Source organism: Thermothelomyces heterothallicus (assembly GCF_042370625.1).
Source record: "Thermothelomyces heterothallicus CBS 202.75 unplaced genomic scaffold P884_scaffold_11, whole genome shotgun sequence".
Classification (NCBI taxonomy): domain Eukaryota; kingdom Fungi; phylum Ascomycota; class Sordariomycetes; order Sordariales; family Chaetomiaceae; genus Thermothelomyces; species Thermothelomyces heterothallicus.
In genome coordinates this window covers 122,155-189,461 of record NW_027192572.1, presented here as the reverse complement: position 1 = coordinate 189,461, position 67,307 = coordinate 122,155, and the positions used below count along the sequence as shown (strand labels likewise).

At 50.6% G+C, this 67,307-nt stretch overlaps 15 protein-coding genes and 1 non-coding gene across 16 annotated transcripts; 4 read left to right on the top strand and 12 right to left on the bottom strand.

The window, feature by feature from the left end:
- Positions 1-1,852: 1,852 nt before the first annotated feature.
- Positions 1,853-3,648, bottom strand: P884DRAFT_269704 (Alpha/Beta hydrolase protein; the record flags this gene model as incomplete). The annotated part of the gene is made up of 2 exons (XM_069442288.1): positions 1,853-3,115; positions 3,181-3,648. 2 exons carry the CDS (start codon positions 3,646-3,648, stop codon positions 1,853-1,855), a joined length of 1,731 nt encoding a protein of 576 aa, XP_069297497.1.
- A 2,919-nt stretch (positions 3,649-6,567) lies between these two features.
- P884DRAFT_259529 (uncharacterized protein) lies at positions 6,568-8,623 on the bottom strand. The gene is made up of 2 exons (XM_069441356.1): positions 8,535-8,623; positions 6,568-8,420 (listed from the first exon to the last, which is right to left on the bottom strand). Exons 1-2 carry the CDS (start codon positions 8,546-8,548, stop codon positions 6,971-6,973), a joined length of 1,464 nt encoding a protein of 487 aa, XP_069297496.1. The 5' UTR covers positions 8,549-8,623; the 3' UTR covers positions 6,568-6,970.
- Positions 8,624-9,106: 483 nt separating this feature from the next.
- On the top strand, positions 9,107-10,572 carry P884DRAFT_243265 (actin-related protein 2/3 complex subunit 3). Its single transcript, XM_069440311.1, has 3 exons — positions 9,107-9,596; positions 9,755-10,150; positions 10,215-10,572. Exons 1-3 carry the CDS (start codon positions 9,591-9,593, stop codon positions 10,389-10,391), a joined length of 579 nt encoding a protein of 192 aa, XP_069297495.1. The 5' UTR covers positions 9,107-9,590; the 3' UTR covers positions 10,392-10,572.
- Positions 10,573-10,619: 47 nt separating this feature from the next.
- Positions 10,620-14,013, bottom strand: P884DRAFT_200274 (Gcd10p family-domain-containing protein; the record flags this gene model as incomplete). The annotated part of the gene is made up of 4 exons (XM_069438284.1): positions 10,620-12,393; positions 13,018-13,312; positions 13,410-13,579; positions 13,820-14,013. The coding sequence occupies 4 exons, from the start codon at positions 14,011-14,013 to the stop codon at positions 10,620-10,622; spliced, it is 2,433 nt and encodes an 810-aa protein (XP_069297494.1).
- Positions 14,014-14,459: 446 nt separating this feature from the next.
- Positions 14,460-15,020, bottom strand: P884DRAFT_259524 (uncharacterized protein). Its single transcript, XM_069441355.1, has one exon. The coding sequence runs from the start codon at positions 14,887-14,889 to the stop codon at positions 14,563-14,565; it is 327 nt and encodes a 108-aa protein (XP_069297493.1). The 5' UTR covers positions 14,890-15,020; the 3' UTR covers positions 14,460-14,562.
- A 126-nt stretch (positions 15,021-15,146) lies between these two features.
- P884DRAFT_277567 (glycoside hydrolase family 76 protein) lies at positions 15,147-16,633 on the bottom strand (the record flags this gene model as incomplete). The annotated part of the gene is made up of 2 exons (XM_069443091.1): positions 15,147-16,456; positions 16,519-16,633. The coding sequence occupies 2 exons, from the start codon at positions 16,631-16,633 to the stop codon at positions 15,147-15,149; spliced, it is 1,425 nt and encodes a 474-aa protein (XP_069297492.1).
- Positions 16,634-18,026: 1,393 nt separating this feature from the next.
- On the bottom strand, positions 18,027-18,756 carry P884DRAFT_277566 (uncharacterized protein; the record flags this gene model as incomplete). The annotated part of the gene is made up of 2 exons (XM_069443090.1): positions 18,027-18,062; positions 18,247-18,756. The coding sequence occupies 2 exons, from the start codon at positions 18,754-18,756 to the stop codon at positions 18,027-18,029; spliced, it is 546 nt and encodes a 181-aa protein (XP_069297491.1).
- An 896-nt stretch (positions 18,757-19,652) lies between these two features.
- Positions 19,653-20,729, bottom strand: P884DRAFT_277565 (glycoside hydrolase family 93 protein; the record flags this gene model as incomplete). The annotated part of the gene is made up of 1 exon (XM_069443089.1): positions 19,653-20,729. The coding sequence occupies one exon, from the start codon at positions 20,727-20,729 to the stop codon at positions 19,653-19,655; it is 1,077 nt and encodes a 358-aa protein (XP_069297490.1).
- Positions 20,730-22,338: 1,609 nt separating this feature from the next.
- On the bottom strand, positions 22,339-23,247 carry P884DRAFT_277564 (uncharacterized protein; the record flags this gene model as incomplete). The annotated part of the gene is made up of 3 exons (XM_069443088.1): positions 22,339-22,554; positions 22,633-23,109; positions 23,170-23,247. The coding sequence occupies 3 exons, from the start codon at positions 23,245-23,247 to the stop codon at positions 22,339-22,341; spliced, it is 771 nt and encodes a 256-aa protein (XP_069297489.1).
- Positions 23,248-24,949: 1,702 nt separating this feature from the next.
- Positions 24,950-28,962, bottom strand: P884DRAFT_269696 (uncharacterized protein; the record flags this gene model as incomplete). Its single annotated transcript, XM_069442287.1, has 5 exons — positions 24,950-25,810; positions 25,912-28,126; positions 28,254-28,348; positions 28,466-28,592; positions 28,694-28,962. The coding sequence occupies 5 exons, from the start codon at positions 28,960-28,962 to the stop codon at positions 24,950-24,952; spliced, it is 3,567 nt and encodes a 1,188-aa protein (XP_069297488.1).
- Positions 28,963-31,801: 2,839 nt separating this feature from the next.
- Positions 31,802-31,891, bottom strand: P884DRAFT_t83. The gene has a single exon. It is a non-coding gene; the product is annotated as a tRNA-Ala (tRNA).
- A 942-nt stretch (positions 31,892-32,833) lies between these two features.
- Positions 32,834-34,463, top strand: P884DRAFT_243243 (diphosphomevalonate decarboxylase). Its single transcript, XM_069440310.1, has 2 exons — positions 32,834-32,981; positions 33,154-34,463. The coding sequence occupies exons 1-2, from the start codon at positions 32,920-32,922 to the stop codon at positions 34,274-34,276; spliced, it is 1,185 nt and encodes a 394-aa protein (XP_069297487.1). The 5' UTR covers positions 32,834-32,919; the 3' UTR covers positions 34,277-34,463.
- Positions 34,464-34,651: 188 nt separating this feature from the next.
- P884DRAFT_243239 (vitamin B6 photo-protection and homoeostasis-domain-containing protein) lies at positions 34,652-36,787 on the top strand. Its single transcript, XM_069440309.1, has 3 exons — positions 34,652-35,031; positions 35,196-36,390; positions 36,527-36,787. Exons 1-3 carry the CDS (start codon positions 34,945-34,947, stop codon positions 36,589-36,591), a joined length of 1,347 nt encoding a protein of 448 aa, XP_069297486.1. The 5' UTR covers positions 34,652-34,944; the 3' UTR covers positions 36,592-36,787.
- Positions 36,788-38,343, bottom strand: P884DRAFT_259512 (cytochrome c/c1 heme-lyase). The gene has a single exon (XM_069441354.1). It carries the CDS (start codon positions 37,949-37,951, stop codon positions 37,067-37,069), a length of 885 nt encoding a protein of 294 aa, XP_069297485.1. The 5' UTR covers positions 37,952-38,343; the 3' UTR covers positions 36,788-37,066.
- A 310-nt stretch (positions 38,344-38,653) lies between these two features.
- On the top strand, positions 38,654-40,952 carry P884DRAFT_259511 (uncharacterized protein). The gene has a single exon (XM_069441353.1). It carries the CDS (start codon positions 38,838-38,840, stop codon positions 40,854-40,856), a length of 2,019 nt encoding a protein of 672 aa, XP_069297484.1. The 5' UTR covers positions 38,654-38,837; the 3' UTR covers positions 40,857-40,952.
- Positions 40,953-44,906: 3,954 nt separating this feature from the next.
- P884DRAFT_259510 (uncharacterized protein) lies at positions 44,907-45,962 on the bottom strand. The gene has a single exon (XM_069441352.1). It carries the CDS (start codon positions 45,817-45,819, stop codon positions 45,136-45,138), a length of 684 nt encoding a protein of 227 aa, XP_069297483.1. The 5' UTR covers positions 45,820-45,962; the 3' UTR covers positions 44,907-45,135.
- Positions 45,963-67,307: the final 21,345 nt, after the last annotated feature.

Here is a 67,307-nt window from a genome sequence, read left to right as displayed (position 1 = left end):
TTTGCAAGCCGTCGGGGCATTGAGTGTGCCAGGCACTGAAGAAACTCAGGGGGCACTGCCTCCCACGCCTCCAGAACAGCCAGTCGAAGCCCTGTAAGGCTCAGCGATTGAGTATCGTAGCGATGTTCAAGCCAATCCTTCATCCAGTGCCATACATTCTCAATAGGGCTCAAAACTGCGCTTCGAGCCAGCCACTATACTCAGCTCCTAACCTAGGGATTTTATCTGTAAGTACCTTTGTATAGAAAATTATTAGGAGAGTGACATGGTGTGATGATTGTGTAAGTGGCTTGCAAAAAGGTGAAGAAAAGTGGGGCATGTATCGCACTAGGATTATTTATCCTGGAGGAGGTGTAGGGTGTGGTGGACCGGGCCCACTAGGGTTCCCGGACCCACCAGGGTTATAGCCACCCACATCTTCCTACAGGGAGCCCTGGTCAGCTTCTTCCTTCTACCATCACCACTACCATCACCAACCATCTTAGCAGCGATACGAAGACCACTGATTTCATCTATCTACCACATAGGGTGCTCAAGACGCTCTGGACGAGCAAGAGAACGTCGTTCACCTCACTTCTAGGTTCAATGTGGAAGCTGGACGATCACAAGACCTCTGTTTGTCTTTTTCATGCGCAGGGTCCAGACGGATCGTGGTCGCATTTAACGCCGAGTGTACCTCCGTAGCGATCCTTGAAAATATTTCACTACTGTTTATTGCTCCTGACCCCGTCTCCTCCCCGATCGGGTAAACCCGAACCCGAGAGCCGACCAGGAACAACACACTGCCTCCAACCGTACCAACCGTACCACATTAGGCAGGACGATAGGATTTGCTTTGGCGGGCCATGCCAGTCCGTCGAATACTCTGATGCTCAAATGGCCCGAAAGGCTTAATTACAGGCACCGAATTTCCCTTCCTGACCACATACAAATCTCCCTGAAGATCAAGCGCGGCCCGGAACATGGCCATATGACTGCCCCGGCGTACTTCCTCTGCTTTCCCCTCATGGCGCCCACCTCGGACCTTTATTATTCCCGATTGATATTTGCACATTTACCAGAAATTTGAGTCTTAGTAACTCCGTAACGCGGGGTCTTTTCAATTCCCATGGCCACGGCATCTGCCAGCAGGGTTCGGCAACTGCTTGCTGCTTTGAGCCACGAAAAAAATACTAATGATACCATACCAGGTCGCGAATCAGATCACGCGGCATCTGCTCATGGCTTCTGATGCTGCATGTCTTATATTATTGCTTGGTGCGGTATCTCAACCCGCGGGAGAGACCCGACCGTCCGTGGGACCCAGTCTGCTCCGGCAAACAGACACCATCCAATTATATTCTCTGTCTTCTGTTGAAGATCTTGTTAGAAGAGCTCAGACTTTGCGTGTCGACCGGAGCCTGTTGGCCTTCGGGAGTCGATCTCATGACAATATTGGGTTATCATCATTGGGTAATATGCGGTTCAAAAGCGAAACAATCACCACCTCCTGATCGCTGACTCATTTGGGCAAAAAAGGACCGGAAGCAGTCACTGTTGGCTTTGTCACATGCAACTCTCTCTCTTTCTCTCTCCGGACACACGGGCGTAAACGGAGAACTCCCTGACTGCCACAATAGGCACCGTATGGTGTGTGCAAGTTGCCAAACAAGATCATGCCCAAGACATTCGTAACCAACTGATAGGTACCTAGATAATAAATGGTAATCATTGACCCCAAGCCCATTGCATGCATGCCAGCCGTTCCTATTGCTAGGGAGAGCATTAAAACCCTTCAAGATCGTCCATAGATACGTTCATTCATTTGGAAAGGGAATAGGATAAAAAAAAAAAAAATAACCAGAGCATGCACTCAAATGTAAAGAGCTCCCACATTCGAGCTAATGTAGTTGGCCGACTCGGACCGGAAGTCATCATCCAGAAAGCCGCTCCGGTTGGAGAAGAAGTTGATGAGCTTGCGCTCCTTGCCGGTCCAGCGCGGCCAGCTCTCGGCGACCTTGCTCTTGGCGCTGGTGCCGCCGCTCGCGTTATTGGGGTCCAGGTTGTAGACAAAGTTGGCGTAGTAGCTCTGGATGCTCTTGCTCGCGTAGTTGGGCAGGATGCCGTAGAAGACCTGCAGGAGGTCGCTGCCGTGGAACGTGCCCAGGATCGGGGTGCCCTCGTCGTAGCTGGCCAGGTACGACCACGCCGGGACGTCGGGGTTCACCGTCGTGGCGGCGTCGAGGAAGACGCGGCGGGTCAGGGTGAAGACGAGGTCGCCCAGGATGGCGGCGAGCCGCTTGAAGCCCGGGTAGATCTCGTTGAAGATGCCGCTGCGGAACGGCGAGCCCGCCGTGATCGAGGTGGAATAGGTATTGACGAGACCCTCGATCTGCTCGGTGGTGGCCCCGTGGAAGAAGAGACTGCCGAGATACTCCACGAGCTTGTCGGTGCTTGTGACGTTGGACTGGAACAAGGCGAAGAGCGTGCCCTCGTCCTCCTGATCACCGATGATCATGGGCACGGCCGCGTACTTACCCTCCTTGACCAGGACGTCCGGGCTCTTGGTGATCACCTTGCCGTCGGGACGGGGAAGGTACGAGAGCGCAACCGAGTTGTACGACAGGATGGCCGGAACCGAGTTGGCGGCGGCGAGGAACTTGTCGTAAGGCGCCTGGCGGAGGCAATCCAGGGTGTCGCTGGCCCCGGCGCAGCCGGCCTTGGCCACGACTTGGTCGTAGACGGCCTGACCCTTGGCGCAGTCGACCGGGTCGGCAGGGACGATGCTGCCCGAATTCATGATGGCGCCGCGGAAGAGGGGTTTGCCCTTGTACGTGTTGTCGCCGTTGTAGAGAGCCATCTGGTTGAAGACGGAGATGGCGCCCGCCGACTCGCCCCAGATGGTCACCTTGTTGGGGTCGCCGCCAAACGCCGCAATGTTGTCGGCAACCCACTCGAGACCCATGCGCTGGTCGAGGTGGCCGAGGTTGGCCGAACCATCCGCGAGGATCTCCTTGCCCGGCATGAAACCGAAGCCGCCGACACGGTAGTTGACGGCCACGAACACGTATGGCTTGCCCATGTCGATGGCGTTCGAAACAAGGGGGCCGCCGTCATACATCGAGCTCCAGCCTAGCTGATATGAAAGTTAGCCCTCCCCCCCCCCCCCCCCCCCGGCGGGAACATGACACAGAAACTCACCTCGAAACCTCCTCCAAAGATCCAGAACAGGACGGGCAAGTTGTCGCCAGCCTTGGTACCCTTCGGCCGTATGACATTGATAGTCAGGCAGTCTTCGCTGACCTTGAGGGCCTTCTGGAAGAAAGGCAAGTTGGTAACGGTGTCTATGACCTTGGCCAGGAAATCGTTCGAGTCCGAGTCGGCAAAGAACTGCGGACAAGCCGGGGCGATCCCCGTGGCATCAAAGACGCCCAGAGATGAGTTGAGCCTGACGGGAGGCTTCAACCTCAGCGGGCCAACCGGCGGTTCCGCAAAGGGGATGCCGTTGAAGGCCTCGGTGGCCTGCCGGCTCACGCCGACGATGGAGCCTGAAGCGATGGTGACCGTAGGGGCAGCCCTCTTCTCGACGATCTTCGTGGGTGGTTCCGGAGGGGCCGCAACAACCCGGCCCAGGAGGGCGGCGGTGACCAAGGTGGTGAAGCCCTTCATGGCGCGTTAGGGGGTGATCTGGTTGCTTGGACACGCGACACCAGGAAAGGGGAAGAGGAGGGGGCTGACAAGGCACGAGGAATCGAGAAGTTGCTTGACTGACCAGCCTCAAGTCGTGTCTCCGCCAGAGGGGCGGCGAGAGGACGCCTCATATAGTAGCAGCTTCTGGGAAGGCCCATCGTGGTGATCCACCTGTCTGATCGGAGCAGACGGATCCCTTAGAGGATGCCCACACGGGTTCAACAGTGACTGCTTGGCATGACCCCCCACCATACAAGGCTCGGCGAAGTATGTCTGTACTTAGTGTACAGACTAAACCGTATAGCAGGGGAGTCCGACTTGGCCATGTACATACAACGTGCCCTAGGGCTCCGCAGTGGCCCAGGTGACCACGCGACTGCATGGAGATCTGGGCGGAGTGGGTAAAAGATCCCGAGAAACAACGATGGAGCCGGACTCCTTTTGCGATTCGGTTTGCGAAGTCCGGGGTAGTCAGCTTGCTTCAGTTGGGGTGGGAGCCGCTAGCGGCTTCCGCGCCGAGAAACTGTCCGAATGAGGGACCCAGCCGGCATCTTCAGTCTTCATTTTCCTACTGAGGAAGAGGGCGCTTACAACCCTTGGAACACCACGGTGGAAGGGTAGGAGGGGTTCACTGAGTGGTTCCGCTGGACAGCCAGTAAGAGGGCGAATCTGGGTTGCATTGGTCACGTACCTCCATCCTCCGCCAATACGAGCCACCTCGTTTCCATGTCTTGCCATGCCTAGCGGTGCAGTGGAAAAAAAAAACATGTGAAGAGAGGGCTTTTTTGTGCCTGGCGTTAGTGTCAGCCTCGGCAACACAAAATGGCGAGCAGGGCAGCCGTGCATTAGCACTTCGTTTCTGCGTTGATCCGCAGACGGCCGCTAGCGTTAGTCGCTGCGGACATTCTCCAACAATCGCGGACGTGGGGAACCAGTCGTCGTCACCTGGATGGAGGGTTGCCCGCCTGACGGAATCTGGGCTCGAGTTCGGACAGTCACCGTTCGACTCCGATCTCGGGTGGAGAAACCGATGGCCGGGAGCAAAACAAAAAGCCCAAAGATATTACTCTCGTTCTTTACTTCTGTCGCACATGTATGTATTGTATGTATTGTCTCCTAAGCTAGAAGGGCAAATGTGAGAGGTTCAGTGCCACTCGGTTTCAAGCGCTGATGCGAGGTGTGGTATAGTTCCCGACTGTCATCTGTTTGCTGGGGCGGTAGTCGACGGCACGGGTGTAACGTATTGTCGGGATCAAGAACTGGGAAAAAAAGAACTGGTAAAAGCTCGGGCACCGGTATTGGTGTGCAGAAGGTTGACACCGCTCCGGCATTGCGGGGGAAGAGTCTGGGGAAAGTCTGGGGAAAGCGATGTGTGGGGCCTGCGCGGGTTTGTGGGTTAGTCAAGGTGACCTTCCCATTTCGGGGTGAAGCCCCGACCCTCTATGCTACGCCTCACCCTTTCCTGCTTTTTGGTCCAAAAATATGCTCCGTAAGTCTAGCGCCATCAGTTCTTGCCGTTGCTACTCTGAGGTGCACACCACCGAGCGTAAGGCAGCCATGTTTGAGAGGGTTGTCTGGCCAGTGAAATTGGATATCCGAGTACGCTCTTTCTTTCCCTTCCCCAGGCCTTTCTCTGGTAAGTAAGCAACGACGCTGGCAGTGGCAGCCGTTGCGAACCCTTTGCAGTATATCATATCGACAACCAAACTGACGTGCCGACACAGTTTACTACATCAGTGAATCCCAAGTTGCTCGGTCAAAATTGGAAAGCGGCCAACTATCAAAAGTAACTTCATTAGATCGATGGCCTGAGGAAACCATCCCCTGACAGCCCGACTGTCAGGTTTACACCGCTGCTTCTTCTCTCGTCCGAACAAGAGCCCTTCGGTAGCGTACGGTGGCAGCAAGCGAGTTGCCCAATCTAGACCCTTGGCGCCGAAAGGAACATGGACGATTGGGTTCCAAGAGGAGCGGCTCCTCCCGGAGGGTTCCCACTACCATGTGCCTCATCCACACCTTCCGTGCTACAAGGTCCTATTGCCCTTAGTACCCCAGTCTGACCGCTTACGGTGCTTTCTCCGACCATCCCGAGCCTACGCTAAATAGGTACTACAGATAGAGAGCTCTGATCCCAAGGCCCTCAACTGCCGCAAGAACTGTCCCCCACACATGAGCTCAGCTACTTCACTTGGATGCAGTGCGACAGACCCCGCCTTGGTCTGTCCGCCTGCGAGCTCGCCTGGGAATGAGGTATCCCTCGCCGCGGTTGAGGCCAACAGACATGTGAAGAGAGGGGAAACCTCTTTCGGTCGTGCGGACATCGTACTCCCCGTTGATGATGTGATGATGGCAGTCGGGGCGCTCTAGAACCAAATCAGTCCTCCGGACGCGATCCCGATATGGCAGTGGCGTCCTGGGGTTTCTGTCCGACGGGAAAGCAAATCACGCTCACGGTCCTGCCGCTCCTTCACGTCGCCCCAGAGCCAGCCTCGAACTCATGTGCCCCCGAACGTGCAGCGTGCAAACGAGTCTGGAACGTCCGACTCAGCTTGGGTGTGCGAGCTATCCGAGTTGCAGGAGCCCCAGGTGGCCTAGATTAAGATTCCGACACGCTTGCGGCGAGTGAAAGGAACGCTGCACTTGTTTGAAGTCGAGTTCGCCCTCCGAAGGAGAGGCCGCTCACCAAGAGCATGACAATGGTGCACACAGCCCTGGACTATAATACGTTCCCATGCTCGCCTTTGGCCAGGTAGACCGTAAACCGTTGCCTCCAAGCAGCTCAACACTGTTCCTTATGGAAACGCGGTGCTGGTTGCGAGAAATAAAAACCGTAAATGTCACGTTAAGTCATGAATCACGGCAAAAGTCGGAAGGCTTGCGAAGATGGATAGGACCTGTGGCGGGGACACGACGTATCCCCAACCAGACAAGGATGTTCTTTTAAATGTATACTTTGCCGAACAAGAATGAAGCACCGAACGTCTATTCGCCGCTGCGAGGACGTAAGGCAACAGCCAGGTGTCAACGTAGTGCTGCATATATGATGCAACTTTCAAGAGCATAGCCATGACCACGCTGCCATCTCCGGACATATCTCAACTCTCAGCACTGTCATAAACACCTCTAACCGTCTAGCCGGTCCTGCGAAAGGGGTATACTATCCCATCCATGCACCATTTCCCGTGACTTGACCCGTCGTGCCTCGTGTTGAAGTCATAAACTGCCTGCCGCCCAAACGGCGGAAAAAAGGAAACCAAGACCCAGACGCCAAACCTTTTTGTCATCATCATACCATCCAGCATCAGCATACCTCCAAGGTACTACTACCGTTGACCCGCCGAGCCGTCCTTCGCTTCTTAGCCGCGGGACTGAGCACGGGCCGGTCATCCGAACTACTCGGTGGTTCCTCCTCAAAGCTACTGTTGAAGACCTGCGAGAGCGGCTCCCGGTCCGTACGCCTCCGCTTGAGGCTGACTGGGTGGTACACCGGCGACTGCTGCGGCTCGATGAGGGGACCCCAGAGACCGATGTAGTTTGGATCGTCGTATATTGCGTCGCCGGCGATTTCCCAGCCTAGGGCCTTGGCGAGGCGTTCCTTCAGGCCCAGAATGGGCCAGAAACTGACCGGCGTGTATGAGATGTCCATGCCGGCGTCGCCCTCTTCTCCCGCTGGGCCCTTGGGTGCCTTGTGTGGAAACATGAAGCGGTTAAGGAAAGTCGCCGTGACCGTCGCCGTGTAGACGACAAAGTTGGGGTCGTTGTCGTTGCCTTCGTCATGCGTGATAACCTGTACTTGGACGTCGCGAAATGATGGCGGCGCGATGCGGACGGATCTCCGGCCGCTCTGCGGGTCGGACTGCGATGAAGAACGCGACGACGACTCATGGTAAAAGTGTGCTTGCGCCATGGCGAGGAGGATGGCGATGATGTAGGGGTCGCGATCGGGGTCTGCCGGTATCAACATCTTGGATCTTAGCCGCTGGAGATTGCTGACCGGCTCGTTGGCGCAGCCCCCAGGGCCGCGGAGGACGGTGTAGAGGTTCCTGCGAACCGCGGCGAGTTGCGACTTGTTGATGTAGGCCAACATCGGCATGCCCGCATCGCGAGGACTCCTTGGCGCGCCGTTGAACGACGTTGCGGGTAAGGTCGAACACGAGTCAAAGGACGTGTCGGTGCAGCTGGGGCTCTTCCAGACGCAAGGGATGCGAACCACCTTCTTGAAGACACGATGTCCGAAGTAGAGGTTCAGCTCGGCGCCAGTTTTTGGACGGGATAACGTTGTCGGGAACAGCGTGGAGAGGATGTGCTTGATGGCGCGATTCTTGCAGAAGGCTCGCGCCGGTGTCGCGTCCTCCCGAGCAAGCGTGCGCAACTCGGATGTCAGGGTTTGCGCCATCTTGGACGGCTCAAGCCACACTCCGGGAACCAGTTCAGGGACGGGCGTGGCGATAGTGGCGCGCTTGCGGAACCGCGCGCCCAGCAACTGGGCGTGTTGATCGGTCCAACAGATGGGGACGACGTAGAGGGGGGTGCCGGCGTGGTCATGCATGATGTCATATAACGAGCCCGGCTCGGCCCGCGTTATGCGCGTCATCCGTCGCCGGCTCGGTTGCCTTGTCGCCGGTGTGGACTGGGTTGGGCTGCCATTCTTGGAGGGCCGGGCGCGCTCCGGCGAGCCGGGCTTCTCGTGTGAGGTCGGCATGTGGACGATGGCGCGCAGCTGACCGAGAAAGCTGCTGCTGAATAAGGATCTGGTTCAGTAGGCGGCGCGCATTAGCGGGAAAATCCTTCTTAAGGAATTTTCGAATCGGCGAATCTAGTCCACTCGGTTCTCTCTGCCGAAAACACGAAAAGGCGCGACTTACTCAATAGTGAGCATCGACAAAGGAAGGCTGGTCGCCTTGCCGGGGTGGGTGGATTGACACCCGCTTGTCGCGATTGTCGCCCCGCAAAACACAAACAGGCGCGAAGGTCCTCGGTCGCAAAAATGTGTCGCCTAATGAATAGCAAAAATAATAATAATAACAAAACTAGGACCAAATAATTTGGCTCCCAAGATACACTGTAATTCTGGGCGTCGAAAAGACGAGTATTTCAGTGGTGAAGCGATTTGTGCGGCAAGAGGGTCTCTGGCCGGCTCGGGAACTGGCTGGGTAGGAATGCGTGGGTTTAAGAAACCAACGCGACCAGCGGGGGGGCGGCTAGACCCCCTCAACTCGCCCTTCGGATGTGGCGCCAACAACATGGGCTCTTGGCCATCGCGGCCCGGACGCGAAATCCCGTGACACTGACTGGATCCGGCTAGGCACCGACGTGTCAAATCACTTGTGCTTTGATGGCCGCACGCTCCCTCAAGAGAATCCACATGCAGTTGCTGCGAGTTGGCACCACTTGCAGTACGAAATACGGATGCCCTTCCGTAGCTCGGACAAGTTCATTCATTCTACAAAAGAGACCGACGCGTTGGAGACTGCGACGCATTCCAAATTCTGAAGCCAGATTCATCAGCTCAGGTTTTGCCAACTCAGACAGCATAATTAATGAGCACGAGGAAATGTTTCGCATGATCGCATCTTCGTGTCAAGTGTCATCAGACCCCCCCGAGCTTGAAACGGGGCTGGATTAACTAGCCGCCCGAACAAGGACAAGCCGCCGGGCCCCACCAATTCCGCCGGCTGACGGAGTGGCCGTCTGCAGTGACACATACCATCTTTTTGTGCCCGAGGCACATAGTTACTCCGACCGCACGCCAAGCCAGCTCAGCCACAACCTGCGACGTCAGGGTTGATTGGCAGCAGCAGCCTGGTTGCGCCCGCCCAAGCGACCCCGCAAGGCTGCCATAGAGCTCCCGAGAGCAAGAGACATCCCACTTCGATTCCCCAGCAATTCAAGGAGCTCTCGCCAGGCGCGTGCTGCCCACGATGCCGGTGAGTCGAGAAGTCCAATGATTGCCATTGCCCTCGACCAGCCCTCGACCAGCATTCTCTTCGGCTTCCATTCGACACCGCCTCCAACCCCAACCCCCTCCCTCCCTTTTTCTCTCGCCGCTTGCGCCGCTGACTTGCCCCCGATGCAACACTCGTAGGCCTACAACTCCGTCTTCAACGCCTCCGAGCCGGCCCCGCGGCTGATCGGCAACTTCCCTCTGTTCCCGCTGCGGACCAAGGTCCGAGGCCCCGTCTACCCGCTGCCGTTCCCGGATCCGCCCCTGCCCGCGAACGAGTCGCCCGACCCGAGCTCGGAGAGCTACGACATCCTGGACGAGGTGCTCGCGCTGTTCCGCGCCAACACCTTTTTCCGCAACTTTGAGATTCAGGGCCCCGCCGATAGGCTTCTCGTGTACGGCATCTGGTTCCTGTCGGACTGTCTGAGCAAGATCAAGCCGAATGCGACCTTGCGGGAGGCAACCAAGGATGTGACGAACCTCGCGTTGGACTTGAACTTTGCAATCCCAGGGGACCCTGGGTTCCCTCTGAATCAAGTATGTGGAAATCGGTTGCCTCGTGTTGAAGGTGGGACGGATGCTAACCCTCTGCTTCGCGTAGATGTATGAGCCCCCCCGCGACAGGCAAGATGCCGAGGTTCTCCGGCAGTACATGTCGCAGGTAAGGCAAGAGCTTGCGTCACGGCTACTGGCGAGGGTATACGACGAGGGCGATGCCAAGCCTAGCAAGTGGTGGTTGAGCTTTACCAAGAGGAAGTTTATGGGCAAGGGGCTGTAACAAAACGGCAGATGGCTTTAGGTTGGTAGACGTCGTTGTAATGACAAAAACAAGAGCTGCATGATAGATCGCGGGCAAGGAAATAGGGGCTAAGCGACTCGCAATCGGTGCAGGTTCACATGGCCGGTTTAATGGTGGTAATATCTAAACGACGCCAGGGTGCACTTGAACCGTCTTTTTGAACGTTCAGGTCTACGGATTACACCGTCCTCACTGTGCGAACCGATCTCACGCGGGAGCAGGGGTGGCCGTCTCAGAATCAACCTTCCTGCGCTTGAATTTCCCTTTGGCGGCCACCTTCCCCTCAGCCGGCTTTGCTCTCCACGCCGTGAACACATAACCCTCCGCCCCGCCACGCTCCGTCATGAGCGGGTGTGTCCGGCCCGGCAGGACCTGCCACCGACGGGCGCGGCTCGTCTGGATGGACACGCCCTGGAGCAGCGTGGGGTTGAGCGGGAATCGGTCGTTACCTTGCCAGCGTTCCAGTTCCTCGTTCGAGAGCCCCTCAATCTCGGGCACGCTGCCGCTGACCCAGGCCGTGCGCCGCGGCACGCTGAAGCAATCGGCAAGGGCGGCAAGGGGCTCCACGGAGGGGGAGTAGATTGCTACCGGCGCGCCACCGGCGAGCAAGGGGAGGGTGTAGCGCAGTATGCTGATGGGGTCCATGGTGCTCGCGCAGACAAGGCCGGAAAAGTTGCCCGCCCGGGTGCTATCGACAATGTGCCGGATCCGGGCGTACCTCCTTCGCTTGCGGTGGAAGTTGCCTCTGCGGCTTGGCTTCCACGATGCGAGAGTCTCGGGAGTCGCCGTGAGCGGTGGTGTCGAGTACGAGGTATCGAGTTCCGGCTTCAAGAGCTGCAGCCAGGTAAGGGTCAGGAGATGATTGAGTAAGGGGTGTGGCGGATGGTTGGGGGAGGTGATGTCGAATCCCCAGTAATTCAGAAGCGAGAGATTCGGCTGGCTGGTTGAGTGGATCACAGTGATGGTGTTTGTTTGAGAGTATGGAATCGCAAAGTCGGAGGGACGGGCTTTTTGTTGCTTCGTCCTTCCATCGCTCTGCCTCGTGGCGGCTGAGGTCATCGGCGCATCCGCCATTTCGGTGTCTCCATCTTTCTGCTGCTGTGTTCCGGGAGTTGATGCGCTAGGCTGGGGCTCTTGTGGGTGTTGTGCAGTAGCAGGTCGCTGCTCTGTTGTGGCTCCATTCTCGGTCGTTTCCTCGCTTGTCTCCTCTCTCTCATACAACACGCCCATCCTCTCGGCCATTGCTGCTACTAATAGCCCGGAGGTATCATCCACCACGAGCCACCTCCCCCGCAGCAGTTTTTCGTCCACGGGAACACGCGCCTCGTCTCCCGCGTCGGTGGGGGCCTTAGGATCCGGCAGCATGACATCGTCGCCCCCATAGTGCACATTGCCCCAACAGCCGACGAGCCCTATCATCTCGGCTCGGAGGTCCATGATTTTGCTGGCATCCCTCTCCTCGAGCTGCCATTGTGCGAAGGTCGGAACGTCAATCGGGAGGACTTGGAACCGCCGGATGTACTTTTTCGTCTTGAGGAGTTTGTACTTTGCCAGACTGAAGCTCGTCTTCTGATCGATAGCGGTATGCGACAGCAGCAGTTTGGCAATGACATCCTTGCCGGCGTTGGTGCCCTCTCTCTTCAGTTCCTCGATCTCATCCTGCGTCAGGGTCTGGCGCGCATTCTCGTCGATGACTTCATGGTTCGAGCGCGCGACTACGTTGCCCTCGTCGTCGACCAAGCGAAATTCCTCCCCGTCCGTGGCGGATATCACCGTCTCGTTTGTGCCTGCCGCGGGTGTCGAACACTCCGGGGCCGACTCCTCGGAAAACACCTCGGCGTAGAGCTCGTCGGTAGGGACAACTCGAAGGCGAGAAAAGTTCTCACCGGGTGCCTTGTCTAATACCTCAAAGGTGAGGTGATATGGGCGCCCAATGATGAGATTGGAAGGGAACGATCCGTACTTGCCCAGCGATATTGTTCTGTAGAAACTGCATCAGCATGCGATCTGGCCAAAGAACCAAGGATAAACTCACGTATTCGGGGCAACCTGGAGAACCTTGGTGCTTCCAGATGGGAGTCTAAGCGCTACCCAGGCATTGGGGCGGATGACGGAATGCATCGTGGAGGGGTTGATAGGCGCCGCAACGCGTGCGGTTGCTTCCTGTGCCCGCTCGTAATCCAAAAAATTTCGGCTCGGTCGCTCGAGCTTGGGGTGTTGCGGTGCTCTTTGCGGGGCCTGGGCGCGAACCTTGATGGGTCGGTGGGTTGCTCCGGGCCTGTGCAATGGCCCGTTCCAGACACCTAACTTTACGGAGTACTGCTGAACTTCCAAGCTCTTCACACTGCCGACGTGAGAAATCGTTTGGTGGTCCGAAACGGCGACCCGATACACTTTTCTCCTTATGATATTGTTATTTAAACGTATCCGCAAGAAACGAAATATCAGGACATTCGCCGGCCCCCCTGTAGCACCTGAACAAATCTGCATTCCCATGACGCGTTCCATCCGTTTCCCACCCAATTCATGCAATCACTGAACCAACCTCTCGAGAGCGTCCTCTGTGTTGACCCTCCTTCTTCAATTGGACATCAAAGCAATGGACATGGCCCAGATCAGAAAGAGCCATCCGGGGATGCTCAATACGTTCTCAGCGCCCATCCTGTGCCCGCCGCCCGTCACCTCCTTCGACTCTGTAGTTTTCGCGCACGACAACCATCCAGCACTGTCCTGGACGTCGCCGGTCTTGCCGAAATGCGTCCACGCCAACACCACAGGCCAGATATGGCGCGCAGCAGCCTCGAGCGCCGACTTGTTGCCCTTTTGAACCGGGTCGAACCCCGCAGCGAAGAACATGGATTGCCTGTCCGCGCGGCCGCTTCTGCCGATAGGCGTGATCTCTGATAAACGACCATCATCATAGTCAGTCTCCGCACAATGACATAAAACCATGGGAATGGCAAGAAGAAAAGTCAAACAAGCCTCTCAGAAACTCACCAAAAGCAGTCCCTCCATTCTTCCCATTGAAATGCCCCACGCAGCTGTCGGGAATGGCTAGGTTCCGGCAGCTCCCCATGCGCCCGGCCTTGCTAGCCACGCTGTCGGCCTGCAGCTGACGGATGCAGTCGTTCGGAAGCACGGCCGAGCAGGTCCCGTCCGACTTGGCGCTCTCGCCCGCCTTGAGGCCGTCGGTGAAGACGACGGCGCACACTCGCCAGCTGCTGCTGTTGTGGCGAGGGACGCTCGCCGGCGGCGTGATGGACAGCGCGGTCGCGTCGATGTACAGGCTCTTGTCGACCGCCGCGTTGGCCGCGTTGGTCAGCGGCACGTTGGCGGCGAGGCCGATGGTGATGGTCCAGCCGTCAACCGTGCGCTCCGTCGCTCGGGCGGTGCCGGCGGGAAGTGACGTGTTGTATCCGCGGATGGGGAACGTGGCGTCCGAAGAAGACCTCGAGAAGGCGGCGGCGAAGTCCTGTACCGGCAGGCCGTAGGGGGCCTGATGTGAGAGGTCGCCGCCGACAAATGACTGGGCCATGGCGTAGGCCGGCACCAAGAGGGAGATGTACACGAGGCCTTCGCGTAGGTTGGGGAACATGAACATGTGCCGTTGTTTTTTGCGTAGTGGGCATTCCCGTTTGGGTGGCCCCTTTGGCCGTGAAGAGCCGGGGGCGACCTCTTTGGTCGTGAAGGTATCGGTCTCGTAGCCCTCGGCCGCGTGCCAGTAACGGTCTGGATCCATGATGGATCTCAAGAGGAGCAGGAGAGCACCCTGGGCGACGTTACCGAGCTAGCGTGGAAGAGAGATCCAACACATATACAGAGCTAGAACCGAAGAGCCAACGTCAGGGAGGGGGATGGCAGATTATTTTTTTTTTTTTTTGTCAAGGAGGTCCGTCACTCAATCGAGGGAATGCAGATGCAGGAATAAAGGAGCGAGACCTCCCGGGGGCATCATCAAGAGGGCAGCATCAGGTCATACAGCAGATGTGGTCTGCACGAGTCGTCAAGCTTGCGGCATAGCCTTGCTATCGACTCTGTACAGACCAAGCCGTCACCTCGAGCTCGGGGAGAGCTAACTAAGGAAACCTGCAGCCGGTGTGCAAGGTGCGCCACGTTTGAAGTCAGCATTTATCTCCCAATTGCTGCTGCCCTAGATAAGGATCCTGGTATCCTGACGCGTTGAGCGCTCAGAGGGCGGGCCGGGAACTGCAATACAAGAGCAATCGATGACGGTTCGCACTAAAAAGGTCTTAAAAACCAAAAGGCACAATTTAATTGCCCCTTGAGATAACCGTTCTGGGACACGAAGAGGCACGGTTTGAACTGCAATGCTCCCGTCATCGTGATAGACACCATGCACTATCATATAGTATGATGCACTAGCGAACATGCAGGTTCGTAAAGGTATGTGCGGAGTACGGACTACAGTACATCCATACATACCCGCTCTCTGGAACTGGCTAGGATACCATCTCATATCGCAAACGCCGTTAGTAGGAGGGCCGGAAAAGCAAATGACTGGATGACTGGTCCGAACTATCCAACCCCATCTCCAACGCCGCCCCTGGTGCCCCGCGCAACCAGTGCCACGCAAAGAGCAAATAAAAAGGAAACTACTGCAAGACTAAACGACCATTGCAAAGAAAACAAAGCGCCACATCCCTGAAATATGGACCCGAAAATCGAAGAGTTACGAAACAACGAACTCCCCCCCGACCTCATCTCTTTCTTCCTTTAATCGCCGATGCTCATCCAGCTCCAGGTACCAATGAAACCGCCGAGGATCAACATGGTCAGGATGCCCGCGCCGGCCCGGTCGGCAGTGGTGATGGGCGCGAGCGGCTCCGAAGGGCCGCGGCTGCGGCTGCCGGCGTTGGGATCGCCCCTGCTGATGCCGGTGGCGTTGGTGGCCGGCGGGGGCGCCTCGTCGATGAGCAAGCTGGACACGGCGGCGAGCACGCTCATGGCCTCGCCGGCGCCGCTGGTCTTGTCGACGGCCGGGTCGACAAAGACGCCCTCGGACCAGTAGAAGCCGCAGCGGCGGCCCGTGTCGCCGCCCGTGCACTGCCTCGCGGCCGCCTCGGCCGAGGTCCGCAGCACGGGCAGGATGGTCCCGGCCGTGTCGGGCACCAGCTTGGTCACCACCGCCATCCAGCGGTGGACGTAGCCCTTGAAGGACAGCATGTCGGCGGTGCAGGCGCCCTTGCGGCCCTCGCAGGGCAGCTCGAAGGCGACGCCGTCGGGGAAGAAGTCGCGGAGGATGCCCTCGAGCAGCTTGTCGACGCGCTCCCTCCAGATCTCGCTGCCGTTGGTGTAGTTGTACATGAAGGCGGACCCGTGAAGGAGCAGGGCGGCGTTGTAGCTGAACTGGGCCTTGTTGATGTCGGTGCAGTTGTGCTCGACATGGCCGCCGTCGTAGACCTTCCAGTTCTCGTGGTCGATGTAGCCTACGTCCCAGAGCCACTGGAACGTCTTGCTGGCCCAGTCGGCGTACGTCTGGTTCTCGGTGTAGCGGGCCAGGCGGGCGCCCAGGTTGAAGAAGCAGGCGTTGGCGATGGTGTTCTTGTAGTTGTACCCCGCGTTGGTCGGAGGCACCTGCCAGCGAAGGCCGCCGTTGCACGTTTCGTCGTGGCGGTCGGGCGCTGCTTGGGTGTGGAAGACGGCCTGGGCGAGCGCGAGCCACTGCGGCTTGTCCTCGGGCGGGTTGGGGAACTTATTCTCGGCGGCGAGCATGGCCGACATGCCCCAGAATCCCTGGTCGTCGTTGCCCAGGGAAGCCGTGTGGTTAGGGGGCATGTAGTCGGCGTTGGGCCCGACCTGATGCAGCATGCCCTCTGTGATGACGTGGTTGTAACTCGGGTCGCCGGTCAGGAACCAGTAATCGACGTATGTGCCCATCATGGCCCCTCCTTCCCACCAGTAGTAGTCGCCCTTGTGCTCTGTTGGCGGACCTGGCAAGATGCCCGGAATTTCACCGGACTGATTGCCCTTGTAGAACAGCATCAGGTCGTAGGCGAGAGTTCGCGCGGATTCCCGAATTTCGTCTATGGCCCCGATTAGCTACCTGACAGTCTTGATCCCCTGGGTCGCTCCTCTTAGGATATACCTGGTGTGCCAACCTTGTACCCCTGGCCCTGTGCGACCGGGAGCAAGCTGCTCGTCGCAAGAAGAGCGCTTAGCAGCCATCGCACAAGGCTGTTTGACGGTGGTGATAGCGCCATCCTCCCAAGCTTCGGTCACGACACTCTGATGCGGCAAACCCGGGGGGGGGGTTACCGGCGGGGAAAGAACGATTCGGGGCGAGCAAAGCGGCGGCAAAAATGACTCAAGAAAAAAATATAATCGTACGCTGAAATGCGTAGTTATTGAGCAAGTCGCCCTAGGAATAAGGGCGGGGTATCGAAAGTAAACAAGCGAGTGACGGAGGGGTTCAAACGAGTGTCATGATCGCCAACAGTTTGGGCGACAACGAGCGGAATGTTCTCGAGAGAGTGGGAGAAACCATGGTTTCTGGAGCCCGGTGGACGGCTGGGTGCTGTGTCTCGGGGTCATGACGCGAAAGGGGCGTCCTTGGACTCTTGGTACTCTCGGTAGACGCTTGGCTTTCTGGGCATCGCAGGGCGGTGCAGGACTCGGCAGCGGCTGGGCGATCCACTGCGACAATGCGACTGGCCGGCAGTCGTTCTGGGCGCTCGTCTTGGCGACATCAAGCGTGAAGATGACCCCATGGAAACCCCCCCTTGAATCGTTCGCTGGGAGGTGGTCTGGGCAAAGGGCAGGTGGCCATGGGTTTCAGTTGATTCAGTTGATGACAACCACGATCTGGAGGGCGTGATCGAACGGAATCGGACGCTCACGATAGAACGGTCGATGAGGCTCTCCAGTTACCGCTAGTTTGGTGAGGCTGCGATCGTCAGTGGCCGCACGTTCGATTCCGGCAGTTGGGTCACCGCATGATAGCAACGGACTCGATCGCACCGCCGTTCATCTTGAACGCATTTTTTGGAGTCCTGACCCGAGTTGCAATCCGGGGCAAAAACAACAGATGTCGGGTACGGAGTGCGGGTTACAAACTGATTGGACGGTACAAGCGGTGGGCAATTCCGAGCCCCACCGAACACGGCTCGGAGAAACCGCAGTGCGCACGCAATTGCGGGAGCGGAAGAGTGGAGGGGGGAAAGTTGTCAAACGGGAAGTCTAATCTCTTAGTACCCACCCGCGGCTCTCTCCTCAACACCCAGTAAAAAAAACAGGGATTTAAAACAGAGCGATTCTGTTACGCGAAAGACAAAACACTTTGCCAAATGACTACGGATAGTGTACTGTAAAATTGATTCGCAGCGCTCTTTTCCGGGAACCAGCAGCAACGGGAAGGCTGAACCCCTTTTCGCGTCCACTGACTACAGACAAGTCTTTGTAGAATAATAACTAACCCTGGCAATTGATTTCCTTCACTGGTTGCAATTTGCGCCGAGTTTCCAGCTCGTTAACACCACCTGATACTGAATAAGTGACTTGAGGAGCCATACATCACAGAGATCATTGTGTCTTTGGCTTGATCCGCCTGCCTCTGTTATCTTTTAAGCTTAATCTAACTTCACTAGCCCCTGCTCCTCATTCGTTTGCCGTCTGGCCGTTATAGTAGTGGATCTGCGGACACACCCCCGATATTAGTTGCTGTGGTTTCGCAATAATACAGCAGACCAGCCATCGACAACAGCAGTCATGCGCATCCATAGGAGTCGGCAATCCAAGGATGGAAAGGAAGAGGGGGAAAGGCGAGAAACGAAAGCAAAAAAAAAAAAAAAAAAGGGGGGGATAATGAAGAACTCGCCGTCTGATCAGCGCAACCCTCGGGCGTCTGCCAACCGTAGGCACCCGTGTTGATGAACAGCTCCTGTTTCGCACACACCAGCCACGCCGCCAGGTTCTGCCGGTTGATGCTCGGATCCGACCAGGTCAGGGCGTCGCCCTGCCACGCGAACGTGCCGAACGTGTTCTTGGTCGTGTTGAAGCCCGTCGCCAGCGTGCGCGGCGGGTCCGCCTTGTCGGCCGGCTCCTCCACCCACATGTACAGCGGCGGGTTCGAGACCTTGTTGACGAGCTGCCCGTCCTCGATGTTGAACTGCCCGGCCGTCGTGTGCGACTCGAGGATCGCCACCCCCGGCACGTTGGCCGGTATCGTCTGGAGGTACTTGTGGAAGTTGGGCGCGGCCACCGCGCGGATCCAGTACGCCCCCGGTTGGAGCTCTGTCGGCGTCGGCGTCGAGATGGGGTCGTCGGCTGTGATCACCGCCGACGACAGGGCTGTGCCGAAAAGGGCCGCGATCAAGATGGGTTTCATCATGCCGGTCTCCGAGATCGGGCTAGGACGCGCAGTGGTTTTCCGACACGTCACGACGCTGAATTTGCTTTCTAGGGGAGTGGCCGGCAAGGTAAGTATTTAGGTAGCTTGCTGAGTAGGCTTATGTATGCCCTTTCCCCTCTCCCTCCCCCATCTCCTCACCTGGGGATATATACACATGTATCATTATCCATTCTGGCCCATAGTTAAGTGGGTCGCCCGAAGTGACGCCATACGAGTTCGGAATCCCAAGCCACCGCGCCGGATGAAGAGGGGCGTTGTTAATCTATTCCTATGCCAACTCGATATTCCGGGGTGTCGTGTTCCACGCAGCGCGGGACCCCAGATTCCGTTGTGCGCGGGAGCTGCAGTCTACGCGGATCTCAATTCCGCAACCCCTGCGGATTGGCTAACACCCGGGGTTGGTCAAGGGGATTAAATGCGCGCGGCCAGCACCGGTAGCCGGGTAAATATCCGTCCAGGTGGAGTGGCCACCTTCTCGACTTCTTTCAAGTGCGCCCCGGCTAGTATCGACACATCGACCTCTGAGTTCTGCTCTGATCCCCACGGAACACGATAGGTCATGTGAGGAGTAAAACAGGCCGGTGCAGACAGCATGTCGTTAATGGCTAGGTACGAGAGCCTGGGTGGTTTGCTGACGGAATGTCTGCGCACGGAAAGAAGGCGGGGAGTCATGCCCTGGGCATTGAGGGATAATTAACTTCGGGCATGCGCGGGGAGGAAAAGGGAGGGCGAGAGCCTATAGCCAGCCAGCCCTACTAAAATCTGCTGTCGGCTCCAGATTCCTTCAAAGCAGGTTTCCCAGCATATTTAGATGATCCTGCAGCTGTCATGCCGCACCCTTGCACCACGCGGCGGCGTACTATCAGAAATGGTTAGCTGACTGAGAGTGTTGCAACCTTCAAAATGCGGCCCCTGATGCTCGACGAGCTCTCATAAACCGCCACGGCTGCGTCATCAGCTATGCGCATGATGCCCGGCCAACAGCTCACGGCGTCGCGAACGACTTGAGGCGCGCTCCATTGAAGCGTTCCGTCAGCATTGAAGGTACCGAACACGGCCTTGATTGTCGCTCCGCGTGGCCACCTGGACGGGCCCTCCCCGTCCTCGTCCGTCATGAACACAACAGCGACCGATCCGTCCGCAAATGCCGTGATCTGAGGCGCCCCGGCATTCCGCCCCTCCTTCGCCTGATACACCACGTGCCGGAATCCGAATGTGTTTGCATCGTCGAAAGAGACCATAGCTTCGATCGAGAAGGTGCCCCTGCGGGTGGTCTCCATGACAAGAACCAACGCCGAGTGTCCCCCACAGAGTCTTGCCTCGGCCAGCCCGACCATGCCGTCGCGCAGTGCTTCGCCCGCGCCCGTAACGCGCTGCCTCGCCGACCAGGTCGCACCGTTGTCGGAGCTGCGGACGAGCATGGTGTCCTGGTCGTTCGCGGCCAACTCCTGGGAGAAGAACAGCTGGACCTCCTTGCCGTCGGCGCTCATACGGAGGAAAGGCTCCCACAGACCGAAAGGGGCGGGTTTCTCAAAGGCTTGAGAAAGGTAGGACCACGTCCGGCCGCCGTCGGTGGACTGGCACACGGTGATGCGGAAGTAGGTGTGCACGCCGTTCTGGTCCAAATCGTGGTTGCGAAATGCGGCGAGGACAGTTGGCACGCTCGGCCTGGGTTCTCCACCTGCCGAGGGCCTGGGCGGCACCTCGAGGAGAAAGAGGTTATCGCAGTCGCCGAACGAGCGGGTCACCTCGCCGTGAGGCTGAAACGTTCTGGCTCCATCGGTGCTTCGCATAACTGTAAGAGCGCGCTGACCGCGGGGCAAGAAGCGCGTAAATCCCGCGAGGATAGAGCCGTCCGAGAGGCGGCACAAGCGGGGGTACGTGCCAGGAACCTCATGGACAAAGTGCTCTTCCTGAGCGACGTGTAATCGGCGGATGCTAGAATTCATGTTGGGCTTGCAGTTGATAGGTGGAAGGTGAGGATTAGCTGCTGAATCGAGCGTTTTGAGGATCTGTCGCGTGAGCTCATTGATGCTGCTGCTGGGGCGGATTGAAACGAGGGCGAATGAGAGGATGGCCAGCAAACAGACGCTGACTCGAAGAAATGGACCGCGGGGGCGAGAAAGGTCCCTCGACTCGCCGAGGGCGCTCTTCCGTTGCATTAACAGGGAAAGAGCGCTGGCAATGGAGCAAGGGCCTGCGATCGAGTCTCTTGGTTGGCGGGAAGGTGCGTTTCCATGAGGTCTGACAAAGGAGAGTAATACGCGGCAGGTATGGAGCACAGTGAGAGTGCAACAGTGGCACAGTGGCACAGTGGCGGGAATAAATCATGATAATTACCTTATACGAGCTGTCCAAGTTTCATGTTCCCGTCATTTCCGGAACCGCCAAAAAAAAAAAAAACACGACAATCTCTCGTAGCAATTGTGAAACGAAACAGCTGTTGAACAATGGTGGCAAGCGGAACAAGGCCAGATAGCAAGGGTGCTTGGTGTGTGCAACGGGCTGTCCCTAATTTCTTCCTGGCCTTCAGAGCGCGGTCAGTTTTGAAGCACTGGCCTAGTTATTCTTAGACGGTTACCAATTGCGGAGATTCCCGAATAATTAATACGACTCTGATCTGAGCCCTGTACACTCGACTTCGAAGATTCAGTTGTTGGCATATCGCCCGCCACACACTCGAATGATACGGGTTCTATTCAATGGCAAACCGCCCGGCTTTCATTAAGGTAATTAGTTTATTTTGTCCTGTCTGCCTGTCTGCTGCTAATCGCCATTAATAAGTGCCTTAAAGGGACCGGGTCCATTCCGCCTCGGAGGAGATGCCCCAAGATACGTACGGCTTGATCGACGTAACAAAAGAGCGGGTGGATAGATGGCTACGGGAAGCTTCCCCTCTCGAGGCCAAAGTAACCCCTCTCCGGGATAGGCAAGATGCTGACGCTCCTACCGTCTATGCCCACGGAGCTGACCCTGCTCCCTCGCCAGTCGAGCTGGACGGGGTTGTACGACGGCGAAGAGAAGACACATGTTAAGGTCACGTAGGTAAAGTATTGAGGGAATGGTGCAGGGTTAATCTATAATTAATAATAACAGAACCAGCCCAACAGTCCCCTTGCCGTCACCTTCCTGTCACTTTTGAACTACCGTCGGCACTCAGGGCTAGATTTAGGGGGGGCTTCCTCTCTCGACATGTTCAACGTTACATAAGGCTAACCTTGTTATATAGCTTAATTATCCATTGGAGAACGGTGGGGGTTAATAAGTGATCCCCCGCGTTGATCGGACTGGAGAGCATGCTGTGTGTCCCTTCGCAACAAGAGCTTGTTACCCACCTATCCCGCCAAAATTTCCCGTTACCCCGATCCAGAGAACGCCATCCCAGCAATATTATGCCGTATATTACCGGCGAGCAGCATAAAATTCCTATTTGAATATCGTCAAGACATGCCCAGAGTATGCACGTCTCGGTTTTGATTTTGCGAGCATTAATATCTTCTGGTGGTACTGTTACACTGATAGTTTATACACGTTGAAACCTTTGTAATAATACTGTGCTCATGCCGACTCGGGAACGGCGTACAGGTGCCTCAAGTTGCCGGCTCTGTCGACGGCGCCAAACTTCCTGGCATCGGCGTAGATCCACCAAAAGACGGAGCGCATGATCAGCTTGGCCGGTGCCGGAGCCGACGGCCAGTCCTGCCACATGGCGTTCTCATATTGCAGGTCCATATTGGCGAACGCCCAGACCCCGACAAAGTTGCCCATCTTCTTCTACTCCACGGCGTCAGCTTTCGCCCCGGGTCTTTTGGGTGGGCTGGGCTTGGCTTGTGAAAGCTGGAACTCGCATACCATGGATTTGCCTCCCTCCTCGTCAAGGAGCTTGGGCAATCCGGCCAGCTTGTCGCCGTACGGACGGAGGCTGAGAATGGAGGCGACCTCGTCGGTGAGATGCTGCATCAGCACCGTTCCGAACCTGTCGATTGTGCCCACCACCTTGCTTCCGTCGTACTTGTCCTCGTCAGCGAGCACCGCTCCGGCGTAGGCCTCGAGCTCCTCAACGCCGTCGTGGAATGCCTTGTGCTGGTCGATGTTGGCGTCCATGATGCCCTTGACCCCGGTCATCTCCTCCGCGAAAGGGAAGAAGAACTCCTCCTCGTTGCCGTGGTGGACGTCCAGGAACCCGCACCAGCTCGATACGTAACTGCAAAAGGGCTTTTCGTCCTCCGGCCGGATGTGCGGCGCCTGGAGGTAGATGGAGTTCAGCCCGCGGATGATGACGTTGTGCACAAGGGCCATTTCCGAGGCGACCCTGTCGAACATGTCTGGCTGGGAGACATGTAAGTTCCGAGCATACCTAGACAAAAGACCAAAGGGATGAGGTTATACTTCTTCGTTCCTGCTCCTGGCGAGGAAGCCGGGAGTCGGAATGAGCGCGAAGGGATGATCTGCGTAAACCGGGGCCATGTTGATGTTTCCAGTAACGAGAGTAATGAATTATCTCGGGTATGGATGTTTGTAGGAATGGATGCCGGTGCTTAAGGAGTCAAAGCAACCGACACGACGACAATTCTTGAAGCTCGTCGTGGGCGAACATGAGGTTGCACCTGCCAAAATATGTCCCTGATCCAACATAGAATATGGCCGTTGTTGGCCCCCCAATGCCATAAGAATAGCCAGGTCTAACTGGGAGTGGTATGATTGTGCCTCTCTGCCTGCCTTATTCCCGGAGCACTACGGATACGGAGTAGGCCTAGATCGAAGCTCCTCCCCCGGTCAAGCCCCCATTTTTATGAAGGAGGTTACCTAGGTAGTGGTAACACGCAAGCGCGAGGCGGTGGTCTCTCGCCACTGATATGCGGGCTGCCAGGGATGAGCCACGACAGCTGTAAGTTTATGATTACTTGGCGTAAGCAATCCTTCGGGCTTGCCCTCACCGACAACAGCGCCTCTCGGCACTAGAGCGACAGACAAGCAGTCGGGATGGGACTCGTGTAGTTCGCTTTGGTCTGATGATGTCAGCATTAAGCCGCCAAAGTTCCCACCCTGTGGGATGCGGAAAATAACGATCTTCGTATATCTGCTCTGGAGGTCGCTGGAGGAAGAGGAAGAGGCTGACCAGGGCCGCCCTGCAGGGAAGATGTGGGTGCCTAAACCCTGGTGGGGCCGGTTCCCTAGTGGGGCCCGGTCCACCACACACCCTACTAACGTTAGTATCGCGCCTGGCGTAATAGGTTGGGCGCCTGGTATGGTCACAAGTGCTGCTAAGGTTAGGGTTTCTAGGCAACTGTAGAGGCAAAGATGGGGTAGGGGTGTGGAGGAAATGGGCTGGTTAGGGAGTAGTCCTAATCGGAGGATGGAAATGAATTAACTACCTAACGACTGGGTTTTCGTCTAAGCCTTGCCTAAAGCATCGCTACGGTTTTCCCTGGTCACCAAAAATATACCTATGCCTTGCCGTCGTCGTAGGCACGTCTAAGACCCGCTTAGAGGGCAGCCAATAGACGAAAAACCATCTACCACCACCACTACTCCGTACCTTAATTGATTCTCGCTTGCCGAATCCGGGGCATTGATGATTCCAAAGGATCCCTCCCCACTGGGAAAGCAATAGTTGGCCTGTCTTTGGAATGGCCGTACTGTACCAGGTCTCTTTACACTACGGTTTCAATGGGCTCCAGAGGGAAACAAACCCCGAGCTTTAAAACAAAACATTGTAGCATACTAGTACGCACTAGCTATCCTGAAGTAAGACCATGATAATAATATGTTAAAAGGAGCGTGAGAACGGAAATCGGAAGATCAGTCTGAAGGAGTGCCTGAATCAAGCACACCGCGAAGCCAAAAACAGAGCAATGTCCCTCACAAGATGGTGAAGGTACCTAGGTAGGTACATGTACCTAGTGAGCAACCATACCTTGACCATCGCCCCTACGAGAGTCACCGCCACGACCGATAATTAAACGAGCGACCAGATCATCAATCTTGTGCTATCTTTGCCTTTTTTGGTCCCCTTTTTTTTTCCATCTCTCTTTTCTTGTTCTCGCCAGTTTGTTTTCCCCATCGTTCTACCACTTAATTAAAAGCTGTCGTGTGTGGAAGGCTTTGGCATGTAAGGTACCTGCAGGCAGGTACCTAATTATGCCTTGCGAAGTGGAGGATAATTACCTTAGACTTCGCCCACCGTGCGCGACGCCGGGGAAGAAGCCGCGGCGGCGGCGGTTCCCAGGCGGAAGCGCCTCTTGACGGCCTTCCAAGACTCGACGATTGCCGTGTAGACGACGACGCAGGCGGCGACGACGCCCCACTCCCAGGTGATGGCGTCGTGCTTGAAGACGATGCGGTTGACGGCGGGCAGGTAGATGACGGGGAAGGCGATGACGAAGCCGGCGGTGACGGCGCCGAACAAGAACTTGTTGCGCCAGACGGTCCGCAGGACCGAGGCGGGGCCCGCGCCCGAGAGGCGCCGCCGCCGCCCATGCCGCCCGTTGTTGTTGTACTCCTCCTCCTCCTCCTCCTCCTTCGGGTACATGGCGAAGAGCGAGCGGGTAAAGTGCTTGGCCTCCCAGGCCGTCACCAGCAGGAGGAGGGTCAGGGTGGCGAAGGTGGTGGCGCGGGCGCGGAAGGCGACGCGGCAGACGTCCGAGTAGGCCTCGTTGCAGTCGCGGCCCAGGGCGCTTCCCGCGCCCCCTTCCCCTCGGCTGCCGGGGGGCCCGCCGCCGTAGGCGACCGAGGCGAAGGCGGCGAGGCAGAGGCCGCCCATGGCGGTGCCGTAGACGAACTTGTCGGTTATGAGCTCGCGCGTGAAGACGCCGACCGAGAGGTCGTGGGGCGGGCGCTGCATGATGTCGGGCTGGGCCTCCTCGATGCCGAGCCCGAGGGCGAGGAAGGACGAGGTGACGAGGTTGGCCCAGAGGATCTCGAGCGGCGAGAGCGGGAAGACGGAGACGCCGTCCTCGTCCTTGAAGGCCAGGCCGATGAGGAGGAGGAAGACCTGGGCAATGTTGGAGACGAGGAGATGGAGCAGGAACTGTTGTCATGGGGACACACAGACGAGAGGGAAATGTGCGCATGGTTAGCCTCTCCGTTTGGGTTGGTTGGTATAGCAGTTGCTAGCAGTAGGGGCATTACCTTTTGGATATTGTCAAACAGGCGCCTCCCCTCCTCGATGGCGGTGACGATGGAGGCAAAGTTGTCGTCGGTCAGGACCATGTCGGCGGCCTCCTTGGCCACGTCGCTCCCGTTAAGGCCCATGGCGATGCCGACGTCCGACTTCTTGAGGGCGGGCGAGTCGTTCACGCCGTCTCCGGTCATGACGCAGAAGGCCCCCCTCCGGTGCATGGCTTCCACCATGCGGACCTTGGTCGCCGGGCTGCAGCGCGCCAGGACCAGGGGCAGACGCTCCATCTGGTCGATCTGGGCGTCGCTAAGGCCGTCGAAGGCGCTGGCCACCATGATGGTGGTGTCCCTGTTGTTGTTGTTGTTGTTGTTGTTGTTGTTGTTGTTGTCGTCGTTGTTGTCGTCGTTGTTGTTGTCGTCGTTGTTGTTGTCGTCGTTGTTGTTGTCGTCGTTGTTGTTGTTATTGTTGTCGTCGTCGTCGTAGTCGTAGTCGTTGCTGCCGTGGTGGTTGGCTGCTCGGCTCAGGATGCCAATCTCGTACGCGATCGCCGTCGCCGTCTTGACGTGGTCGCCCGTCAGCATGTGGACAGTGATGCCGGCACGCTGGCACCGCTGCACGGCCGCGGCCGACTCGACGCGCGGGGGATCGTAGAGGCCCACCAGGCCGAGGAAGGTGAGGTCCTTCTCGACGGCCGAGCGCAGGTCTTCCGTGCTGGTGTCGTGACCTGCCGGCAGCGCCCGCGCCCCTCCCTCCTGTACGACCGCCTTCTCGGCGTCGTCGTCGACACCAGTCAGAGGGCTCGGCGGGTTGGTCGTCGTCGACGCGAAGAGGCCCGGGTCGACGGACCGCTTGGCAACGCAGAGGACGCGGAGGCCCTCGGCGGCCAGCGACTCGGCCTTGGCCACGACCGCCGTCTTCCGCTCGTCCGAGAGGTCCATCAGGGGAAGCAGGGCCTCGAGGGCGCCCTTGGTGTAGGCTGAGGCGCCGCCGTCGCCGGCCTCGTCGGCGTAGACTACCGTCATCCGCTTGCACGACGAGTCGAAGGGAAACTCGGCCAGGAGCTGGCGGCCGCCACCCCCGCTGTCCGAGCGCACCAGCTCGGGCTTACCCATACCGAACCGCATGGCCAGGACCTGGAGGGCGATCTCGGTGGGCTCGCCGACGGCGGCGTAGGCACCAGCACCACCACCGGGGGCGGCGGGAGCGGCAGCCTGGGTGGTGGTGACGCTCGAGTTGTTGCACAGGGCGACCGTCTCGAGCAAGGCCCTCAGCCGGGCCGCCTTCTTCTCGGCGGACGGGGACAGGACGGGGCTGTACTCGTCTTCCCCCACGCGCACGTTTCCGCTGGTGGGGTCGAAGGGGTGGGTGGTGTCGCGGACCGACACCTCGGTGCCGTCCTCGAGCCAGACGCGCTTGGCGACCATGCGGCCCTGGGTGAGCGTGCCGGTCTTGTCGGAGCAGATGTTGGTCACGCCGCCGACGGCCTCGAGGGCGGCGAGCTTGCGGATGACGACGTTGCCCTTGGCCATGGCGCGGGTGCCGAGCGCGGTGGCGATGGTGAGGACGGCGATGAGCGACTCGGGGATGACGGCGACGGCCACGCAGATGCCGTAGATGAGCACCTCGCTCGTGACGCGCCACCGGCTGACCGAGAAGACGATGATGGCCAGGGCGATGGCCAGGGCGAAGAGCAGGAGCGCAAACTTGCTCAGGGCGACCTGCATCGGAGTGCCGTCGAGGCCGAGCAGGACGCGGAGGCCGCTCCAGAATCTGGCCCAGGCCCTGCCGGCGACGCTCAGACGCTGTTGCCCGTCGCTCTGGGGGTTCCTCTTGAGGAGGGCGGCGATCTTGCCGACCTCGGTGGCCATACCGGTGGCGACGACGACGCCGGTGGCGCGGCCGCGCGAGACGGTGCTGCCCGAGTACGCCATGTTGATGCGGTCGCCCAGGGGCACGTCGCGGTCCTTGAGGACCATCTCGGCATGCTTGCTCACGGGCACCGATTCGCCGGTGAGCAGGGCCTCGTCGGTGGACAGGTTGATGCTGTGGACGAGCCGGAGGTCGGCGGGGACAATGTCACCCACCCCGAGCCTGACCAGGTCGCCCGGTACCAGGGCCTCGGCCTTGATGGTATCCGCCTGGCCGCCGCGGATCACCTTGCACGTCGGGGCAGACAGCGCATAGAGCGCCTGGATGGTCTGCTCGGCGCGGAAGTCCTGGATGAACCTGACCAAACAATGAGAAGGACTGGCCTGGGCGCCGCAAAAGAGAGAGGGGGAGGGGGGGAGGGGGGAAAGCGGAGAGAATGAGGAAAAGAAAAAGGGGGGAGGGAAAGGGGTGGGTTTGTTCTCACCCAACCACGACGTTGAGCAGAATGACGGCGGCAATGACGCCGCCTTCAATGTGGTCCGCAATCGCGAAGGAGAGGACCATGGTGATGACGAGGACCTGTGCAGAGACTTAAGTTAGTAAGACATGTCTTTTCTCCATTCCTTCCCCGCGCGGCAGCCACAGAGACAAAGAAAAAAAGGGGAGGGGGGTTGTGGGGGAGGGGGAGGCGCTTACGAGAGTCAGGCTGTTAGAGACCTGCCTCAAGAGAATCGTCCACACAGATAGCCCTTTAGCTCCCTCAACCTTGTTAGGGCCATGGTGCTGTAGGCGACGAGCCGCCTCGGAGCCGTCGATTCCATTGCTGCGAGCGTGAGCTGGGGGGGGTCCCGCATATCAAAGGCAGCGAAGGGAAGGGAGAAAAAAAAAAAAAGAGGAGGAAGAAGGGGCAACGAAGAGGCTCACTCAATGTTTGTCTCGAGCAACACGCAAACGTCAGGCACAGTGAGGGTGTGGGCACACTCGGGGATCAAGACGCGCGCCGTGTCAACGGTGCTGGTGATGGAGCCGCGGTCAACAGTGGCATCGGCATCGGCATCGGCATCAGTGGCATCGCCGTCTGATCTAACGGTCCCGGCCAGAGTGGGAGATGCAGTGCAGGTTACGGAATTCTTGAGGCCACATATAGGAGGCTCCGTCTGCCCCTCGACGTCCAGCTCGTTCTCTGTCCCCATTCAATATCTTCACGATTCAAAGTAACGTCGCCGTTGTAATCCCAGCGAGGTTGACGCAGGGGACAAATCAAGTCAGGAAAGAAGAAGGAAAAGAAAAAAGGGAAACGATAAGAGGGGAAGGAGGAAGGAAACCAAACGGGGTTCCAGAAGCCGGAGAGACGAACCGGGGTGGTTTTAATCAGAAACCCCTGCCGCTGCTGGCGCCGCTGGGCGTCCGATCGCCGACCGCCGCCTGCCCGCCACATCCCACCCGGGTTGCCCGGATTGGACGACAGGTGGACGGACCCGGAGCCTGGTGCTGGGACGGATGACGCCCTGGTCTGTGGGCATTGCGTTCTGGCAATGGGCGGACTGGGGTGGGTACTGTACGTCGGCCAAGTCGGCCAAGGGGCGGAGAGCAGGCGCTCCAGCGACTAACGGGCGCCGCCAAGCCGCTCAAACAAGCAGCGCCCGGAAAGCCCCAGGGAGCCGGCACCCAGGAAGGCATGCGCAACCAGCCCTCCCCCCCACTCGCCACTAGTCACGCCCCTTGAGCGGCCCACGCCGAGCATCCCACCCCCGCAGCGCGGAGAGCTCCCAGTGGCTGGACTGCTTCCAACGCTTCCGCTCTTCTCGTACTTGATCACCTGCGCTCTTGCTTGTCTCATCAATCAATAGATCCGCTAGTCTATCCGTACATACATACGTGTAATTACTGTAGGTACTCTATTATTCCAACTACCGGCACCTGACTGGCCTCAGCAAGGTTGCGCAATAATGGAACCCCTCCCAATTCTTGTCCCGAGTACTGACCCGCACCATTTCCATCCATCTATTCCGGATGCCGTATCTCGTCACCTCTGCACCTCTGCACCTCTGCGGGGCTGTCGAACCCGTTGGAAACCCACGTCAAGCGGCCAACAGATCTCGGGCCTTGTTCCTTGTCAGAATACCCATACTTAAGGTGCAATTGCTGGCGGGCAATTGCGGCGTCGCTTTTGCTTTCGACATTCCTCGAGTGCGGGCTACGCAGCACATAGGTATCGCATCGTTCAGATATAGCTACGGACGGAGAGGGAACTTCCATGATGTGTGCGAAATCCTTTCTGCTGGTACTCCGTAGTGACAGAGACCACTCCCGGTGTCCTCTTCCCTCCCTATCACGTTCCCGTCATCCTGCAGCTCATCCCACGCGTCCGTGGCACAACGGTTGCCGATAACCCGATGCATCCCGTGGTCCGATTCAAACACAGCGGCAGCGGAAAGCAAACATTCCAACTTGGAGCTTACCTCTGCCAGAGGATTCTCCTAGTCGACCCTACCGGACTGGTATCTAGTACTCTGCCCGAAATGCCGTTCATCCACTGCACTGCTCGCTTCGAGAACAACGCAGGTCCTCTCATCCTCCCGCCAAGGTCCCAGCCACCGCAGACCGATCCCCGGTGTATATAGGTTCGTGCGGAGTACATATGTCAATACAATGTGCACACACATACCTACGGCTTGCGCTGATTCGTACATTCCAAAGTGTGATGTTAAATCTGTGCTACAGGCTCGAGCTAACATGGCCCACCTCTTGTGTGGAATGCTTCGTAACTGTCTTTGGAGTTTCGGTGCCTTTTTCGGTCTCGGCGGTATGCAATTCGGATGGTAATTATTTAAACACGCGAGCTGTCCGACCTGCTGATCCATCAAGGAACCCCCGTTGGATGCTAAAGGGAGAGAAGAAGCAGGAAGACTAACTCTCACCCAGATCCCTTGTCAATGCAACAGATAGACCGGGGGACATCACACAGTGATCTGCTTAGAGACAGCCGAATCTCGGAATAATTTTTCTTTTTTTTCTTTTCTCCAGTCCAGTGACCACTTCATTTCCGTACATACACCGGATGCTTTGGGTGATCATAGCGTCACATGGCTGCCAGACATTCCGAACCCCCATGCTCCGTGAGCCCAAGAAGGAAGCCACATACTTCCACAGAACACCGTTTCAGGAAAGAGCGAAACAATACAGTACACGTGCGCTCTTTTAAATACTTCGTGTCAAGCACATAATCACCTTGTGTTGTGAAAGCTTCCTCGGTCTCGTCCCTCGTTCATATTGATCTGCTTTTCCATAGGTACCGAATAGGTGGAGGACTAGGCCAACCCGTCGTATGGAAGTGGATAAAAATTGATAAAGAAAGGGAGTAATTACCAACTTGACTCCAGCAGGGCTGAACGAACTTCCATCTTATTAAATGAAGCAATCCTCTCGAGAAGTCTATCTAGCAACTAACTAATTCCTCCATCCCTACCCTCGATCATCTATTAACCTGTGAGTCTTATTATCGGTTGGTCTGCCGCATTCAATCACGCACCCAGATTCAATTCCTGGAGTTCGAGGACTCTCATTGTAGTGTTAATTACTTGCTCCTTTGCTAGACGTGCCCTCGTTATTGACTACCACCTAGGCTGGATCTCAATATAAATGTACATCCAGCGTAGGGGCTCTGAAAAACGTCCTCACCGAAACATCACATTATCAATTTCTCGCTTTTTTCCAAGCGCGTGCTTGAACTTTCTAAGCTCATTCAAGCTCCGGGTGATCTATCCTGCTCTCTCTTGGCTGTCGTCCACTTTGAGACAACCAATTGGTTCACTCTTAATCCGGTCAACTTCAGGAGAGCCCCTGAGCTATCTTCCAACGAGCGTCGTTCATGATTCACAATAGTCTGGCCTAAGTAGAGGTTTGGTTTGGTTCTTCCCGACTGGGACTAACATGCTCACAAAGGTGGAGAGGTACCCACTGCCAAAAAGAAGTGACTCTCCACCAAAACGAAAATCTCACGGATCACTCCATGATCTTCAAGGTCAGCTTTGGACGAGCTGGGAATCGAACCCAGGACCTTTCGCATACACTAGGATATGGTATGCTAAGCGAACGCTCTACCAACTGAGCCACACGCCCTTGATGTCCGTTAGCTTCCGTATTGCGGTCCATGGTCACGGAGTCGGGAAGCGGAGACCTCGCTGTGTTGATCAGACCGCGCCGAAGGGGCTCCAAGATGCTTCGGAGAAGAAAGATCAGTAGGGTGGCTGACCTTTATACCGCGGTATCAGTTGACGCCTTGGCAGGCCAGCACCATAGGATTGCGGTCCTCGCGCCGGGCTCCGGAGCTCTGTTGCCTCCTACAGAGTGTGCCGAGATCAAAGAGCAACGAAACGCCCTCTACCATTGGAGGTGTGGTACATGTTACAGAACGGCCCGGATCTCTAGGAGCTGCGAAGCATGTTGTTGACCCGAGGAACGGATCGAAGATGGGCCTCGAAACGGGGAACAACGGAAGGCAGGAATCTTCTGCCCAGAAGCGCGGACCAACCTCGTTTGCGCAGAAGAGAAAGGACCAGGAAAGGAAGCCTTTTTGACGTGGAAGGGGATAGAAACGGGCCTGGATGAGTGTGTGTCATTGGTCAGAGTTGGCTTATGGTTTTGAGCAGACTGTAAGAAGCGATAACAGGTTGCTAACAGAACAGAGAGACGGAAACAAGCCATTGGCCCAGAACGGCAACAGGGCTTGCTTGCGAAGGGAAGGAAGCAACTTACCTTGCGACAGGAAAAGGTGGAGACGAGGCGGGGATTTTTACCTTGAGGTTTTAATCACAGGGCCTATGACAGAGCAGCGCGGGACAATATGGATACATTAGTCGCAAGATGCTGAATCAAGTCCAGGTTAAGGTACCTCCCGTGTTACTGTGCGTTAGGGGCGGGACGGGAGGCTCAATTGGCCCTGCAGATCTGCCCCGCGCTAGCTGTTTTCAGCCGACTCTTGGCAGCAAGCTTTCAGTTACCCCGCCAAAATGGGGCATTAAGGAGGAAACCCGAACCTAAAGGTAGGGAGCGTTGGGCTGTTGACCGCCTCGTCCGCTCCAGTGCTCAGCTCCGTCAACGCCTTGCACTCGACAAACCCAGAGCGCCTCTGTTTCTTTTCCGCAGCCATGGCAGAGAGGAGGATATACCGCGCCACCACGACGGCGCCAGTCAACATCGCCGTGGTCAAGTACGTCAGAGCGCCGCCCCCCCCTCCCCCTCCTCCCCCCCTTTTTTTTTTTTTTTTCTGGGTCTGGGCTTCCTCTTCATTTTTGGCATCGGGGCCACCCGCGACTCGATGGGGAGAAGGTCGCTATCGCTGACCGCTAAGCCAACCGCTAACCACAACCACCCGACCGCAGATACTGGGGCAAGCGCGATCCCAAGCTCAATCTGCCCACTAATAGCTCGCTCTCGGTGACGCTGTCGCAGGCCGACCTCCGCACTCTGACCACGGCATCGTGCTCCGCCTCGTACCCGGCCGAAGAAGGCGACTCGCTGGTCCTCAATGGCCAGCCGTCCGATGTATCGGGCGCCCGCACGCAGGCCTGCTTCCGCGAGCTGCGCGCCCGCCGGGCCGCCCTCGAAGCCGCCGACCCATCCCTGCCCAAGCTCTCGACCATGCCGCTCCGCCTCGTGTCCGAGAACAACTTCCCGACCGCCGCCGGCCTGGCGTCGTCGGCCGCCGGCTTTGCCGCCCTGGTGCGCGCCATCGCCGACCTGTACGAGCTGCCCGCCTCGCCGTCCGAGCTGAGCCTGATCGCCCGCCAGGGCTCCGGGTCGGCCTGCCGCAGCCTCTTTGGCGGCTACGTGGCCTGGCGCATGGGCGAGGCGGCCGACGGCAGCGATTCGGCCGCCGAACAGGTCGCCGAGGCGTCGCACTGGCCCGACATGCGCGCCCTCATCCTCGTCGTCTCGGCCGCCAAGAAGGGCGTCAGTTCGACCTCGGGCATGCAGCAGACCGTCGCCACCTCGGGCCTCTTCCGCGAGCGCATCGCCAAGGTGGTGCCCCAGAACATGGCGGCTATGGAGAAGGCCATCCGGGAACGCGACTTTGCCTCGTTCGCCGAGGTCACCATGCGCGACTCCAACTCGTTCCACGCCACCTGCGCCGATACCTACCCCCCGATCTTCTACATGAACGACGTCTCGCGGGCCGCCATCCGGGCGGTGGAGCAGATCAACGCCGCCGCCGGGAGGACGGTGGCCGCGTACACCTTCGATGCCGGGCCCAACGCCGTCATCTACTACCTGGAAAAGGACACCGAGGCCGTGGTCGGCACTCTCTACCACGTCCTCGGGGGCGACATTAGCGGCTGGAAGGACGCGGTGGTCAAGGAGCTGAAGCCGAGCCTGTCATTGGACGAAGGCGTTGCTGGTATCCTGAAGAGCGGTGTGAGCCGGGTGATCATGACGGGTGTCGGGGAAGGCCCCACCAAGACCGACGAGCATCTGATCGCCGAGGATGGTAGTCGGATCCGATGATCTCGGCCTCCTTTTTACCGGGATCTGTGTAGGTCGTCTGTTCGCCGCGCTGCTAGGGCAAATCCTTGGCGATCACTCCTAGACTGTCGAATCTATTTGCTGAGCGATCATTTGCTTTTTTTTTCCCTTGATGAAGATGCTGAGATGTTCGTTGTTCGTCTTTGAAGAGATCGCCGTATTCCTCGTTTCGGCCGTTTTGAATTACGTACCAGTGTCCGAAAAGTCTCAGTGCGGAGTAATAGCGTCGGCAGGGTTGATCCCCCAGGCTTGGCAGCCCCCGGATGGGCCTCGGGCCAGAACCTGATAATGGTCGATAAGCCCCAACGTTACGTCAGAAACCCGAGCTTCAGGGGAATCAGTCGCTGACGGGATGCCCCCTCAGGCACGCGAACTGCACGCGCCAAAGCTCCAGTTCTGGGCACCGCCGCACCTGCTGCTTGGCCCTGCTGCAAGTGACGGGAACTGCTAACCGGCCAAACCTATGGGAAGGTCTCGGCCCGTCACTCATTGCCTGAAGAAGCCACCAACCCCAAGACCCGAACTTGCTCGCCCGCTTCAACCTTTTCCATCCCTCCCAGCATTTATTGTTCCTTCTTTTTATTTTTTTCTGTCTCCTTTTATTTTTTCTTCTTCTTCTTGAAAGACGAGAGAATGCGACAACCGCCGCCATGAGCCGGAGCTTCTACGACATTGACTCGGCGGGCGAGGTGCTCTGCACGTACACCGACAGTGGGGAGAAGGAGAAGCTCAAGTCCGTGAGTGCGAAACTTCCATCTCCCACAAAAGCCGCCGGGCCTCGGCATGGTCGACAAGGCCAACCCGACCTCCCTGTTTCCCTGACGGCAACAACAATGGCATTTTTGAAACGCTCATTCGATCGCGCGCACGCCCCGCTGACGATTCGCTCTCGGGCGCGCAGGAGAAAACCGAAGTGCCCCTCCTCAAGGCAATCCTCTACGCCTTCCTCCCAGCCGGATACCCGCACACCGTGACGGGCGACTACCTCGCCTACCAGACCTTCGATTCGCTGCAGGCATTTGCCTCGTCCATCACGTCGCTGCTCGCCAACCGGGCCGTGCTCGAGGGCCTCGGCGTGGGCGACTCGTCGTCCTCGCCCACGGGCGCGCTGATCCTCAAGATCACGGGCGACACCATCTCGCGCATCGCCACCATCCTCTTCGCCCACCGCATGGGCCAGGCCATCGAGCCCGAGTGCAAGTTCTACCGCTTCCTGGCCGACATCTTCAACGACAGCGCCCAGTTCCTCGACCTGCTCACCCCGGCCCTGCCGTACCTGCCCAAGCTCGGCGTCATCGTCTCGGCCGGCGTGCTCCGCTCGCTGTGCGGCGTCGCCGCCAACGCCAGCAAGGCCAGCCTGTCGGCCCACTTCGCCCTGACGGGAAACCTGGCCGAGCTCAATGCCAAGGAGGCATCCCAGGAGACGGTCGTCAGCCTGCTGGGCATGCTGGTCGGCTCTCTGGTGGTCCGGATGGTCGAGGACAAGCAGGTCGTCTGGATGCTGATGGTGATCCTGGCCGGCGTCCACCTCACCATGAACTATCGCGCCGTGCGCTCCGTCAAGATGCGCTCGCTAAACCGCCAGCGCGCCACCATCGTCTTCCGCGAGTGGCTGGACCACGGGGTGGTGCTCACGCCGGAGCAGGTGGCCCAGAGGGAGAGCATCCTGGGCAACGGGAGGGGCAACATGTCCAGCAAGAGCAACGACTACACCGGCTTCTGCGATTTCGGAACCTACGGAGACCTCATGTCCTGGAATCCGAGGGGCTACCACCGGTACGACTTCGAGACGAGCACGTACTTCATGGGGATATGGCATCGCGGCGGTCATTTCTACATCCGGATCGCTCTGAAGGAGGGGACGAAGCACCCGCTCTCGGCCTGGTTCGACGCCGTCAACCACGCATACCACTTCGATTCGGCGCTTAAGGATGGCCTGCATAGCCACTACGAGAACGAGATGCCCCTGGGTTACGTGTCGGATGAGCAGAAGCAGACCATATTCGCAGCCATGACCGCTGCCGGTTGGGATCTCGAGGTGAACGCCTTGGAGACGAGACTACCAGTCAGGGTGCGAGTGGGCGATGGAAGGAAAGGCAAGCCCCTCCCCCCCCCCCCCCCCCCCAAAAAAAAAAAAAAAGGTCCTCCTCCATTTCGGCCCTGAAACCCCGAACCTACGGCTGTATCAGTAACAAGGATTGGTGTAAACCAAGCTAATGACGCAATCGCCAGGACTCCATCTGTCCGAGAAAGACCCAATACGCCACAACGGCCTTTTAGAGGCTAAGCATGATTAGACGACGCTAATGATACAGGAGCAAATGTGTGTGGTTTTTGAAGAAGAGCTTTCCCTGCTAATCGCAGGTGTCTATTGTTAGGTTTATCGGGCCACGGATGAAGTGTTATGTTTTCCTTGAGGATGTGATTGCGGCACTTTGTTTGTATATACTTTATTTTTCTTTGTGATACCAAGAAGAAGGGGAGTGATAGGTGTAACCTAATATGCGTCCGCCTTTGTTCGGCGACGACTCAACACTCGATGGTCGATGCTCGATGCTTCCATGCTGCTCGCCTTGAGTGTCCCAAGCCCTCTCTATTTTATTGAACCCCCTTGCCTGCTCCCCTCCTAACGCCATCACCCACTTGTATACAGAAAAAAACGGACAACAGGTTGAGTGGTATTGTACATACATATATGCCATCAAACAGTATCCGTACACCCCGGCGACCCATCGGTATTTCTACCGAATTTTCCTCCCTAAGCCAACCTCGTCATGATAGTCCAACAGCCCGCAGGGCTCGCATCTTGATGCCCTCCCACGTATTGAGCTTCGGCCTGACATCCAGGTAGAAGTTGAGCTTCCCTTTGCCGGCCCCGTCATTCCGCCCCGCGTAAAAGTCAATCACGTATTCCACCTTGGTGCCGCAGCGGTCCACGACCCAGTCGTGCCGGTCGAACGGCGCCGTGTAACCCAGCAGCGTGTTGATCCTGGCCCGGGGGCTCATGGTCGCGCTGCCCAGGCCCGCGAAGCTATGCAGCCTCGGGCCGCCGCACCCGCCCTTGACCGCGGGCTGCACGTACGGCGCCTCCCACTTGAGGATCTCGGCCCAGGCCCGCTCGTTGACCGCGTTGTGGATGGGCACGACCGTCTTCATGTCCTCCGCCGCCGCCTGGTGGCCCTTGCGCTTCATGGCTTCGAAGAACTGCTTCTCGGACGGGTACACCCAGTTGCCCGTCGTCGACGCCCCCGTCTCTTGTTCGTGGTTGGCGGGGCACGCGGCGGGGCCCGGGTTCGAGGACCGGGGGATGCTCGAGATCTCGCGCGTCTCGTCAAGCTGCAACTCGTCGCGCCGTCGTGGTAGTGGTGGTGATGGTGGTGGTGTTGATGTCTGCATCATCGGAGCGTCCTGGGATTTTTGCTGTTGGCCGAAGGAAGGGAGCCGGAACCATGACGACCAGGAAGAAGCGGCCTCCGGTGCCGGCGGCGCGGCTACTCTCTCCGTCGACTGCGGGTTCGGCGATGTCGAAACTGCTGGTGAATTCGCGGCGCGCACTTGCTGCGCTTGCTGCAACCACAGCTCGCGCGTTTTGTGGTCGACGGGACACTTGGCCGCCTCCCCCTCTTGGGCCGGGTTGGAGCCGAAGAAGCCCTTCATGCTTGTCCTCTCCTCTCGTGCCTTGCTTGCTGTTTCCCTGCGCTGTTTCTCCTTTGCGACCGACCAGAATCGTATCAAGAAGATCCAATCGCACTATTGGGCGACTCGATCTGACCTTGTTGCGAAAGGTTGCTGCCAGAATTTAAGTGGGTGGGCCAAGTACGGAGTACTAATCAGTATTCCGTAATTCGTACAGCAAGGCAGCGTCGATTTGTCAACGGTTGCAACTGACTGCCACCTGTCAACCGAGTTTGGCTCGCCGCCTTTCACAGCATCACGAATAATTATCAGCACCACATATTGCAAGAAATGATAGCCCATCTACTGTAGTATGGACCACATAGATTAAGAAGGAAAGGGAAAGGAGTAGCAAGAGAAAAAGAGTAGAACACAGGCACAAAAGTACAATTACATCACTTATCACGACCAAGCTAACAACCAAGGAAAATGACAAAAAATAAACAAAAAGAGAGAGAGTGACGCAGATAGAACCGATAAGTTCTACAGAAAGCTAATTGGCTTTCTCAGTTCTACATATGCCTGGAATTGCATCCCCGTCGGTTGCTAGCTTGGCGCTTCCCGTTTCTCGGCCAACAGACCCACCACTTCATTCGCGTCCTCGTCGGCTCGCATGGAGCCATTGGAGAACCCGCGCTGAATTACGAAACTTCACAGCATTGCCTCCCCCAGGCGCGGAGAAATGCTTGTACAGCCAAGCCGGACGCGACCCCCTTGCCCAGATTGCCAGGTATTGAAGGAAGAATAAATAAATAAACGAACGATCTGACAGGTCCGACTGACCTCCCACACTCGCGTCTCGTACCCTTCGTCTGCTCGAATTGGCGACCGCTCAGACCGGCTCCCGCACTTACAGCTAGCCCAAGCGATGGCGCTCCGGACGAGGCAGATTCTCCACTGGATACTCACGGGGGAGCATGTCATTGAAACCGACTACGTAAAGCCCAGCACTCATCAAAGTGCGCCAATGGCCGCCGACGAGGCCCAGTCCGACGACGGCGCCACTGCCTCCACCAAATCAACAACATCGTCCTCCGTCACCGACAGACTGATCGGGGCGAACGACGACCCTCTTATACCATCGTCGGCCGATATTGCTCGGGTCTTTCACGAGGGCCGAGCAACATGGATGCATTTTGCCAGGCTGGCGGCGTCCCTCCATCCTAAAGCCTTCCCGGCCGGTTTTGGGGATCCATCCATCATGCTGAAGGATGTGCCTGCGCTCCCAGAAAATCTGCCGAGAAGAGGCTGTTTGATCGGGCGGCCGCTGTGGCATGTTCCGGATCCCGAACCAGAGGGTAGTGCGCGCAACACCGACTTGAATTTGCAATACCCCTATGGCATTCGCAAGAGCTTCCTGCTCTCCTTTCCGAAGCCAATGGAATGCCGTGTTTCGGCACGGCCTCCGCCGTCCGGCCATCCCCCCTGGCCCGGTCAAGGAGCGCTCGCGCTCTTGACCATGTGCTGGTCATACATCTTGTCTGCCCGCCTTTTGGAACTCCAGGGTAGGAAGTTGGTATACTCCGCACATTCCTTGCTTCCACTCACAGCCCAGCAATTCCAGCCCAAGTCCTGCGATGTCGTTCTCGACCCGAGTGCCGTTCCGTCTCGCAGCCTGGTCAGATGGCTCTGCGCCATCCTCTCCCCGAAACCGGGTTGGTCGGCGGCAGATGGAGGTGGTTTCCCGCCCTGGGCTGCCTTCTGTTCTGGCGATGCATCTTTTGCTGTCATTTCCGCCGACGGACCCGCAAGCTTTTCCCCTAACGACCTCCCGCCAGATTCCACCCAGGCTGCAGAGCTTCTCATTGAGCTTTGTGCCTTATATGGACTACTCGGGCCCGACCAGGACCGCAAGGATCAGGTGTCCGAAGTATCCCCTCCTACGGCTGCGTTCTTTGCAGCCCTCGCCCTTCCATTTTATCGTGACAATGACCTCCAGCCGCGATTCTCCCTCCCTTCACTCGGAATGCCCAGCATACATCGCGCCACACTTGGACCCGCTAGCATCCGTATCCGTCAGTATGTCGCCGATCTCCGATATTACATGACGCTGAGCATGCACCCGAGATCGGTTGGCTCCATCATTTGGAGCATATTTTGGCAACCGGATGTCCAATGCAACCTTGTTAGCCCCTGGTTGAGCTCCATCCTTAGCGTCATTAAGCCGAGCCTCGACTCCTGCAACCTGAACAGACTGGCTAAAATATTCGCCTTCCGTCGGCCGCGGGTCGCCTCATGGTGGCTAGGCATCTTCCTTCTGGGCGACGCCACCGTCGTTGGCTGGATTTCTCGATACCTCGAGACGCTGGAAGAGCGATGGGGTTTCGGTTCGATGGCGCCGCCGGACACTGCCGTGGCTGCTTGGACCGGATCACCCCAGTCATTCTTGGACGAAGAACCGGCCGATTCATATACAAGTCCGGAGGACCTAGTCCCCAGATCCGACCTGCTTCGGCATCGCTATAACTTTCGCCTCCAAGACGAATCAACTAGCAATTTATCATGGCGCCCGTTTGGCCATATCGCGAAGAAACTTATCGAGCCGGATCTCTGGCCCTGGTTGGAGAATGGTCATGCGAGACAGTACGTCCACTGGATTTGGTGGATAAAGGGTGGCAAGCTGCTCCGCCGAGATGTCCAGCTTGGCTTCCGGCGTGACACTGGCAGGTTTGCTGCCGATGTTCCCGACCGCTTGGGCAAATTACCCGCCAAACGCCTATTCACATATGACGACGCTGATATTAAGCTGGAACCTTCGAAGGCATCCACGCTGCGTATGATAGATCATTGCATGGAAGAGGTAAGTGGGGATCGAGGTATGGAAATATTGGCTCTGCCAGACGCTGTGGCCCATCCGTGGCTCAAGGACTGGAGGGGGCTGGAATAATGCTTCGGTAGATATTATTCAAACGGAAAATCTCAGCAATACCGCGGATCTCGTAATTAGTGTTGTTCATGGAGAGAAACATTGCTAGCATTGACCGACTCGAAGACACCTCCGAAGCCCAGATAAATAATCACATGTTAATCGGTGAACCCCCATTCTGAACGTCTTGCGTTCACATCGGTACACAGCAGGTGACATCTGCCGCATTAAACCATTAAAACCCATTATTTCTTTCTCCTAGTTTCCTCTCCCTTTCCTACCTTCCCCTTCCCTTTCCCGGACCGATTTACACTGCTACCCTTGCTCCCTGTTGCCTGATCATCAGAGGATGGCTCAAACTCCCAAGTGTAGACCTGCTCCCCTGACTGGCTCGTGAACACGAAGTAAGAGCCTTCCTCCGTAGAAATCTGCTGCCAATCCTCGGGCTTGGTCTTGACCTTGTGGCCCTGAGCATCTCGAAAGCATATTGTCCCCTTCTTGATCATAGTCTGGACCCAAACTAGCTTGCAAGCTCCCTCGCCTTCCTCAGCTATAGGTTGCTGGCCAGAGGGGGCCGCGGATGTCGTCCTTCTGTTGATATCGACTTGCGCAAACATGTCGGCAAGGTCAGAAACAGCCTGGGCCTCGGGCACATCCGTCACGAGCGGATCGTCAGAGCCTTGCGAATCGAATCGGACACGGCGACTTCTTTGCCGTATTGTTAGAGGAGCTTAGGTTCGACCCGACAATTATAACGCCAAAGGGTCAACAGTTTATCGAGATTAAGCAGGACGGTATGACTAAGCGGCTTATCCTCGATAGGGTAATGAAGTATATACTATTAGAAATAACAATATAAGGCACTAGATTAGGCTTAGACTTGCTATATGATAGGGCATTAACTAAGGGGTTAAATAGGTTGGATTACATTGATCTGTATGTCTAAGTTGTTAGGAGAACTACATTATAGGAGTATAGCGGACCTCTAAAACAAGGGACGTTGCTATGTTAGCACTATCCTATGTTGTGATAGTGCCCTGTATGGGCCTCTCTGTGCTACCTGCTCTGGTGGTCTCGTCTATCAATTCTAACAATACCCTCCCAGAGCTTTAATATGTACGAAATTGGCCGCGGGAGGAACTACGTGGGAAGGTTGTGGCCTTGTGATAGTCTTGCTGGGCCATTTTGTATCTATCCTGTGTTCGGAATAACCCTTGGCAAGTCTTTCAAGTCAACTCAAGTCCGGGGTCGCTCAAGTCAAGTCTGGCACAGATTCGTCAAGTCAAGTCCCAGACTTGACTTGACTTGTAAACAGCGCTGGAACACACTCTTCGCCTTGACGCCGGGTTACACACTGCTTCCTATGCGGGCCACCAGTAACCCAAGTCTCGCCGGTCCAAAGGATCTTTGCCCACTGCTCAGGGGTCCAATGTTCATGCTATTTAGCTCAGGTCTCTCGGAGCTGCCGGGTTCGTTCGGTAATCGGTGGCTTCTCCCGGGCAACTCGTCGGCGAAAGCCCAGTCGATAAAGGGCGTGCTTGATAACCTACATGCTAAACACCCAGGCGAAGATGATTGTTGAAAGCTCAAGGAAGCCCATTCGACGAGTTTTTTTTGCTGGAAACGACATATTGGACAAGTTGTTCTTCTTCCTCTGGTGTTAACGAACGTAGTCGGCCAGTGCTCCTAAGCAGTAGCGTCGCGAGCGCGAATGGCAGTCCGGATCTGCGCTTTGGTATAGCCAGTGATGCTCGGGATCTCGGCTTGGCATCGAAATATAGAACTCGAACTCGCTGACGCTCTTCAGTGGTAAGCTGTTTAGTACCGCTGGATCCTTTTGGCCGCGCCATCGTTGCAGGACTGCGTACTATACTGCTGCAAGTTGAAGTCGATTCCGTCGAAAGAGTGTTAAAAGTGGAAAATTGGGTGTGTTCAGCCTATTCAATAGGTCAAAACGCGTCGGTTGTGCCCCACAGCTACCTGACTTGGGGGTTTTCTTTTTGCACGCGTCCACAGGATGAGGTGTGATGGTTGTCTTCCATCATATCCCCCCACCTTCTTCCAGAGACGATAGATCGCCACATTTGCTGTGTTCGTTCCTGTTGGCTGTGGCGCAACAAAGTCTTAACTTGGCTGCTCTTCCTCCTTCGACAAATTGCACATCGAACCAACCGTCATTGGTTTGGGTTGTTGGTTGTTTATTAGCGAGTTGGTGCCAAGATCGTGCCGGTCAAGCGGGGGAGTGAACGGCAAACCAGGTTTCAGACCGGCTCAGGGCTAAGGGTCGCCGATGTGTCGTTATCATGCGGAAGAGAGGTGCGGCCTGCATTTACAGACCGTTGATGTGACAGGCTGAGCCCGCTGTGGACTTCGTCAACCCTCGGTCGAGACGCTTCCCCCTGGCTGCCCTGTTGTATAGGGCAACCACGCCAAACAAACAGGACCCCTGTCAAGTTAAGCAGAAGGCTCACCGCTGGATTGGTTCGTGTTTCCTTTCCTCTGTTTTCTTTTCTCGAGTTCAGTGTACTTGTAGAGTTGTCACCAGCTAGCTGCAATATACTCCTGGGACCGTTACAGTTGGAATGCCATCCACACAGTACGTACGGCTCGGCAACCAGTGAAAGCCTGTCCCGGCGTGTCTACCCAATTATAGTTCGTCGGTTTACGCCTCGAGGCCGCCTCACAGTAAACCGCCCTTCCCCACGCCGTTGGGCCCCAACAAACTCGCTCATTTGAATACTTCAAAGCTGCTTTGCGGCAAGGAGCCCAACTCAAAGCCAGCCCGGCCAGCTATTAGTTTTGTTGCTCGTAGATCCCGCCTCCCCTCGGCCAAATCTCAAACGCCATCCTTGTGGCTGTGGCGACGTGGGAACCTATTATAGCACTTCGTCGCAAGCCCTTGGGTCTCCGGTTGAGTTTCAATGTCGGCTGTGGCCCAACTACCAAGACCAAGATGGAGTCCGGGCTGCCCGGCCACCTAGATCGTGGAAGTGGTTCAACGGCGACGCCGGGCGACGGTGGACGACCAAGTCGGCGACATGACGATGCTGGGCTTCTGGCATGCTCGTTTCGGGCACCGGGCCTAACCTGGACGGCGGCGAGGCTATACGTATCAAAACCTCCGCTCGAGTTGTGTATATAATCCACAGGGCTCATGGGGTTTACCATCTCTTATTGCTCCATTCTTATCATCATCATCTCAATATCTTCTACTTGGGCAATCAAACAATCAAACACTCAAACACAAATCATCTTGCTTCTTTGGAAAGCTGCCAAATCCACAACATCACTACAAAAGCTTCTCGTCTCCCCTTTCTCAAACCAAGCCGATCATCATGTGCCGCTTCTACCGTACCGTCTACGGCTGTGGGCACCCGTCAGCAACTACTGCCCGAAGCAAGGGAAACTGCGTTAGCGGAAGATGCGCCAGGACCAAGAACAACACCGTCGATGTCCCAAGTTCCAACTCTCTGTCAGTCTGCCCAAACTGTGCGGAATATGCGGATCAATTCATCGACTACACTGGTGGCCAGGGGTCATCATCTGGCAGTGGGGTTGGCACCGGGAGTAGCTCCAGGGGCCGTTCGGGCCGTTAGGTAGTGGTTCTGGAGTGATTGATTTACAAGGCCGGTCGTTATTCGGAGGCCCAGTACCTTAGACGTGGTGGGATGGGTTTTGTTGGAGAGGAAGCGCTGGCCGTAACCCTCATGTCACTTGTTTCTGTTGAATAGATACACGCTGGCCGTGGAAAGAAAAAAAATCATTCGTTCTTACGGGAGCTACCCACTTGATGAAAGTTATGAACCCGCAGCGCAAAGCAAAGGCAATACATACGGAGGTTGGATTCAAAAGCTCATAGTTACCCTACTTGATTGCCAATATCTTGGCGTACAGTATGGTCACTGAGCTCTTGGCACCACCCTTCCAGACCAGCTATTGCCAACTCGTTCTAAGCAGAGCCACAAGCTCTCCCCATTCAAGATCTTCCTGTTCATCATCGACTTGCCCCAGTTTAACCTCCTCTTCGGCCGTCGTTTTTTGAAGCCATTCGCGCCACAGGCGGTCGCCTGGCTCCTCTTCCCCCGGCGCCAACGGTGGAGGAACAGTACCCTCATTATATAGGAATCGTGGGAGACTGACGGCTAGCTAGAGGGCGCTATCAACCTAGGAAAGGACAGCTTACTCTGGCAAGGGAGGCTCTGGCATTTGGAAGACTCGGTTGAACAGCACATCGTTATCTCCCGCCACCGCTTTGGCCCTGTATCAACATTGTCCACTCCACCAGGTATGTAATAAGTACCTACTCTGCAGCACCAGCATGGGAATCCTCGAGAGCCATCCTCATAGCAACATCAACGTTCACATAGCGTGCTCTGATATCCTCGGTATACTCCCTGACTTTGAACACCACCTCGTTCCCAGAATCCAAACCCCCCCCACTGCCATCATCCTCCTCCACATCAAACCGGACAACGCGCGGATTCATCTCGCGTAGCCTCTCGGCCTCTCGGATCCCACATACAAGGTGGAATTTGAATCCGTGAATAACCTCAATCCGGTCACCCATATCCTCATACGCATAAATGGTACCATGGCCCTCTTTACCATGCATGTCCCTCCAGTACCCAGCGGCAAAGTCGAAGCCGGCTCTGTCGGTAACAGCATTGCTATCCCACGTGTCCAAGAGCCGTAGAACGATGTTATCGTCCTTTGCAGTTGTCTGGGCCGCCAAGGTGGCGGCGGCATACTCGGGTCCGAGCATGTGGGCGGCAATCTGGGCCATGAGGCCTCGCAGCAGGGGCATAGCGTGATCGTCGCGGAAGTCTTCGGCGGTTATAGTGCCTGCGTGGTACGGAGGCGCGGGCAGAGACGGGTCAAGGCGGTGCGGGAGGGTCATGGGCATGTGGATTTCAAGGACGCAGGGTGTGTTGGCGTCGAGTTGGAGGGCGCTGGGGCGGAGGAATTTGACGGTGTGAGCGGCCATGATGGGAGGGAGCAGTGCGGTATAATAGTGAGATGGGGAGTTGATAGTCTGATTGAATCTTGAAAATTTTGGAGAGGGCAGAACTTGGTTTAGGGGACCATCTTCTCCTTTAAATATTCAGAGCTGCCAAAATTAAGGCAGCCTGTGGTTTGATTAAATTACCCGATATATGTACAGTACGTTGAGACTCATGCTCATCCCGCCGGCATGTCGAACAAGGCGTGAAAAAATGGCTGGTACGTACCTGTTATCGAGTGGCGTTGCAATCCCATAAGGGCCGTCACGTCCAATAAGATAAAAGGAAAACCAGGAATCGAGGGGGTCCGTACCACACTTGGCTTCCACAAGCGCATTCCTGACCCTGTTAACTACTCCGTATAGCGAATGAGATATAACTATTCCGTAGAGCTGAGTGTCATGAATTAGACCTGCAGAAGCCAGGTGGGGCCGACCGGCATGGTCCGCGGGCGGGGACCTGTTGGAAGATACCGCTTTCTTAGCAATGGGCAACGAGCTTCAGATAGTAGTTACTCAGAGCAAGAGCACTACCTGGTGGTTAGTACTAACTAATTAGTTCAGAACTACCACCTATCTCCCGATAGGTAGGGCTAAAACCCCCGGACGCCTAGATACGGCTAGACACATCGCCACCAAATTTCCTATACATTCGTGTCTTTACAGAAAGTATAATCAAGTTTAATTACCATCGTAATAGTAGCCTTAAATAGCTATAAATAGTCTAATTATAAACTAGGTTTTGAAAAGCTTAAAAACATAGTAAAATCTAATTCTACCTAGTTATAATTAGTTAAATAGTTAGTTATATAACTTGCTTTTGTCTCCCTCTCCTTCTATATTATACTCCTTATCCCTATCGTTCTTAATTATAGTAATAGCTTCTCTTTTAGCCTCCTAGCGATAGTTATTATCTTCTATCCCTAGTATAGCTATTGCTAACTTATAGGTATATTACTTCTTAAACTTCCTAATATCTTTAATAATAGTTATATATAGAGACTCTTTTTTAACCCTAGATGGAGATAGTAACCTAGTATCTTCCTCTTACCTATCTTTACTATCTATAAAGTTAAATCTATTATTATTACTATTATTAATTAATATTATAGATATACTACTAATCTATATCCTAAGGCACTTAGGGGATAGGAGTTTGACTTCTAATAATAGCTTTGCTAACTAGGGGATTAGAACCTCCTTTCTATCTCCTAAGTCGAAAAATACTAATAGCTAATACTACTTTGGTAGAACCTAAAGAGGGTAGTTATTATTAAGAGGAAGATAGTTATTCTGATTAGTTTTTTCTAGAAATTTAGTAAAGGTTATTATATAAAGGGGATACTTATTAATACTAGGAATCTTATTTTTAGGGTACTTTTTCTAGACTTTATATTCCTCCTTATACTCTTATTTAATCTATTTAATAGTAATATAGGTTACTTTTTAACTAGTATCTCGAATAGCCTTAGTATTCTTCTAAGCCTAGATCTCCTAAACCTATTAAATCTATTAAATAGTTATATTTATTATAACCTCTCCTATTAGCTTAATAAGTTAGCCTTATATTTTCTTAGTAGATAGTATAGCTAGATAGGCTCTCTTATCCTTTATAAAGTTATTAAGATATTTATATACTAACTAACCCTTATTAACTATTAATATAATATCCTAAAAATGTTCTTATATTAGTAAATTAAAAAGCTTAAGATATTACTCTTAGATATAATTAATACCTTTTTTTATATATACCTATTACTTACTATTAGGAATTATTATAAGATATCTAATAGCTATACTAGATAATATTTCTCTTTAATCTAGTCTATTATAATATATTAGTTTAGTAGAAAAAGACTAGTTTTTTTTTAAATCCTACTATAATATTTCGATATCTAAAACTAGCCTCCTAGATTTCGTAGAATCCTTTAATAAAGTCTACTTATATAAATGTAAGATTGCTATTTTAAATTACCTACTAGAGATGTCATTAATATACTTCCTTAAGCTAGTAAAAGACTTCTATATCTATTAGCTAGATAAAATATATCAAATAGGGAGGGAGGAAGATAATAAGAATATTAAATAAGAGATAGTATTTATAAAGTTCAAGGTTATAATATCCTATATAGTTATCTAAAATAAGTAGTTAATATATATACTCTTCTAATAGTATAGATATATAGATTATATTTTAGGAATAATATTATCTAGGTTAATAAAGTATATACTAAGAGTAGAACTATAATTATAATAGGTATAACTAAACTATTCCTTAAAGCTTATACTATATTATTAGAACTTAAAAGGACTAGGCTTCTCTTACATCTTTATAAATACCCTATCAAAACATACAAAACTACCATCACTAGAAAGCTCTCGAAAAACGCTATCTAACGGCACTACTCTTAACTATACGCGAGCCGTTACGGGTGTACAACAGGCATCGCAGGCGTAGGAACCGGACCCGACCATAATCTGACCGTACCTCGTACAGCTGTCAAATTTTCACTATATAGACTACCTAGCGCCCCCGAACGTAACGTCGATTTAAAGCCTACCGCCAAGCCACTAAGTAGGGAGGTATATAGCTTCGAGCTAATCAAAGGGGGGCCTACTATAGGCCTGCCCTACCCTGGATATCAAGGAGCTAAGGGGTCTTATCATGTAACTAGTCGACCTTATACTAAGCCCTAAGCGGGGCAAGGTATAGGACCTTGCCGATAGGCTCTTATAGGGCCTTACGACTACTATTACAGGCCTGGTTCCAAACCTATAGGAACTTGTGGCTAAGGAAGTCAAAAAGGGGCTTAAAGAAGCCCTTAAGGCTACCCCCTGCCCTACCTAGGTACAGGTGGCTATAGGGCTATAATAGGGGGTAACAGGCCCCTAAGGAGGCCTACCGTCGGCTAAGGCGATGCTATTACAGGCCTTGTAGGAGGTCACGATACGGAATGTAAGCCTATAGAAGGACCTTAAAGCCCGAACCCCGGCCGAGATAGTCTAAGTAGTTAATAGAGCCTCTAGCTACTAGGGAGCTATTACGGCTAGGAAGCTCCTAAGTAGGGATATAGTAGTAGTCTTTAAGGATAAGGCTACTAAGGATTAGTATTTAGCTAATAAGCGATAGGTAGCTATAGCCTTTAGAGAGGAGGCTAGGGAGGTCGGTAAGGCCTATATAGTCCTAGCTAAAGGAGTCCGAAAGGAAGAGCTATAGGGGGTTAGTAAATAAGACTTCAAGGGGGCCGTAGGCCTATACTCGATCGAAATAGTTAAGTTCCGGCTGCTAAAGAGCCTGTAAAGGAAGTAGGCTATAGTACTCCTAGGCTTATGGGACCTCGAAGAGGCCTAGAAGGCCTATAACAAGGGCGTAGTCTAGGATGCCTAGGTACTAGATTACAAACCCTACTAGGATGCTCTAGAGCTAAGGTAGTACTATAGGTATTAGAGCTTTGGCTATACCTAGTGGTACTACTAGCGGCTAGCCTGCTACGGCTATTATAGCGTAAAGGCCTATAGGGAGGGAGGGAAGACTAGGGAGGCCTAGTGCCCTACCTACTCTAGCTAACTCCCTTATAGGTATATAGCCTATAGGGGCCCTTATATTACCTGGTATAGGGGCTGCCTAAAGAAAGCCGAAGCCTAGGAGAGGGCTAGGGAGGCCTACTAGTATAGACCCTAGACCTTCTAACCATTAGAGCAACTATACTAGAAGATAGCTATCGAGTTTAGTAGCCAGCCGGAAGGTGACGACCACTACCAAACCAGGGTTAAACGCCCCTATAGGAGGCTTACCCTAGCCTAATAGGCGGCTAGGAGTGCCTTATTTGATGCCTAATAGACCTATATCTCCTCTCTGTAGCTCGGAGCCCCCTCCCTCTTATAACCGGCCGAGGGGACAATGGCTAAAGAGCCTACTACTACTATACCTTTGTCCTCCGCTCTAGCTACCTCGAATATAAGTTAAGATCCTTTAGTAGAATACCTAAGGTAATAAATAGGCCCTTAAGGTCCTACTAGAGGAGGCTAAATATAACCTACTAGCTATCTAGGAGCTATAGATTAACCGGTTTATAGGGTTAATATACTGCCCCTAGGCTTTAAAATACTACCTAGTCTATAAACCTAAGGGTAAGGCAGCTATTCTAGTAGCTAAATGGTTTCCGGTTAGCTAGTAGGACTATTTGGTAGAGGAGAACTAGTATAGGGTAACCTTTCCGACCCTAGGTAAGAGGGGGTTCGAACTCTAGTTAATCTATAATAGTAAGGGCAAATAGGCCCTTTTATAAGACCTACTAGCCTTACCTTAGCTAACCTACCCCCTAGTTCTTATAGGTAACTTTAACCTCTACTACCGGGTCTAGGACCTATTTAATAGGCTTAGCCTAGGGGCTAGGAACCTCCTTAACCTTATAGACCAGTAGGACCTCGGCCTATATATACTATATAGCTAGGTCACTAGGGCCCTCTAAGAGGACTAACGTGGCCGGCCTTCTATAATAGACCTATTCTAGGCCTTAGCTAGGCTAGAAGCGACCTATAGGGATATCGCGGAACGTAGGAAGTCTGACTACTACCTATAGGCCCTAAACGTCTCCCTCTAGGGGACTAATAGGCCTATACTAGCTAGTAAAGGGTAGGATTAGAAGAGCCTAGACAAGGAGGTTACGCGGGCCAAGGCAGCCTACCTCCTACTCCGGCTCGGTAGGTAGGCATCGGCCCCGGCCAGGCCTGTCTTCTAGGGCCTAGAGGAGCTTCTATAGGCCTTCGACAGGCTTATAGAGGCCCTCGAGGAGATAGCTATAGTCTCGGCTCTAGTAAAGAAGGCTAGCACGGGTAGTAAATGAGCTTAATGATAGATAAAGGAGGTTCGGGAGGCCTGGAAGAGGGCTAAGGAGGTAGAGAGGGCCTATAGGGGCACCCTAAACCCCTATATATAGGAGGTACTCCGGCAGGCCCTATAGGACCAGACTAAGACCATTACGGCCGCGAAGACCAAGAGCTAGAGAGCTACATTATAGGAGGTAACTAACCGGCTAGACCTGCTATAGAGGCTAGAGCGGTAGGCAAGGCTATAAAGCTACCTACCGGTTAACCCTCTAAAGCTCCCGGCCTTCGAAGGAGGGCTTATAACCTACTAATAGAAGGCTAGAGCTCTAGCCGATAAGTTCTTTCCGAACCTAGAGGTAGACCTATTAGATATTAACGACCTAGATCTAAATGACTATTAGGAGCCAAAGTTCGAAATAGGCTAGGAGGTTACGGTAGGCGATGTTAGGGTAGCACTAGCTAGAGCGGCCCTATAGAAGGCCCTAGGGGAGGCCCTCCTCCCTATAGGCCTACTAAAGGCCTATAGGCGGCCGCTCTACTAGATACTAGCTATACTAGCCTTGGAGAGCTTACGGCTTGGCTATTTCCTAGCCTGGTTCAAAAGGGCCAAGATAGTAGTCCTCTATAAGCCTAGTAAACCCCTATAGGCCTACTTTACCCCGGGTAGCTATAGGCCTATAGTGCTCCTACCAATAGTAGGTAAGGTACTAGAGGCTATAGTTACCTAGAAGGTAACGGCCGTTATAGAGGCCTATAGGCTTCTCCCGGCCGAGCAGATAGGTAACTAGGAATATAGGTCTACCGAACTAGCTATTTGGCTTGTTACGGCCTAGGTTTAGGAGGCTTAAAGGTATAAGGTAGCTACCTCCCTCCTATAGCTCGATATCTTAGGGGCTTTCGACACTATTAACTATACCTAGCTACTAACCACTTTATAGAGCTAGGGCTTCCTAAAGTGGTTAGTGGTCTAGGTTAGGGAGTAGCTATAGGATAGGGTAGCTATCCTTCACTTCGATAGCTAGAAAACAGAGGATATAGTAGTAAGGGCCGGGGTCCCCTAAGGGTTACCCCTCTCCTCTATACTATTCATCCTCTATATAGCCTCCCTCTACTAGGCCATTTGCTAGGCTAGCCCTATAGTTAGTTTAGTAGGCTTTGCCGACGATAATAACCTTCTAGCCTTTAGGAGGGCCGAGGAGGCCTATAATGACTAGCTATAGAGAGCTTAAGAGGCCTGCCTATAGTAGGCAAAGACCTAGGGTATAGCCTTTGCCCCGGAAAAGTATAAACTTATCTACTTTAATAGGGGCCGGAAATAGTGGTCGCGACTGCTAGAGCTTCTATAGCCTGGAAGGGGTACTACAACTATAGCCCCTTCGAAGTTAGCTAGATTCCTAGGGGTCTAGCTAGACTAGAGGCTATAGTAGGGCCCCTACTATATAAAGGTAGCTAAGAAGCTAGAAACCTAGGAGTTTGCCCTAACTAGGCTTACTATAAGGACCTAGGGCCCTAGCCTATTATAGGCCTATAAGGTCTATACTAAGTATATCTATAGTGCCTTAGCTTATAGGGCCTCGAACTTCTATAAGCCTACCAAGCCAAAGGGTAAGCCGGAAGGCCCTACTAAGGAACTATCGAAGGCCTAGTATAGGGCCCTTCGGGTAATTACTAGGGCCTATAAGGCTACCCCTATCTGCTACCTTAAAACGGAGGCCTAGGTACTACCCCTCGACCTCTATCTTAACAAGAGGCTAGCCGACTTCGAAGCCAAACTCGACTAGCCACTCCTATAGACCGGGGCAGGCCCGGGGGCCCCCCAGGTCCCTGCGAGGGCTCTTATCTAATAGGCCTATAATAGGCTTAGCTAGAGGTTCCAGAAGGGAAGGACCGGGGCAAGGGGCTAGGAGCCGAAGCCTATAGCCCTAGAGGTAGCGAGGTTAATAGTCTAGTAATAGGTTTAAGAGGGCTATAGAGGGGGTTAACCCCCCCTATAGACCCTATAGAGGAGGCTATAGGCTACAGAGCTAGCCGTGGTAACTAGCTAGAGCAACCGCTAGAGGGCTGACCAAGCCGGTAGGAGGATATAGCACGTATCGGACAAGGACCCCCTGTGCCTAGTTTTTACGGGGGAAGGCCTACAAAGGCACTAGGGCCTAACAAAGGCCTAGAGCTCCCTACTAGTACAGGCCTATATAGGGGCTATTGGCCTCCGTGACTTCCTTTTTAGGGTCTAAGTCCTAGGGGTTAGTACCCCCCTATTATACCTGTAGCTAAGGGAGGGAGACTGTGGAGCACCTAGTTATCTAGTACCCGAACCTACTAAGAAGCCGAACGTAGGAATCCTAGGAGATACGGTTACAAAGGGACCTAGACCTCGTTTTACGGGGTATAGGGGCCTATAACTATCGTTTGGCAAGGAGGGTTCTATAGTGGCTGATGGACCTAGGGAGGCTCCTAGAATACCGCCTTATAAGGAGGCTAGACCGGGAGAGAAGGCCTCTTTAGGGCTGTTCTAGTTACTTCTCCTTTTCTTTGTAGTGTGTTAGTATTCTAGATTGGGCGTTAAAGGAGGGACAGAGGTTTTTATCTGGCCTATTAGGTATAGTTTCCTTTGTAAATAACTAGAGAGGCTCTGGTGTGCTTATTAGTATAGTGGTATAGGACTAATAATAATAATAATAATAATAATAATAATTATTAGAACTTAATATAAAGAGTAAAGGAATGTTTATTAAAATAATATATCTAATTTATTATTATCTTAGAGTTATTAAATACTATATCTAACTTATAGAATTATATCTTATTATTAAGACCTTTAATATTTTAATCTTCTAATAGCTACTATTTAAAGATATAGAATACTAGAATAGTATTACTAACTATATTTCTAATACTAATTAGGCTTATTAACTCTTAGTTATAAAGATCTAGAATCTCTAGCTAAGAAATTACTATAGTAAGTATTCTATATTAGTATCTAGAGGAGAGATTTAACCTTCTTCTTATCTATTTTAATTATCAAGATCTTAAACCGCCTATTTAATATTATAAGTATATACCTAGTCTTATCTATATTCTAATAACTAGATATATTAATCTTATATATTTCGATAGTATCCTTAAGTTTATTAAAGAATACCTTAAGATCTTCTATCTACTACTTAGCTAAGAGTTAGTTTACTTCGATTAATTTAAAGAATATCGACTAGAACTATAGATAATCCTCCTTCTAATGTAGCTACTAGTACTTACTAATAGGAGGGCAAGGAGGATTACAATATATCTATAAGTGATTAGTAGTATCTTAGAGAAGATCTTTAGTAACAAGGGAACTAGATTTGATAAGCTAGTATATATATCCTTCGAAGGCAGAATCTTTATCGTTTCGAAGTAACTAAGCTCTTCTAACTATATTACTACTAGTAGTTAGAAGCCTAGTATCCTTTAAAGACTTTAAGTACAAGCTAACCTAGGTTTTTCTAGTCTTAAATAGCTAAGCTATATATTATATACTAGGTTCCTTTCTATAGGGTAAGTGACTAGTTTAGTAGCGAGTTTAAGTAGTAAGGAGCTATTTAGCAGCCTATATGCTAGCTAGTTCCTAGATTTAGTCGGTTAGAGGTATTATATATAGGAAAGTAGTTAAATTAGGCTTATAGTAATAATTATATCTTCGAGTATAAGGAGTTGACTAGTAAAATTAGACGTGTATTTAGACGCGTACCTGTCTAGCTATATCTAGGCGTCTAGGGGTTTTGGCCCTACCTATCGGGAGATAGGTAGTAGTTCTAAACTAATTAGTCAGTACTAACCACTAGGTAGAAAGGGGTTCGTTTAGTGATATGTTCTTATATATCGTATATATAGGTATTAGAACTCTAGTTTTTTCTAACTGCCTAGAGATATAGGAGCGCCAGAGACCCTAAAATCTAGAAATGCTAAACCCCTCGTCCTATACCTAACCTAGTTAGGTTTAGTCTCGTATGCCTATATAATAGAGGTCTAGTTATAAATAAAATTAAGATAGTTTAAAAGTTCGATATCTAGTCTTTCGTTTACCTATATACTAGCTCTATATATATGACAAACCTAACTTAGACTTCTTCTAAAAGGGTTTAGACGAAGGTAGGTAAAGCGGGACAAGCGTACAGGTCGTCTAAGGGATTCAGTAAAGCCAAAGGGTTTATAATAACAGAGTTACCTCTTATAATAGTATGATACTATTAGGAGTACTATAATTATGATTACTATCACTGGTAAACTCCTAGAGTCTACTAGAACGAGTGACTATTTATATATATATATAACCCTAGGATCACTCTTTACCTAGTAATCCTTTGCCATCTAGATCACGGCTATAATAGTGATCCTATAGTATATAGATCACTTTGCTAAGTATAATCCTTTCCTAATTAGTCTGTTTATACCTGTTATCCTATTAGCCTGCTAGGGGAGGTAGCTTAGGCAGTGTTCTATATATATATTTCTGTAATACGATGCCCCTCCTTTAAGGCTTTCGACCCGAAAGCCTATCTTAGGCCGTTTCAAATAGCGCCGACATCCCTTAGTAAGTTGTCTCCTGTATTTCCTCCTTTCCTCTATATGTTATTGATAATATGTCTTATATAGCGAAGCGTTTAATAAAAAGGTCTGTAAAGACCAAGGAGCGTATTGCCCTAGCTACTACTATTAACGAGCTAGGGTTTGAAGTAATGCCTTGTTCCTATTGTTTTTCTTATAGCCTTTATTGCCGTATAATAGAGAGTTCTTCTTGTTATAGTAAGTACATTTATTATAGGTAGTTATATAATGGTTCTAGGGTTCTAGTCTTATCTTATCTATATTCCCTTATTAGTATATTTTTCCTATACTAACTTCTATAATATCCTATATTATAGATAAGTTAAAACGCCTTGACTAATTAGAATAAGATGCTAAGGAGGCTTTCTATACTGACCGCAATTTATTAGCAAAAGTATAGCATTATCTAGACAAGTCTCTGGCTCGTTTAGACTATATTTATCATCAAAAGTGATCGTTATTATCTCGAGGATTAGAGATAGTTTGCTAGGGTCTTACGTCTTTAGATAAATTAGAAGAGGTAAAGTAGTAGGAATCGGGGGCGGTTCTAGGTATATAGCTTAATAGTGGCGTTGATATTATTAACTAGGGCACTATCTTCGATTCTGTCCCGGTTTTACCTTTAGTCGATCTAGGTTCTGCCAATAGAACTATTCGAGTTTCTTAGGGTAGTTCAAGTTCTTAACTAGTTCTTATAAGTTATCTTCTAGTCTAAAATCGAGCTATTTAACTAGATACTATAGTTCTCTGTTAATAATATATAAATCTAGAATTTCTTTGATGTCCTATTCTTCCTCTTTATCCTCTACTTTGATATTTATAGCGATCTTAACATTCTTTAGTACTAGTTTAAGTAGTAAAATATAAAAAACATCTATCTATAGTTATATAGATAACGGTAATGATAGTCGATAGTTAGATATCGAAATTCGTTCTTTAATAATAAAGGGTCTGATCTTCTTAAAGTCTAGCTTTATACTTAGTCGTTTGGTTTATAGGTTTTATATAATTAGATAGACTTTATCTCCCCTCTCTAGGTAAGGTCCCTCGAGCCTATATTTATTATAGTAGCTCTTTATTCTAGTTCTAATAAATTCAAGTTCTTCTTTAAGCCTTTTATATAGTATATATATTTGCTCTACCTTGACTACTACTCTTGGTATTATAACCTCTAGCCTTTGCCTAAGGTCTGCTTTGTATCTATAGTTTATAAAGAACGGTGTGACTTTAGTCGTTTCTATTGGTATTGTATTATAGGCAAGTTATACTACTAGTAATAGTATAACCTAATCGTCTTACTAATAGTTAATATAGGAACGGAGCTATTACTTGATAACTTGATTTAGTCGTTCTGTTTATCTATCCGTTTATAGGTAATACGCTATTAATAGTTTACTATTGACGCCTAATTATTATATTAATGCTTACTAGAACTTCGATACGAACTTCGTATTTCTATTAGTAATCTATTCTTTTAGCTAAGCGTATACTGACACGACTTGCCAATAGATTATATCTGCCAGTTGTTTAGCTATCTAGGATTCCTTATATAGGAAGAAGTATACCTATTTAGTTAGGTGATCTACTATAGTAAGAATACTATTATAGATTACTCCTATAGCTATATCTTTAGATTCTAGCAGCTTCGTAATAAAGTCTATTATAACTAAACTCTAGGGTCTATTAGCTATTAGTAGTAGCTAAAGTAGCCTATACGGCTTATATCGTACCGTTTTACTCTAATTATAAATATCGTAGTTCTGTACAACTTCCTTAACTCGTACCATTAGCTATAGGAAGTTGTAGTGTTTTTTAACCTATATAATAGTCTTTATAACTCCTTTATATCCTCTAAGTTTCGACTTATAAAGCTCTTAAATCATTTATAGCTACTAATCCTCGTTATAGATATATACTTTGCCTTAGTATTAGAGTTTCCTATCTTTTTCTTCTACTCTGCTAGATACTACTAGTCCAGGTACTACTTAATATTATACCTTGTTAATCCTTTCTTCTTAAAAGATTATATAACATTCTAGGAACAAGTCAAGTAGATTATTATCTATAGGTATCTACATTTCGTAATATAGCATTCCGTCTATTTATTCCTTAAATAATAGTAGCATTATTTACGTTTGTCCTTTCGTATAATCTGTTCGTATTACGGAAATATATATACAGATGCCGCCTAGGCCACCGGCACGGATAGGCCAATCAAGCCAAAAGGACAGAAGGAACCAACCATAACAAGCACTACAAGCCCTACCACACACTAGCTTACAATTACCAAGATCAATGTAAAGTCACTAATTACGATAAGCAGCTTACCAGGATCACTGACCAAGGACTAATCAAGGTAATCCAGGAAGGTTATATATACATATAGATAGTCACTCGTTTCGGTAGACTCTAAGAGTTTACTAGTGATAGTAACTCATAATTATAATACTCCTAATAGTATCGTACTATTATAACGAGATAACTCTGTTATTATAAACCCTTTAGCTTTACCAAATCCCTTAGACAACCTATACACTTGCCCTATATTACTTACCTTCGTCTAAACCCTTTTAGAAGAAGTCTAAGTTAGGTTCGTCACACGTTACTATTACTCCCTTTATTCTATTATAGTTTAGAATGGAGGTAACTTTGACCTCGATATCGATATAGCTACTAGCGTTATAGCCAAATAGCTGCTTGCCTAGCTTGGTTAACTCTAGTAGTAAATCTAGGAGTTAGACTAGAGAGATAAGGCTACTTAAGCTCGAATTAAGGAACTCGAGAACGGCGAAAAGCACTTATAGAAACTGGTTAACGAGGCCTATACTAAAATTAAGGCGCTCGGGAACGCCAAAGCAAGCCGCATTAAGATTAAACTGCCTAGTAAGTACGGAGGAACTAAGGAGGACCTTGTAGGGTTTTTGACTAACCTCCGATCCTACTTCCGGCTTAATGACGACAAGTTTCCGGACGACAAAGCCAAAGTCCTCTATATAGCTACAAGACTAGAGGGCAAGGCACTTAGATAGTTTAAGCCTATATAGAACGACTATCTCATTAAAGAGGATAAAGACGACCGAGACGTGTTTATGTAGGCAGTCTTTCGATCCTACGACCGTTTTAAAGAAGAGCTTTGGAAGGTCTTTAGTGACAAAGACAAGAAGATTTATATGTAAGAAAGGCTTGCTAATCTCTAATAAACTAAGTTAGTAGCCTCTTATACTATATAGTTTAGATAGGATATACTTAAGTCTTAGCTTAATAATAAGGCATTAATATAACTATTTTATAATAGCTTAAAGGAAAAGGTTAAAGACGAGCTATATAAGTATAACCGGCCTAAAACTCTAGATAAATATATTATATAGGCTATTAGAATCGACGATCGGCTCTATATATAGGAGTAATAGAAACGAGGTCGAATGAATAGAACTACGGTTAAGGCTAATAACAAGAGAAAGCGAGTATACATTAGTACCTTGTATAGGACGTATCCTAGGGCTATAGATATAGATATAATATAGAAGTAGGATAAGAAGAAGACGGCCAAAGACAAGTCTAACGCTACCTACTATAACTATAGAAAGAAAGGACACTATAAGCGAGAATGCCAAAGCCTGAAGAAAGACTAGAAACCAGTCCTAGGGAAGGAAACTATAGTTATTAACGAGACTAAAGACGTTATTAAAGTAGTAGCTATAAGCTATAAAGATAGGAATAGTAATATAGATAGTCTTAAATATAATAATAATAGCAAAGACAAATAGACGTTATACTCCGAACTAGTCACTATAGACCTAGAAATAGGTATTACTAAATAGGATATAGTAGGGGAGTATACGCTACTAATTTCGATTCTCCTAGTCTTAAGGTAATAGGGTTTTATAGTCACGTAGAGGCAGGATAGATCATAGACAACCGATACCTAAAGAGTCGACCAACCCGGACCGAACATCCTGTTCCTTTAGGAACGGATCGAATAGTACCGTAATGAAGTTTTCTAGCTTAATATAGAGTTACGCGAACGAGATAAACGCCTAACTCGATTTACTTAGTAGAGTAAAGAGCTTAGGAATGAGATAAGGGAACTCTAATATATTATAGAGACCATCAAAGGGGAATAGCCTATAATATATAATAGACCTGATAGTTATATTAAGTACTTTGATAATTAGTAACTTAGCTATAATATACGGAACCCTAAGTACTAGTTTATATATATAAACTATAGAAAAGATAAATATATATAGGAAAGCTATTAGAAGAAACATTCCTACCTTAGTATTAGGGTACCTATAGTCTATATATAGTAGGAAGGATTCGGAAAAGAATTCTAATATCTTCTAGGTAATACTATACAACTATACCCTCGATATAAGGTATATATACAAGTGCCCTAGTTCTAGTATATAATATACGAATACTAATACCACTTCCGCGACAAATTCGAGAATAATCACTAGCTAACCTGATAGGAAAACGGGGACGGAAGTTTATACCCTATAGAATAGGTCTACGACATGGGAAATAGAGCGGCCGAATTACTCTAGAAGATCGAAACCTAGAGTCTAGAAGGCATTATAGTAGTTCTAAGACGAGCCTAGCCTAGGTACTACAGAATAGGACGAGATATATAGGACTTATACTAGAGTAACGATTATCTTTATTATAAGGACGAAAAGAAATCGCGAATTCGGGAGCTTTAGATAAAGCTATAGCGCGTACGACGGAAAGTAGAACAGACCTAATAGTAGGAAGCTATAAGCACTTAATGGCTTGTAGAAATAAGTACGATTAACAAAGCCGCTATTAGCCGAATAATCAAAGAGGTTAATACTAACCTAGGAAACGGGTTAGGGCCCTTCAAGGGGCCTAGAAACCATTAATGCCTATATAGTAGCAAGTGGTAGTATAATATAGGAAGGACTAGTATAAGAGACTATTATATTAAGACCTCCCGGTAGAAATATAGGAAATCGTTATAATCTTTAGATAACGATAGCAAGATAAGCGACTATAGATAATAGTATAATAGAAGTAGTATAAAATGCTTATACTAGTAGATAGTAGAGTAGAGATAAACCTAATTTTACCAATACTTATAAATTAGCTATAGATACCCTAGAGAATAAAATAGAAGTATAGTATAGTTAAAGGGCTATTCCTAATATAATAGATATATAGGGAGACTAAACCAATCGATATCACTATAATAGGAAAGACTATAGTAATTATATTTAGCATTATAGATATAGGCAATAATAAAGACATAATACTAGGACTACTATAGTACAAAGACTATAACCTAGATATTAGCTAGAAGAATAGTAGCTACCTATAACCCCAAACGGAGTCGTATTTAACTAACGAGATAGGGAGTATATAAGGATCGCGAATAGACGATACTCAAGGGAAAGCATATCCTATAGATCTACCGTAAGAGACAGGCAATGGCAGACAGACCACTACAGACTCTAGAAGAAGCGATATAACGACACCGACATTACAATAGGAGGAACGAGCTAAACCGCCGATAGCTATTCTCTCCGTTGACAAATACGAAGCACTGTAACTAGAGTAGTAGGTTGAGATAGGAGAAATCGCTAGCATCGCTATAGATAGAACTAAGTTTATATACTATTAGAAAACCGAGAAACGAGATAAGACTAGGGAAGTACCAAAGGAATACAAAGGACACCTAGTATTCAAACCGAAACACCTAGAAGGACTACCAGAACACGGCCTATAGGATTACAAGATCAAGCTTAAGGAAGGAGCATAACTAAAGTTCTTCAAGATCTACTATATAAGCTAGATATAGAATGAAGAACTTAAGCGATATCTAGAGGAGAACCTTCGAAGAGGATATATCTACCTGTTAATATTACTAGTAGGCTACCTAATCCTATTTATACCTAAGAAAGATGGAAAGCTATAGTTATATGTCGACTATCGGTAACTTAACAAATAGACTATAAAGAATCGATACCTATTACCGCTAATCTTATGGCTCCGAGATCAGTTAGTAGGAGCCTAATATTTTACACGTCTTGACTTACCATTAGCCTATAACTATATATGGATTAAAGAAGGTAACAAGTAGAAAACAGCCTTTAGGATACCCTATAGCTACTATAAGTACCTTATTATACTATTTGGACTAACAAACGCGCTAGCAATATTCTAAGCCCTGATTAATCAAGCTATTTAACCCTTTCTTAACAAATTTACGATATATTATCTCAATAATATACTTATCTTCTCTAAGATAATAGATAAACACTAGAAATATATAAGAGCAGTACTAGATATATTATATACGTATAAGCTATTAGTTAATAAGGAAAAGAATGAATTTTATATTAAGAAGACGGTATTTTTAGGATATAAGATATCCCTAGGACAAATTTAGATAGAACCCTTAAAGGTTAAAGTTATCAAGAATTAGCTATAACTAACGTAAGTTACAGAAATACGAAGCTTTATCAGGTTTACAAACTTCTACTAGATATTTATTAGGAACTTTAGAGCGATCGTATAACTATTATATAAGCTTACCAAGACGAACACTAAGTTCTAATAGGAAGAGTAACATAAGCAAGTATTTACGTAGATTCGCGACGCTATTACCAAGGATCTAGTACTAGTACTACTAGACCCTAAGAAGCCATTTAAGGTAGAAATAGACGCTTCAGACTACACCATTAGAGGACAATTAGGATAACGAGACAAACAAGGGAAGCTATATCCTATAGCCTTCTTTTTAAAGAAGCTTAACAGACCACGTCTTAACTATCTAATCTACAATAAGGAACTACTTATAATTATCGAAGCTTTTAAGGAATAGCAACTATACCTTAGTGGTACGATCGAACTAATACAAGTATATATAGATTATAAGAATTTACAGTACTTTATAACGATAAAGGAGCTTAATAGATAATAAATACGGTAGGTAGAATTCCTTATAGAATTTAACTTTAAGATCCGCTATAAGAAAGGCAAAGAGAACGTATAAGCGGACGCGTTAAGCCAACAAACGGATTATATAAAAGGACAAACAGAAATAACGCTACTATTATTTAAGGAACGAATAGATGGAATACTATATCACGAAACGTAGGCACCCGTAGAAGATAATCTACTCGACTCGTTCCTAGAATGTTACGTAATCTTTCGAGAAGAAAGGATCAATAAGGCATAGTATCAAGCAGTACCTAGACTAGTGGTACCTAACGGAGTAGAAGAAAAAGATAGGAAACTCTAGTACCGAGGTAAAGTGTATATCTACGATAAAGACTAATAGCTACGAATGATTCGAGAACTCTACGAGTCGAAACTTAGAGGATATAAAGGAGTTACAAAGACTATTATACAAGTCAAGAAACACTATAACTTCCTATAGCTAATGGCACGAGTTAAGGAAGTCGTATAGAGTTACAATATCTACAATCGAAGTAAGACGGCATGATATAAGCCATATAGGCTACTTTAGCTACTGCTAATAGCTAACAAACTATAGAGTTTAGTTATAATAGACTTTATTACGAAGCTACTAGAATCTAAGGATACGGCTATAGGAGTAATCTATAATAGTATTCTTACTATAGTAGATTACCTAACTAAATAGATATACTTCTTTCCCTATAAGGAGTCCTAGATAGCTAAATAGCTAGTAGACGTAATCTATTAGCAAGTTATATTAGTATATACTTGGCTATAAGAATAGATTACCGATAGAGATATTAAGTTTATATCGAAGTTCTAGCAAGCATTAATATAACAATTAGGTGTTAATAGCAAACTATTAATGGCATATTACCTATAGACTAATAGATAAATAGAACGACTAAACTAAGTTATCAAGTAATACCTCCGTTCCTACGTTAACTACTAGTAGGATAACTAGGTTATATTACTACCAATAGTATAACTTGCCTATAATATAACGCCAATAGAAACGACCAAAGTCATACCGTTCTTCGCGAACTATAGATACAAAGCGGACCTTAGGCAAGGACTAGAGGTTATAGTACCAAGAGCGGTAGTTAAAGTAGAGCAGATATACGTACTATATAAGAAACTTAAAAAGGAACTCGAGTTTGTCAGAACCAGAATAAAGAACCACTATGATAAGTATAGGCTCGAGGGACCTTGCCTAGAGAGGGGAGACAAAGTCTATCTGATCGTATAAAACCTATAAACCAAATAACCAAGTACGAAGCTAGACTTTAAGAAGGTTAGACCCTTCGTTATCAAAGAACGAATCTCGACATCTAACTATCGACTATCGTTACCATTATCTATATGACTACGGATAGATGTTTTTCATATTTCACTTCTTAAACTAGCACCGAAAAACGCCAAGATCGCTATAAACATCGAAGCAGAGGACAAAGAGGAAGAATAGGACGTCGAAGAAATCCTAGATTTATATATTATTAATAGGGAACTATAGTACCTAGTTAAATAGCTTGATTTTAGAATAGAAGATAACTTATAGGAGCTGGTTAAGAACCTAAACTACCCTAAGAAACTAGAACAATTCTACCAGAGGAACCCTAATCGACTACAAGGGCCGACTTAGGAACCTAACTAGTATCTAAGAAGGAAGAAGTACTAATAGGAGCCAACCCTAGGGATAAGCTAACTACTTCCTAATTAATCACGCCAAAGGTGCCCGATGCTTACGCTTAACCTGTTAAATCCTATTCGTCTGACATTAGAGCTACTACCCTATCCTCTTTATCTAAACCCTATATACCTCGATAAACGAATTTATTACTCTGGTCATATAACATTCGTTTTTAATGGTATAAATATATAAGGCGGCTTAAAGTTTACTAAAGCAGATCCTCTACCGTTAAAATTTCCTCCTCTAGCCTATCTTGCTTACGCTAGTTACGTAACACTACAACAAGTTAGAATAGAAACAAGAGGATAAATAGAAGCTACTTACAGGAATCTGCTATATTTAGCCTATTATAAGACTTTCCCTTACATGTATAATTCAAACACCTCTTGGAATTTCCTAATATAATATAACGTTTCTTAGGTATTACACGCCAATAGTTAGAATACGGCATAGTTTCGAAACCGTCCCGCTTAATCGTAGCGACTAAGACACGACATTCACGCGTTATATCACGACGGCGTTTCTTTATACGGTCAGCTATAGTGAATGGCGGAAGGGAGCAAGGGGGGGGAACTTATAGGAGCAAGTTACGAGAGGGAGTTGGCGCTATTTGAAACGGCCTAAGAGGGCTTTCGGGTCGAAAGCCTCGGAGGGAGGGCATCGTATCACGGAAATATATATGTAGATGCCGCCTGGGCTACCGGCATAGATAGGCTAATCAAGCTGAAAGGACGGAAGGAACTAACTATAATAAGTACTACGAGCCCTACCGTATGCTGGCTTATGATTACTAAGATCAATGTAAAGTCACTGATCGCGATAAGCGGCTTACCGGGATTACTAACTAAGGACTAATTAGGGTGATCTGGGAAGGTTATATATATATATAGATAGTTACTCGTTTCGGTGGACTCTAAGAGTTCACTAGTGATAGCAACTTATAATTATAGTACTCCTAATAGTATCGTATTACTATGACGAGATAACTCTGTTATTATGAACCCTTTGGCTTTACCGAATCCCTTAGACGACCTATATACTTGCCCTATATCATTTACCTTCGTCTGAACCCTTTCAGAAGAAGTCTGAGTTGGGTTTGTTATAGTTCGTCGACTTAAGGCGTCTACTTATATGTTCTCTTTACCCTTCTTATAGCAGATCTTAAAGTTAAATTCCGCGAGGAATTCTACCTATTGTATTTATTGTCTATTAAGCACTTTTGTCGTTATAAAGTATCGTAAATTCTTATAATCTATATATACTTATACTAGCTTAATTGTATTACTAAGGTATAGTTATTATTCCTTAAAAGCTTCGATAATTGTAAGTAGTTCCTTATTATAGATTAGATAATTAAGATATAGCCTATTAAGCTTCTTCAAGAAGAAGGCTATAGGGTATAGCTTCCCTTGTTTGTCTTATTATCCTAACTGTCCTCTGATAGCATAGTCTAAAGCGTCTATTTCTACCTTAAATAGCTTCTTAAGGTCTAGTAATACTAGTATTAGATCTTTGGTAATGGTATTACGAATCTATATAAATACTTACTTATATTACTCTTCCTATTAGAATTTAGTATTCTTCTTGGTTAGTTTGTATAATGGTTATACGATCGCTCTAAAGTTCCTAATAAATATCTAGTAGAAGTTTGCAAACCTAATAAAGCTTTGTACTTCTATAACTAATGTTAGTTATAGCTACTCCTTAATAGCTTCGACCTTTGAAGGTTCTATCTGGATTTATCCTAGGGATATTTTATATCCTAGAAACACTATCCTCTTAACGTAGAATTCGCTCTTTTCCTTATTAATTGATAGCTTATATACGTATAACACGTCTAGTACTACTTTTATATACTTCCGATATTCGTCTATTGTCTTAGAGAAGATAAGTATATCGTCAAGATAATATACTATAAATTTGTCAAGAAAGGGTTAGATAGCTTGATCGATTAGGGCTTAGAACGTTACTAGTATATTTGTAAGTCTAAATGGTATAACAAGGTACTTATAATAGCTATAGTATATCCTAAAGGCCGTTTTCTACTCGTCGCCTTCTTTAATCTATATATAGTTATAGGCCGATAGTAAGTCAAGATACGTAAAATATTAGGCTCCTACTAACTGATCTTAGAGCTATAAGATTAATAGTAATAGGTATCGGTTTTTTATAATCTATTTATTAAGTTACTAATAGTTAATATATAACTATAGCTTTCTATCTTTCTTAGGTATAAATAGGATTAGGTAGCCTACTAGTAATATCGACAGGTAGATATATCCTCTTCAAAGGTTCTCCTCTAAATATTACTTAAGTTCTTCGTTCTATACCTAGCTTGTATAGTAGATCTTAAAGAACTTTAATTATACTCCTTCCTTAAGCTTGATCTCGTGATCCTATAGGCCGTATTCTAGTAATCCTTCTAGATGTTTTGGTTCGAATGCTAGGTATCCTTTGTACTCCTTCGGTACTTCTCTAGTCTTGTCTCGTTTCTTGGTTTTCTAATAGTATATAAACTTGGTTCTATCTATAGCGATACTAGCGATTTCTCCTATCTTAACCTACTACTCTAGTTATAATGCTCTACATTTGTTAATAGAGAGAATAGCTATTAGCGGTTTAGCTCGTTCCTCCTATTGTAATGTTAATATCATTATACCGCTTCTTCTAGAGTCTATAATAGTCTACCTACTATTGCCTATCTCTTACAGTAGATCTATAGAACGTGCCTCTCCCTAGGTACCCTTCCGTTACGATCCCTATATACTTCCTATTATACTAGTTAAATATAACTCTATTTAGGGTTATAGGTAGCTACCATTCTTCTAGCTAATGTCTAGGTTATAATCTTTATATTATAGTAGTCCTAATATTATATCTTTATTATTACCTATATCTATAATACTAAATATAACTATTATAGTCTTTCCTACTATAGTAATATTGATAGGTTCGGTTTCCCTATATACCTATTATATTAGAAATAGTCCCTTAACTATACTATATTTCTACTTTATTCTCTAAGGTATCTATAGCTAATTTACAAGTATTAGCAAGATTAGGTTTATCTCTACTCTACTATCTACTAGTATAAGTATTTCATATTATTTCTATTATATCGTTATCTATAATCGCTTGTCTTATTATCGTCGTCCAAAAATTATAGCAATTTCCTATATTTCTACTAGGAGGTCTCGATATAGTGGTTTCTTATAATAGTTCTTCCTATACTATGCTACTACTTGCTATTACACTAGCGTTAATAGCTTTCGGGCCCCTCGAAGGGCCCTAACCCGTTTCCTAGGTCAGTACTAATTTCTTTAAGCGTTCGTCTAATAGTAGCTTCGTCAATCGTACTTATTTCTATAAGCTATTATAAGCTAGCGGTTTCCTACTATTAGGTCTATTCTATTTTCTATCGTAT

Bases quoted from the DNA above. Each gene is read 5' to 3' on its own strand.
- P884DRAFT_259524 (XM_069441355.1), bottom strand. From the start codon at position 14,889: ATGAGATGGTATCCTAGCCAGTTCCAGAGAGCGGGTATGTATGGATGT.
- P884DRAFT_243243 (XM_069440310.1), top strand. From the start codon at position 32,920: ATGGCAGAGAGGAGGATATACCGCGCCACCACGACGGCGCCAGTCAAC. The intron at 32,982-33,153 runs GTACGTCAGAGC...ACCCGACCGCAG, and splicing joins GTCAACATCGCCGTGGTCAA to ATACTGGGGCAAGCGCGATC.
- P884DRAFT_259512 (XM_069441354.1), bottom strand. From the start codon at position 37,951: ATGAAGGGCTTCTTCGGCTCCAACCCGGCCCAAGAGGGGGAGGCGGCC.
- P884DRAFT_243239 (XM_069440309.1), top strand. From the start codon at position 34,945: ATGAGCCGGAGCTTCTACGACATTGACTCGGCGGGCGAGGTGCTCTGC. The intron at 35,032-35,195 runs GTGAGTGCGAAA...TCGGGCGCGCAG, and splicing joins AGAAGGAGAAGCTCAAGTCC to GAGAAAACCGAAGTGCCCCT. The intron at 36,391-36,526 runs GCAAGCCCCTCC...CGCAATCGCCAG, and splicing joins AGTGGGCGATGGAAGGAAAG to GACTCCATCTGTCCGAGAAA.
- P884DRAFT_243265 (XM_069440311.1), top strand. The intron at 10,151-10,214 runs GTATGTGGAAAT...TGCTTCGCGTAG, and splicing joins CTGGGTTCCCTCTGAATCAA to ATGTATGAGCCCCCCCGCGA.
- P884DRAFT_259510 (XM_069441352.1), bottom strand. From the start codon at position 45,819: ATGGCCGCTCACACCGTCAAATTCCTCCGCCCCAGCGCCCTCCAACTC.
- P884DRAFT_259511 (XM_069441353.1), top strand. From the start codon at position 38,838: ATGGCGCTCCGGACGAGGCAGATTCTCCACTGGATACTCACGGGGGAG.